At 37.6% G+C, this 72,089-nt stretch overlaps 1 protein-coding gene across 1 annotated transcript; it reads right to left on the bottom strand.

Moving 5' to 3' along the window:
• Positions 1–20,493: 20,493 nt before the first annotated feature.
• LOC307097422 (zona pellucida-like domain-containing protein 1) lies at positions 20,494–64,660 on the bottom strand (the record flags this gene model as incomplete). The annotated part of the gene is made up of 11 exons (XM_079767445.1): positions 20,494–20,669; positions 21,036–21,065; positions 26,849–26,957; positions 28,199–28,370; positions 33,513–33,593; positions 34,843–34,940; positions 40,022–40,094; positions 41,875–42,056; positions 44,747–44,967; positions 61,552–61,665; positions 64,624–64,660. The coding sequence occupies 11 exons, from the start codon at positions 64,658–64,660 to the stop codon at positions 20,494–20,496; spliced, it is 1,293 nt and encodes a 430-aa protein (XP_079623571.1).
• Positions 64,661–72,089: the final 7,429 nt, after the last annotated feature.

Genomic DNA, 72,089 nt, shown 5'->3' with positions numbered 1-72,089 from the left:
GCATCCCAAACTAGCATTTTGATGGTGTGTAAAGGAAAATTCAGAGATGGCAAAGGAGCAAAGCTACAGAGGAAGCAGCTAGAAAGAGAACAGCGGAATTTAAGGATTAGAGCAGAGTGGTCCCAGTATCGCCACCTGGGACTTATAAGGCAAAGATGAATCAGAAGAGGCAACATCTCTTTTGTTTGTTTGTTTTGTTTTTACTCCTCACCTGAGGATAGTTTTCCATTGATTTTTAGAGAGAGAGGAAGGGAGGGACATATGAAAGAGAGAGAGAGAGAGAGAGAGAGAGAGAGAGAGAGAGAGAGATCACAGGAGACTGATTGGTCACCTCCTGCATGCACTATAACCATGGCATGGAACAAGCCTGCAACCCAGCTATGTGCCCTTGACTAGGAATCGAACATGAGACCCTTGGTGCATGGGCTGTGCTCTACCACTGAGCAACACCAGCCAGAGTGGCATTATCTCTTTTGAACCGAATGTTCCAGTTTTCTGAAAAATAAACACAAATGGAAGTCTTTTAAGAATGCCCACTCATCACTCTGATAGATCCAAACAATGGCAGTAGAGTCCCATTATTATACTTAGATTTTACCTGTCCACTAATGTTCTTCTTCTTTGTGTGAAAGAGGAAAAGGGATAAGTTGAATGGAGGCAAAATTTGAGTTTTAGCTAGAAATAATAGAATTTGTTTAGAATTTTCTCATCTTCTTTGTATTTTGCTAGGTTTTTAAAATGATTTCTTATTTTAACTTTAATTCTATTGAACTCTTCACATCCCTGCTTCCATGGCATAATGGTAAAAGAACCATTTGCAGACTAAAGATGATGTCACTAAAATTAATAGCATTTTCCAGAAGAATAATATTAACCTTCAAACTGCATAATTAATTTCTCCATTTATTCATTTGGTTACATACAAATATTTACTGCCCACTATTTTGTGCCAGCAAATTCTAGGCAGCAGAAGTAAATAAATAAACCTGACAAAGACTTTCTCTCTGTTAGAATTGCTCTCCTAACAAGAAAGGCTCCAGGGCACTAAGGCTGGCTAAAAAAATGAAAGGTTGAGTTGGCTTAGAGTAAAGGGTGGGGTGACCTATAGCTTGGGAACCTAAAAAAAGAGTAATTTATATAGCATTAACAGTGTAGATTGGTTTAGGAACAAAAGAGATATTTTAACCTGAGCTTCAATGCACACGTTGAAAACTGCAGGTTAAAAGCAGGTCTCAGCGAAGAGTGCTACAATGTAGGAGAATAGATTTGTGAAGATGAATAAGATGCAATTCCTAAATGCTATTCACAAGGAAAAATGCAAGATGTTCTGTGGGAAGTTTATTATGTTTGAGCTTTCACTGATAGAACTTATGATTATATATAAAAGTTGTCAGATTAATAAAAAAAAATATGTAACACTCCAAGTCTGTCTCATTCTTAAGCCCATCATCCCAAAGTACTCTTCAGCCGCTCAGTAAGGAAAAGATATACTATACATACAATGAGTGGTAATGGGAACCCATCTTCAAATTCTCTGGACATGCCCAGATGGGCATTATTTCCTTCAACTGCTTATCTGGAATTTTAGCAGCATTACTAGCATAGTATGCTTGCAGGCAGTTCAGCACAATGAGCTATCTGAGTAGTGATCATTGAGTTCACAATACTGTTTAAAAGGATTATACCAAAAAAAGAGTTATCATTGATTGGCATAAGCATCTTTCACACATCTCTCATTCAGCTATTGACAAGTTTAGGGTGACCTGACCAATATAACACCATAGTCTACAAAGCAACACCAACAAGCTGTGAATGTACTCCTAAGTAGATCTTAAAAAGGGAAGGCAGGTATGCAAAGAAAATGTAAAAGAGCTGAGTCAATCCTTTGCAGACTAGATAAAAAACGAACAACTGAAAAACTTGTATTTTATTTTTGACACATGAAGGGAGGGAGTTAATGCCATTACTTGGTTGGTATAAAACTCAGAAAGGGGATAATCTGGTCTATAGGTTTCCATAAATCCAACTTCAATTTATACCCAAAGATTCTAAAACTTAGATACAAGTGACCTTTCATAGGGGAACTTGCAGGTGTTCATTGATGTGAAAAGTAATGATCTGCATACTTTTGTCCACTACCCATACTCATTCTCAAACTTCTTTGCCTTCATTTTTTTTTTGTTGTTGTTGTTTATTCCAAATTCCTTCTACCATTAAACCTCTCAATTTCTCAGAAGTTCAAATATATATTTCATTTCAGGACATTTTTCCTTTCACACAGGTTATCACCCATAAATTGCTCAAAGCCTTGCTGACTAGGAAGATTCCTCTGAACAGTATCTTTCATGACTATTCTCATGTGAGGCTTTAATATAGCACTAGTGCATTTGCAGCCCTCACCAATATATCAAGCCATCCCAATTAAACCAGGCCCATATTTTTATTCCAACTTTATCATTTGATTGCAGATAACATTGCATAGGGCTATAGGTGTGTATTGAGGCTCTGTCAAACAGTGGTAATGTGACTTGGGGATACATGGGGATCTTTGACAACTTACCTATGTCCTCTGGGCCAGTTCAGATCCAGTCTTGAATAAACCACTTCTACCATTCCATGGCTTACTGACATGCTTACTTAGTTCGATGATTTGATAGACTATTTCTGACTGTATATTCATTGGATTTCCCATGTCAGGTGCTGAGCATCTACTTAGGGACTAGGGCCACAGCAGAAGCTGCTTTTCAGACTGTAAATCTTTATCTGATGAATATGGTATGGCATTATTCTAGAGCCTTTAGGTGGGGTTCATGTCACAACTCCTCTAGTAGTTCCAGATAGTCACAAAAATTTTTACGCACCACAAATACCTACAACAACATGGGATTTGTTAGGTCATATGTCCCAAAAAGCAGGGCCCACTTAGTATTTCAGTCCAAAACTCTTACAATGCCCCCCTCTTATACTCTGATCCTTATTCAAAGCTGTGATCCTTGCAAAACACAAAAAAAATAATTTTTGCACTAATTATAATTCTAGTATATACCATCTCCAAAATTTGACAAGGCCTGAAAGTGATTGTCTCTTTCTTAGTGTTTCAGAGGTACAAGATATAATAATATTTTATAATTTATTTATTAATTTATTTATTTTTACTTTGAAGCAGATGTCGCAGCATGTTGAAGATTATTAAAAACTTAAAAATAATGTTGTAGGCCCTGAATTTTTGAAGTTGATGTTGTACCATCTGGTGTACAAGTGACATTGCTGAGGAACCCAAAAACTTACAATTCTTTTCCTAAGGCATAATCAACATCATGGCCTCAATATAACAGGCTAATGTGATGGCCTGTAGAATATCCAAGTAATTAAGTTTCCTTCATACTACAAAGTCAAAAGAGTGAAGGAGCAAAAGACATAAAAAGATGCTCAACATCAGTAGTCATTAGTGAAATGCAAATAAAAAACAGCAGATATTATCACACACTCATCAGGATGGTTTCTATCAAAACAAAACAAAATAAGACAAACAAACAAAAATGTTGTGAGAAGAGAAATTAGAACCCTTGTGCAATGTTCACAGCAGTATTCATAATATACAAATGGTAGAAACAATCCAAACATCTACTAATTCATGAAGGTTAAGTTAAATGTGGTACCATACAATGAAATATTATTCAGCAATAAAAAGAGGTATTAACATATGCTATAGCATGGATAAAACTTTAAAACATTCTGATGAAAGAATTCAATCACAAAGAACCACATATTGTATGATTCTTTTTATATGAAACTAGAGGCCCGGTGCACAAAATGCATGCATGGGAGGGGGGGTTTGTCCCTCAGCCCAGCCTCTGGACCCTCTCCAATCTGGGACCCCTCGAGGGATGTCTAATCTCATGGGATTAGACGTAAACAGGCAGTCGGACATTATTCTCACAATCCAGGACTGCTGGCTCCCAACTGCTTGCCTGCCTGCCTTCCTGATTGCCCCTAACTGCTTCTGCCAGCCTGATCACCCACTAACTACTCCCCTTCCAGCCTGATTGATGCCTAACTGCTCCCATGCCAGCCTGTTTGCCCCTAACTGACCTTCCCTGCAGGCATGGTACTCCCCAACTGCTCTCCCCTGCAGGCCTGGGTCCCTCCCAACTGCTCTTCGATGCAGGCCTGGTCACCCCCAACTTCCCTCCCCAGCTGGCTTGATCGCCCCCAACTGCCCTCCCTTGCAGGCCTGGTCCCTCCCAATTGCCCTCCTGTGCTGGCCATCTTGTGGTGGCCATCTTGTGTCCACATGGGGGCAGGATCTTTGACCACATGGGGGTAGCCATCTTGTGTGTTGGAGTGATGGTCAATCTGCATATTACTCTTTTATTAGATAGGATAGAGGCCTGATGCACGGGTGGGGGCCAGCTGGTTTGCTTTGAAGGATATCCTGGATCAGGGTGGGGGTTCCCTTGGGGTGTGGGGAAGCCTGGGTGAGGGGCCTGTGGTGATTTGCAGGCCGGCCATGCCCTCTGGTGACCCAAGTGGAGGCCCTGGTATCTGGGGTTTATTTATCTTCTACAATTGAAACTTTTTAGCCTGGAGCGGAGGCCTATGCTGGCCAGGGTGTGCAGAAAGCTTGGCTTTCTCCATCACCAGGGGCAACCCTAGCCTAAACTGAACAACAGCTCTTTCCAGCTCTGTGGCTGCCACCATTTCTGTTTGGATTTATGTATCTTCTATCATTGAAACTTTGTAGCCTTGAGTAGAGGCCTAGGCCAGCAAGGGCAGGTGGAAAGTACGGCTTCCTCCATTGCCAGGGAAACCCAAGCCTCCCTCCTGCTCTCTGTGGCTGTAGCCATTTTGGTTGGGTTTATTTTCATATTCGCTCCTGATTGGCTGGTGGCCAGCAATCGGGGCTGATCAGGGCCATCTAGCCCAGTCCCAATTGGGCCGATGGGGGTCGGCTGGCCAGCAGGGGAGGGACCATGGGATGGTTCCAGGGCATGCCCAGCCCTCTCGCCCAGTCCAGATTGACCAGACCCCAGCAGCAAGCTAACCTACTGGTTGGAGCATCTGCCCCCTGGTGGCCAGTGCACGTGATAGTGACTGGTGGAACAGTCGAATAAAGGTTCGCATGAATGGTCGGACACAGCATATTACACTTTTATTATGTAGGATTGCCAGAGACATAATCTATACAATCTAGACAATAGGGACTTTCTCTGGGCAAGCTCAGTCTCCTCCTAAGCAATGTAATATAGAAGAGCAGAGGAATTTTGGTATGTGTATGTCTTGACCAAAGAACAGTCTCCATCTGAAAAGTTCACTCCCTTTAACCAAGCATATAAATTACTACATCCAAAGAATAAATAAAGAGACTTGACGGGGAAAGTACACACCTGCAACAGGCAGGTTGGCTGAATCAGCTCTGGTGATCAATAAGTAAAAATGTAACCAATCAGGTAAAAAGGTGTACAGATAGATTTCAAAATGGAGGTGTATGTCCAGTTCCAGACACTAGGTAGTATGGCTCTTCCTTTTTATTTTGGGATATAGAGATGCTGACACATGTGTATGGGGACCTCTTTTCTGCTTTCTGGAATTATCTTAAATATTACTCCAGGGCAGTAGTTCTCAAGCTTTAATATGCATCAGAATCAATCATAGGGCTTGCTAAATAGAAAATATGCCTCCTCACCCACAGTTTCTGATTGAATAGGTCTGGATTGGCTTTTGAGAAATTTCCTTTCTAAAAAAATCCCACATAAGACTGATGGTGCTGGTCAGGGGACCTATACTTTTGTTATAGTAATAATTGATTAGTTAACATTAAAATAGGAAGAGTGCAAACAGGAGGCCAGACAGTATAAGCATGGTCATCTGGGCAGCTTCACCAGGAAGCTGCAACTTTACACTCCCCAGGGAACCACTGGTCCATTCCTACAGATCACTGGGGGAAGGGGTCCAACAAAGAGGAAGATGGGAACATGGGCAGTGAAGTAAGGGTGATGTGTGGAAGGTGCTTGTCTGTCAGTCTAACTTGGGGACAAAGATTATTGCCTAGGACCCCAAGGCAAGTTCATGAAAATTTGGGAATACATAATCCCTAAAGAAATCTCTCTCTCGGTTGTTCTTGCACACCCTTGCACTGTCTTCCTCTGTGACTCAGACACACCCATGTCCCAGCCTGCCATGTGGCTGCCCATGACCATGAGGATCCCACACACAATGGACTGCAGTTTGGAACTGAAGCTAAGCTAACCACATGGTGGACGGGACTGTTCTTTGATATGGAGCAGAAACTCTGGGTAGTGGCTTTAATTCTAGCTCTGCTGAAGACAAGGCAGGACTCCTTCCCTGGCAAGACAAAAAGAAGGAAATGGAACCTTGGAATGGAACCTCCTTAATGTTACATCATCAATAAAACTTTCCATGACACTTCATCCTCCCCTGGGGGCCTCAGGAAATTCTTTCCCCCATTGCATCCCAAAAAACTCCACTTTCACCAGTATCAGGAGGGGACACAGAGGGCACCTCACCGATAACACTTTGCGGACTATATTTCTAGAGTTGTTGCAAGTTTCCAATTTCTTTTCTCTTTATTCCACACCAATGTTGGCTATGGTATGATTCCAGTTCTCAAGAATAAGTAATCTGCTTTATAATAAAAGTGCTCAATTCTTTGATTTTAAGTAAGACTCTAATAAGTACTGATTTGCAGAGTTTATGCATTTCATATTGAGTTCCAGATTTCCCCTGAGTATAGAAAGCACAGACATAGATGAAAGGGAAAAGTTAAAAGCAATCATGCCTATACCTTTGTGATTTATGCATAGTTCCTCAAGCCTCAATTTTGTCCTACATGGTTTAGATTCCTTGGGGGAGCTCTGCATAATCAATATAATCTAGAAAGGTTCACCTAATCAATAATGTAGGACTTTTTCACTTTTCTTCCAATGATCAAGTAGAAATAAAAGGTTTTGCAAATTATTTTTTAAAAAATAATTCTCATAGCTTCAGTGTAAGCCTTATACTTTTATAGTTGTCAGAGCTCAGCGGGGTAAGCTATGACGGACTGCTTCATTTTGACAGTTCCTTTGGAACAATTATTTAATGTGAACATTATTTAAATGTGAGAGTGGAATGAATATATCTTGGTGTATTTTTTTTTTAAATTTAGTCTCAACATCTTATCTTCCATCTACATTTAAAACAGCACGTTATTCTTTGCTTCTTAACTTCCATTTAGAGTTAGCACAGAGTTTAGATACTGGGGGAAATATTTTAACTGAAGAGCAAAAGATACACATTGATGTGCTATCTTTGGCTTTGTTCTTCCCTATCTCCTATATGAAGAAAGAAAACCGTTGATTTTAGCTGGGCAAAATATGATTCCCTTTGAACTATATACTTGGCAATTTAGGAAAAACCACACACCTTTCAAGGCATTATTTCAATCATTCCGGGTATGTATACAGTTACTTTTACTGGTTGCCATTTTGAGGAAAGATCCATTTTTGGAGGAAAACTGCAGGAATTTGGAACTTAGAGTTTTGTTTACAATGGAGTCCTGGCACCCATTCTCAGGGATACTTACTGGGTAATGGCAAGAACACGAAGAGTCGACAAAGCAATTATCACTGTTCTGACTGGGAGATGGGGTGAGGTAACAATGCATAGAAAAGAGTTACTTGTTTACTTCAAAATATGGTAGTGTTGGACTAAAGGGGTAATCTGGAGAGTTTCTGTATCTTTTTTATATGCAATTTCTCTGAAGAACCAACAGGCAGTGTCATTATACTCATTCTGGAAATTGCCTTTACGTACAAACAGCATTCATTACATGCAGCTTTCCTGAGCTCTAAAGGGCAAGAGAAAAACAGATTATTTGTAAAATAAAATAAAAATGACACTAGCAAGGATTTTTTTCCCCAGTGAGAAGGAAAATGCCTGAATATTGTTTTCAAACATCCCAGCCATCAACTCCAGAGATCATGAGCAAACATAATTTTCATTGTTGGCATAGTGAAGATGATGATGCTATTTAATCATTTCCCAGAGCATGAATTCATTTTCAGTGTGAGCCTGGCTATGCGGCCATGACAAGTGGTAGCACTGTGAGAAAAACAAATGCACGAATGAAAAACAATGCGTCAGACAGCTCATTCATCGCCGCCCATAGAAGCCAGAGTTTCCAAAACTCTGCTTAGTATCTGCCTTTGTGTAATCTGAAGTGCATTGCAGGCCATTTGCATGTTGAGTAAAATGTTAGAATTGTTTAGGAATAAACAAAGCAGTTGCATTTTCACTGTCTCTCAGGAAAGTTTGGATTTTTATTTTCTTTGTGTATATGCTTATTAGATTAGGTACAGAGGAATATTTTCAGTAGATAAAATTACATAATGTTGAGAATTGCTGCAATTACCTCAATAATACAGATAAAATCCTTCCTCAACTTCTACATTACCAGACAACTAAAATTGCTTTCTGATTTAAATTATCTGCATATTTTCTTAAAAAGGAGAACACACTGGGCAGTAGTATAAAAAGACTAATGTCAAAACTAATTATTTTTTCCTTACTGACCAAAGCTATTATTTTTATCAATTTTCCTCCTGTCTTTTTTTCTGTGTGGCTTCATATTATAAATTCAGTTCTGTCTCCTATTTCTTTTCTTATTATAACATAAGCATTTTCTCATTTGGTAAAGTTTTTTATAACTGGTTTTCAGTGTCTACATATTATTAATATCACAGAAAAATAGCATAATACATAGAAGAATTCTGCATTTGTGAACATTTAAGCGGCATCAAATATTTGTTTACTAGAAAATAATGCAGTAATAAACATCCTTATACATGAGTGTATCTAACATTTTAAGGCTGTGAGTAAATGATGGCACTACTTATGTAATAGGAGTGTAAGTGAAATCCTCTGATGATCACGGGCCACGTGGACACCCACAGTAAAAATATTTCTTAGACACCCTTGCTGGTAGCATGACTATGTGCCTAAGTTTTTGCTAGTGGAATATGAGACAAAGTGGCAGCTTCTAGGAAAGTTCTGTAGACTATTGATGCCCTTTGCTGCTACTTTTGGAACAAGGCTACAATCCAGGGATGGTGGACTGTGAAATAAGAGAAATTCTCATTCGATATCTATTGACAAACTGGAAAGAAAGTATTAAAGTTGTAATACACCTTTTAATGAGAGATAGTGAATCACCTTTGTTCCATTTGTTTTTGAGTGAGGGCTATGCAAAAAAAAAAAAAATTATGATTTGTTTTTATAGGATTTAAGAAAGATTCCTGGGTTTTTTCCTCTCTTAGCGGGCACTCTGCATCATTCTCTGCCACCTCATTGTAGCAACAACAAAATACATGTTAGCAAAAAAGAGCTATTAATAAATAAATAAATAAGAGAGAAAAGAAATGTTATTGAAAAAAAAAGTAGCTTTTAAAAAACAAATCAGTCCAGTTCCCAAGTAGAAAACCATTTCTAAAAAGTATTGTATTTCCTCTAGGGTAATTTTTCATTTTAGTCGATTGTTCACTACTGTAGAAAAGAAAGTTACAAACTACATACAAGAGGAGAAATAGCTTCAGGATCTGTATAACTTTGAGGCAGAGTTGTGTGAAATTGTCAAAGGACAACTCTCTCAGGAGCTTCAAGTGTTAGAGGGTTATTAAGGAACCATTTTCACTCTGGGCAATGCTAATACAGCTCAGCTCCAGATGAAAACACACCTCAACATTTAAGCCACATTGCCTTTGACTAACCCTCCATACAGTGATGGCACTTCTCTTTTCAACACATAAAATGAAAGGAAAAACTGAGGAAATTATATTGGCAATTTTGGTAAAACAGAATATCCCAGGTACAGAGGCAAAAGGGAATGGGAGGTTTGAACTATGCAGATAGCAAGCTGAGCTCTCAACTTCATTTTGACAAGAATACAAAGCATTTTATAAAGGAAGTTTTCTGAACAGAGATTTCCAAAGATTATGTCTAGAACCCATGAGTAGAAAACCCCCTAATCAATTCTGTCCTTGGTATCTCAGTAAAAAGTGGCATTAATAGAGGCTGTTTTAGTTCTGTGTTATTCAAATTGCAGAGACTCCTGTGTTTACCAATAGGCTACCAGGCAAGATACTCTCACAAACATGGAAATATAATTGATGTTTATCCAGTTTGCACTTCTTTTGAGCCTCTGGAGGAGACAGGCCACCATCATGAGAAATATGGGCAACAGCTACCAAAGATTCTACTTCTGTCTCCTACGAGTGAACCCGTTTTCACTAAGAAGGTGACACTCCTCCCAGTGTCCATCACATCCCTTCTCTGCATTTGCCCCCTATTATCTCTGCTTTGCTGCTTTATGCTCTTTACTGCTTCTGGCCTGGTGTCACTGCTGATGTCATCGCTCACTCTGCTCCAATGACCAGCCTGCAGGATGCGGGGCCATTAGCACTTGGATGCCAGGCTGCCTGCCCTGTTTCTCCTGATGATGTGTGATCATCGGATGTGACTTTGGAGCTCATTGCTGCACATGGACTTGTGCCCTGTCTTTTCTCTATTTGATCCATATTGCCAGCTAATATAAAAGAGAATCCTATGCTCATAAGCCCCTACTTCTAAACATTAAACATTTCAAAATGATTTTACTTGTAGACTGCCAAACTTTGTAACATTTTAATTTGTTCATTCTTTACTATTACTGGGTTGATTATCACTTGGTTTTCAGCAGTGTGACACGTATTGATGGTGTATTTACAAGTTTACTCCCTGTGATGGCTCATTTTGTGTCAATTTGACTGGGCCATAGTTTGCCCAGACATTTGGTCCTGCACTATGCTGGGTATGTCTATCAAGTTTTTCTGGATGAGACTAACATTTGAATAAATGACTAAACCAGATTGCCCTTCCTCATGTGGGCAGACCCCATTTAATCAGTGGAAAGCCTGAATAGAACAAAAAGGTTGACTCTCCCATGAACAAGAAGGAATTCCTCCTGCCTGACTGCCTCTCTGGCTGGGACACTGGTTTATTCCTGTGTTAGACACAAATAAATAGGATGGCCCTTTTTGGGTCTTGAGCCCGCTGGCTTTCTAAGCAGAAATTCACCAACAATTCTCCTGGGTCCTGCTGACTGCAGAACAGAGACTTGTCAGCCTCTGTCATCATGTAAGCAATTTCTTAACATCAGTCTCTCCATATGCGTCCTATTTGTTCTTCTCTGGACAAGCCTGACTAATGCATCAGCTAACTCTGCTATTTGTTTTGTTTACCACCCAAGTATAATGTTTTCTAAATTACAAATTTAGATGATTTCATATTAAATGTCTTCGACTAGCACATAATTGAGGAATTTCATTCTCAAAAGCAAGCGATCTGTGAACAGCTTGCCTTTTTTTCTTATAAATATGGAATGAAAGCAAATGTGTGTTGGCCTAATAGCCCCCTCTGTCATGATAGAAGGCTCTCCATCTTGTTCAATTTCTCTCCTGTCAAGTGCTCTGGAACCCCTCAAACTATGCCTCAGATGTTTCCACAAATAAGCGTCTCCCAAGGCCTTCTTCTCCTGCTCATGACTCACTTCTAGAAGTTTACTGCTTTACATTTTCCACAGCTGACAAGGCCCCTTCATGAACTATCATGTCTATGATGTTCCCAAAGCTAATTGCCAATTCTTGAGGACCCAGAGTAGTACTCACTTTCATAAGACTGAATTCTCCTTGAGTTAGGCAAAGGATTTCTCCTTAACTCTGTGTCCCATCCCAAACAAGGGATGACAGCTCAAGCCTGATGAAACTGTCATGAGTGACTATGCAACTCTGGGCAGAAGCTGAGCCCCTTGTCTATTTTGACTTTCCCCCTCGAAGTTTGACAAATTGAAGTCTGTTTTAGTGAGAGCTCAGACTCACGGTAAAGTGTACTATTTCCTCTGCCCTCCACTGGTCTCATAGATATGTCTCCCAACACAGGGCCATGATGAGGGAGGAAGCTCAATATGGAGAGGTGAGCTTTGTGCAGCTACATTCAGAGATCACTGCCCTTCCCTGCTGCATTAGGCACTTTATTTTAAATTTAATCTTCCTCAATGTTTGTGAAAAAATAGAAAGGAGGATCCAAGATGGCTGCCGATGGGACAGCAGGCTGCAAGATAGTGCGTGAGTGAGAGAATGAAAGGAGAGTGCATGGATGTGTAGGGAGTGTCTGTGTTTGTGAGTGAGGGACAGCTATATTCCAAGGGACTGTTGGGGACTGCCGGACCAGGCTCCCCTGGCCGGGCAGCCTCTACTGCTGCTGAAATCTCTCCTGGAGCTGCCAGCTCTGCTGCAGAGACTGCACCATCTTGAAGGGGAGAGTGGCTGTGATTGGAAGCCCGGCCTTAACTTCAACCAGGGAAAGCTTGGGTACCTCCCGGGACCCTACAACCACAACACCCAGGGACCAGCTGCCTCAACTGTGAACCCACGAACACCCTGGGTCTCCAGCCACCCCGACCTCGGGCGCTTAAATAGTCTGTCCAGAAGGAGACAAAGCAGCACGAATATGCGGACGTGGATGAGCCCTGCACCTTCTCACAGAGCAGATAGAAGGAACAGCTAATTCAAACAACACCCACCTGGAATTGGCAAATTAAGCACCAATCTGCGGATGGAAAGGTCAGATATTGCCCAGAGAAAGGTGAGGTTTGGGAGCCAGGCTGGAGGGAGAAATGTGCACAGCAGGATCTAGAGTTTCAGAGGAAGACTGCGCCCCACAAAATCTGCAGCAGTTGGGGTCAGTGTAGCCCTCGAATGTGGAAGGGGGTCCACAGAGCTGCTGGCAGAAGGGAACTCTAGAAATCAACCCACAGCTGAGCTTGGCATAGACAGGCAGCCTGAAGTTCTACCAGTATACCGGCTGCGCAGTGCCAGGGGAAAAAGACCTGCGCAGAGACGTGTGCAGTGCCAGGGAAAATGTCGTGAGTCTGCGTGCTTACTCTGGCTTTTGTTTTCTTTTTAAATCCTTGCTTTTGATTACTAAGCCCAGTACATAGGATCTTACAATTGAAAACACTCAGATACTGCAGGGGAAAGTTGTTTTTGTGGAACCTGGGGATCAGAGTGGGGAAAGAAGAACAGAAAACCAGCTCTGGGGCAGTCCATTCCCCCAACCCAGTATTAAGTGCGGCGGGGAAAACAAAATCTAAACACTGGATAGAGAGTACTTTTAACCCCAGATGTCAACACAGAAACACTGCCACCAGGGATTGAATCATAAATTAACTCTTGTGTAAATACAACTAAAGGCAGGCTGAGAAACAAAGAAATTCCACCTGCCTGAAAACAGGCTTACAACACAGTGGAGTGGTGGATCTCAGGGAACTTCAATACTGTCCTGACCGCCTGACAGTAAACAGATGTGCCAAACAGAACAGTAGAGGAAGTGAATGACCTTCACTACTGCACATTTTTATTTTTTATCTTTTACTTAAGAAACTAATTTTTTTATCACTTGATTTTATCTTTTTTATTATTATATTCTTATTTTTAATTATTACTGCCACTATTATTTTACCTTCTTTTAAAGTTTCAATTTACTTTTTCTTTATTTTTTTAATTTTGGGATTAGTGTGTTACATTCTATTTTCATTTTTCCTTTAGCATTATTTTACTCTATCTCAATTTTACCTTTATGCCAACACTCTCTTCCTCATGTTTCCCCTTTTGTTGTCCTGTTTCTCTTACCTGTTCCTGCTTTAGTTTTTCCCTATCCTTTCTGTTTACCCCTGTTAAAAATTTATCCTATTTATATACCTAATTTCAGCTCCCCTGCTCCAAGTCCATACACATTTCTCTCTTCTCTTTCTTCACTATCCAATTTGTTTTCTATCTTCCCTTTTTTTCTTTGTTTTTATTTTATATTTTTTGTTTTATTTTGTTTTGTTTTGCCCCTTTCTTTCTCTCTGTCCTGTTGTTGTTTGTTTGATTGTTGATGAGTTTGGGGTTTTTTTGTTTCCTCTCTCTCTCTCTCTCTCTCTCTCTCTCTCTCTCTCTCTCTGCTTCTGTTTTTCCTCTCCTTGTGTGTTATCTTCTTCTACTAATAGCTTAACTAATTCTAATCACTAACTCAGGCCTATCTACTCTCCTCCTGTTCCAATAGTTTTTGTTTGTTTGTTTGCTTTTACTTTTCATCTTATACATTCATTCTCTTTCTACCTCCTCTATACTGAATTGTGGCTATTTCTTCTATGCATTCAATTCCTTGACCTCACCTTCTGGAAATAAGCTCTGCCCCCTCAGATTCATCTGGGTGTTTTTTGTTTAGGTGTTTGTTGTCTGCATTTTTGGATTAGTTGTTGTTTGTAGTTTGCATTCATCTCTGGGTGTTTGTTGTTTGCATTTCTTGAATTGGTTGTTGTTTTATTGGAGTCTTCTCCCCATATACATATATTTTCCCCCTTCTCTTTTATTTCCTTTCTTTTCTCTCCTACATTTTTCTTTCTCTCAATATCATTTTTGCACTCATTTTTAATTTTCTCTCCTAATTCTCTTTTCATAGTGGTTACCTATATTTGGGGTTGTTAGTATCATGAATACATCTGTGTTCGGTGCCTTGTGCAATGTGCCTTGTTGTGTTGTATTTTGTGCCTTTAAGTCAACACAGGAGAGAGAGAGATACATAACCATACACCCAGAGAGGAGCGATCATGGGGAGACAAAGGAACAGCCTGCATATGAAAGAAAAAGAGGTATCACCAAAAAAGGAAGTAAATGAAATGGAGGCAAGCAGTATGTCAGAGAAATAATTCAGAGCAATGGTCATAAGGACACTGAAAAGGTTGGAAGACAAATTCAACAATATGTGTAAGAACCAAGAGGAAATGAAGAACCAAGAAGAAATGAAAAATGACATCACTGCATTAAAGAACTCAATAGAAAGCATCAACAGCAGAATTAGAAGAAGCAGAGGACCGTATCAGAGAGCTAGAAGACAATATAGGAAAAAATACCCAAACAGAGCAGCATCTAGAAAAAAGAACCTTAAAAAACAGGAGGAGAGCCTAAGGGAACTTTGGGACAACACGAAATGAAACAACATCTGCATAATAGGGATGCCAGAAGGAGAGGAAACTGAGTAAGGAATAGGAAACCTGTTTGAAGAAATAATGACAGAAAACTTCTCTCATATAGGGAAGAAAAAACTCACACAATTCCAAGAAGCTCACAGAGTTCCAAACAAAATGAACCCCAAAAGACCGACACCAAGACATATTATAATTAAATTGGCAAACACCAACGACAAAGTAAGAACCTTAAAGATGGCCAGAGAGAGACAGAAAGTTACCTAACAAAGGATCTTCCATAAGACTAGTGACTGATTTCTCAACAGAGACACATCAGGCCAGAAGGGAATGGAATGAAATATACAAAGTCATGCAAAGGAAGGATCTGAATCCAAGAATACTGTACCAGGCAAGGCTATCAATCAAAATTTAGGGTGAAATCAGGAGCTTCACAGACAAAAATGGACTAAGGGAGTTTATTACCACCAAACCAGCAATGCAAGAAATGCTAAAGTGTCTGATGTAAAAAGAAGAAATAGGAAGTGAAGAAGGAACACAGGCATAAAGAATAAAAATGGTGACAAACAAGTACCTATCAATAATAACTTTAAATGTAAATGGATTAAATGCCCCAATCAAAAGACATACGGTAGCTGAGTGGATAAGAAAACATGACCCATATTCTGCTGCCTACAGGAAACCCACCTCAGAACAAAGGACTCATGCAGACTGATGGTGAAGGGATGGAAAAAGTTTTTTCAGGCGAATAGAAATGAAAAAAAGCTGGGGTAGCAATACTTATATCTGACAAATTAGACCTCAAAGTGAAGGCCATAACAAGAGATAAGGAAGGCCACTTCATAATACTAAAGGGAGAAATTCAACAAGAAGATATAACTCTGGTAAACATATGGGCACCCAATACAGGAGCATCCAAATACATAAAAAAAAATAATTCTGGAGAATATCAAGTGAAAGATTGAGAGCAATACAGTCATAGGAGGGGACTTTAATATCACACTAACACCACTGGACAAATCATCTAAACAAAAAATCAGCAAAGAAACACCAATCCTAAATGACTCACTAGATCAGATGGAATTAATTGACATCTTCAGAACATTTCACCCCAAAGCCACATAATATACATTCTTCTCAAGTGCACATGGGTCATATTCAAAGACAGACCACATATTGGGACACAGGCAGTCTCTTCAAATTAAAAAAGATAGAAACCATATCAAGCATCTTCTCAGATCACAATGGCATAAAACTATAAACCAACTACAATAAAAACAATAAAAAAAAAACACCTGGACACTAAATAACATGTTATTAAACAATGGGTTACCAAAGAAATCACAGAAGAAATAAAAAGCATCATGGCAACAAAGAACAATAAAAACACAACAATCCAAAATCTATGGGACACAATGAAAGCAGTCTTGAGAGGGAAGTTCATAGCTCTACAGGCCTACCTCAAAAAACAAGATATAATGGTAATAAATAATCTAACCCTACAACTCCCACAATTCAAAGAGTTAGAAAGAGAGCAACAATAAAACCCAGTGTAAGCAGAAGGAAGAAAATAATAAAAATCAGAGCAGATATAAATGACATGGAGACAAAAAAAAAATTACAAAAGATCAACAAAACCAAGAGCTGGTTCTTTGAAAGGATAAACAATATTGATGAATCTCTAGCCAGGCTCACCAGGAAGCAAAGAGAGAAGACACAAATAAACAAAATCCGAAATGAAAGAGGTGAGGTAACAACCAATCCCACAGAAATAAAAATGATTATGAAAAAATACTGTGAACAACTCTATTCCAACAAAATGGACAACCTAGATAAAATGGACATATTCTTAGAAAACTAAAAGCTCCCAAAACTCAACCAAGAAGAATAAAAAAACCTGAATAGGCTGATAACTACTGAAAAAATTGAAACAGTAATCAAAGATCTTCCAGCAAATAAAAGCCCTGGTCTGGATGGCTTTACAGGGGAGTTCTACAAAGCATTCAATGAAGAACTAAACCTACCCTTCTGCACTGCTGGTGGGGATGCAGACTGGTGCAGCCACTGTGGAAGACAGTATGGAGTTTCCTCAAAAAGTTGAGAATGGAACTCCCATTTGACCCAGTAATCCCACTTCTAGGACTATATTCCAAGAAACCAGAAATACCAATCATAAAGGATATATGCACCCCTATGTTCATAGCAGCACAATTTACCATAGCTAAGATTTGGAAACAACCTAAGGGCCATCAGCAGATGAGTGGATTAAAAAACTGTGGTACATTTACTCAATGGAATACTATGCTGCTATAAAAAAGAGGAACGTTTATCATTTACAACAGCATGGATGGAACTGGAGAGCATTATGCTAAGCAAAATAAGCCAGTCAGAGAAAGATAAATATCACATGATCTCATTCATATGTGAGATAATGATCAACATAATTTGATGAACAAGAATAGATCCAGAGACAAATGGCAGGGGATGGGGTTAGGTTAGAGAGCAACCAAAGAACTTGTATGCATGCATATTAGCATAACCAATGGACACAGACACTGGGGTGGTGGGGGCTTGTTCAGGGTGAGAATGAGTGGGGAGGGGGGGTCAAATGGGGGGAAAAGAGGCATATGTAAAACTTAAGACAATAAATAAAAAATAATTTAAAAAAATAGAAAGGATAATTATCCTTTTTTTAAATGTCACTATTTTAACAAAATTCATTTACAATTATTTTATTAAACAATCACTTTTTACATGTCATCACACCTTACCCCTGAAAGGTAAACAACAGTCTGAGGTATTAAAACTGAAGGAACATTTGCACATATTCTGTAAGGTTTCAGAATAGTTAGTATAGCTACATACTACATGCAACAGCAGGTTTGTAAGAACAAAGGTATGTAAAACAGAACCACTTTTATGCAGAAAGGGTGGCAAAAAATAATATGAGATTTAAGTTGCTTGTGAAATGATATGCCTGTTATTCAGTTTTACAATATGGTGTACATAAGTTAAAAGGTCAATAGCTGAAACAGTACCCATCCTAAAACACAAAAATCAAACTGACAAACTAGTGGCAATGATATTATATCCTATTCATAGGATTTAATCCTCAGGCCAATGGCAATTCACTTGAAGTATCTGAAATAGAGATTTTCCAGAATATTTCAATATGATCTACATACACTTAGGGTCACATAAATACCATTGTCCATATTTTTCTTTTTGCACAATTTTTCCCTTTATATTAGAAAGTAAATTTGCTAACACAGATATAGTTCAGAAGGTCACATCAAAGTTATTGTGAAGTACCACAGAGGAGATTTGTTTTTTAATTAGTAGACTTAATATTGAAGAAATTATCCAGAGACTTTCCAGATCCCACGTCAATCTGTTTATGCCTACACCTTGAAAGAGAAAGTTGAGGCCATTATATAGCTAAACATTGGAACATAAACACTTTCTTCTGAACTATTCAGGCAAATTGGAAGAAAGGCGCTTTTTTGATTTGATGATTTATTTAATTATTAATTTTAGAGTGTAGGTACTTACAGACTGTCCCATGCCTAAGAGGAGGTGGTGGCTAGATAAAGAAGGTGAAGGGATTAGCCAAAGAACATATATGCATACCCCATGGACACAGACAATAATTTGGTGAAGGTCAAGGTAGGGAACGCGGGGGTGGGTGGAGGTAGGCAAAGAGGGTGAAAAGGGAGGATACCTGCCATAGTGTCAACATTAAAAAATGTTAATAAAAAAAACAACAAAAAGAATACAGGTACTTTATTTGAGTCAAATCTAAATTGCATAGTGACTTGCATGTAGTATAATAAATTAAGTACTGAAAAATGGGTCACAAATGTTGAATAGAAATTAGTTTCTACAGAAATTTTTATAGTTAACACAGCATTTCTAGGTTTTGGTGTTTGTCACTGAATTATTTTATTTGTTCAATTGTATGGATAGCTTGAACAATGGGAAGATTGTTTTCTTGTGGGGTTTTTTTGTGTGTTTTCTTCTTGTAAGAACAGAGACTGCTTAAAACTTGGCTTTTTAAAATTTTAGCAAAACTGGTAAAGTGTCCAATGCTTCTTGCAGCTTATTATTAGAAGAAAATACTGTTAATTCTATAGCAATTATGACACTTTCAAGAAGACACCTTTAAAATAAAGCCTCCTCCACACTATTTGTTTTGTCAGCATCAGGAATTTGTAGAAAAGAAACATTTTTTGGAGACTCCAACAAAGATATGCAAAATACATTTAACCTATTTTCTCTTTGTTCTAGGGGAGAAAATAAAGGACCTAGATCGTTAAAATCCCACATAGGAACATTATGCTTATGTTTGGGGACAAGGTCCTCTTCCCACAACTGCAGCTTGCTTTCCCAAATAATGGTTCTCGAGTTAAGAATAATCTTTGCAGTTGTCTCACTGCTGGAAGCACAGCTGCTGGAGAAGAGCCAACACATGCTGACTTGGGGAAACTGATCACAGCCAAAGGAATAATGGTTATGGTCACTTAGTATCTTTCAGAGGTTAAAAACTACTTTTACTGTTTGATCAGAAATGGATACTCCACTACATTCCTTTCCAACTAGGTGAAAAAAAAAAGGTAAAAAAAAAACAAAAAAACCCCATAGACACAGACAAGAGTATGGTGATTTCCAGTGGGAAAGAGGTGAAGGAAGTAGAAGAGGATAACGGGGGGATAAACGGTGATGGAAGGAGAGTTGACTAGGGGTGGTGAACACACAATACAATACACAGATGATGTGTTATAGAACTGTACACCTGAAACCTATTTAATTTTATTAGTCAATGTCACCGCAATAAATTCAATAATTTTTTAAAAAGACCTATTTCCCAAAAGTTTTTCTAGAAAATGAATGTCAATTTGAGAAATCATCCCAAAATACAGGAGGTCATAGAATGAGTAGTTAAATCTCAGATGTCTAAATTGGCCAATTCAATGAAAGTATATTCCCAAGCTGAAATTATCTGGAATAAAACAAAAACAACTTTCATTTCAGGACTGCAAATCTAAATGCCAGTGCATTGGATTTTAATGCTTATGGGGCAAAATGTAAATAATTCCTGTTTTTATTCCTATTCCTATCTTTTATCTCTATAACCAATAATCAAAAGAAAATTGAAATAAGATAAAATATGACTTATCCTGTAAGATATAAGTCCTGAATGTCATTTGCTCGTTATCAGTATAATCATTGGTGCCATACAAATATGGCTGACCACATCCATAAGAGACAACAGCAATATTATTAAAATTCTTTCGCTAGCATCACGCTGAAGAGCTACACTGTGAAATGTGCCAAACCTACAAATATCAAGTGCTGGCTCACATTCAATTCAGATGGAACACAGACTGCGGTCACACAGTGAGCCTTCTCTCCAGAGCAAGAATCTGTTGCAGTCAGTCAAAGACTGGGTTTCTTATGCCATTCAACACCAAACTATTGGGTGCCTTCTTACGCAGAAGGGCCAGTGAGCACAGGAGTAGGGAAAAGCTCATGACGCCCAGAATGACCATTCCTGATATCAGTGCGCTGGTGACGGCATTCAGCTGGAATGGTGGTTCATTTGGAGAACCTATAAGTAATAAGACAAACACAGTGGAAAGGCCCAATGTTAGATTCATGTTACCTTATCCCTATATATATGCAAGCATCTGCCATCGGTATCTTATAGAATAACAGCATGACACTACATCAAGCAACAATCTATGTGACTGTTTTTAAATTCAATCACCAAAGGATTATATTGTTTCGAAGCTTGGTAGGCCCAGGGTATCAAAAAAATAATAGTCATCTATTCAGCTATCCTCAGTGAACTGTTATTTAAAATATAACAAACTTGTAATATATTTAGTTGATTATGAATTTGCAACTGATCATCAAAAATCTTTAAAATTTAAAAAATCATAATTTTAGTTTCAGTATATGTTAATTATCTTACCAAGCTGTGAATTGTTGGTTGGAGTCTCATCTGGAAGGGAAAAAAGAAAAAAAATAGCAATATTGTGTCTGCAAACATTTATCTATGTTTATTATAATTCCATAATTACTTTTTACCAACATGTCTTTTCACCTTCACCCATAAGCTCCATGGGGAAGGCAATTGATAATAAAAATTCTCCTAAACCATTCTGTTTTCCAATTTTCCATTCCACATGTGAAAAATTTTATCATCTATCTGTTCCCCAAGCCCATACTCTGCCACAAATATAATTGAAAATATACTGTTCTGTATTCTTTTCTGCCAGCTTTGTTTCATCATTATCTCTTTAGTCATGTTAGTGGGGGCAGTAATTGTTAACAGTTATTACATTTTTTATAGCCCTATAGCCTGACATTTGTTATTCTGTTATAGAGAAATATTCATTATGTAGTGCTGCTCTATTTTAAGTGTTGCCAATTTGCCCATCGAAATCAGCAAAAGCATCATTTTACGCTCCAAGAAGATAAATTCACACTTAATAACTAACTGAAAGGGAGACATGAAGTCTGAGCTTGAGTTGTAGGTTAATTTGCATCTGGGAAGCTGTTGATTTTTCACTTTTTCCTGGCAAACATAATAATAGATGCAATGAACACATTCACTTGGCTTTACAATTTTTGTTACCTGTTTAGTAATCATATAGCAATTAACCCTTGAGCTTGTACAATGTGTGAACTTTGTATTTGTGTTTAAATATGTGGTTGTGTATGCATTTGTGACTGTTTGTTATTTGGACCATAAAATGAGTGCAGTTGACAGATTTTGAAGATAAATATTATGACAATTAATGTGCATTTAGTGCCATACAGTTTATAAAGTGCTGTTTTGTATGTTATCACATTTAATCCTCATAATAGCCATATGGTTTATATATGATTGCTACCTCCACTTTACAGATGAAGAAACTTCCATCTGTCACAGCCTCTTTGATAAAGTAAACATGTGTTTAAGTAAAAGCTCAGTTTCAGCCTCCTTTTTCTAAAATAATATAAACTAGCCAAGTATGAAAAAATATTTTAGTCAGAGATGAATATCTCAAGCTACAAAACTCTAGGATCAGTATTTGAAACCATTGATGGGAGAACTTGGTGAGATATTTATAAAACATCTGATGCCATTTCTTTTTAGACATGTGAGTCTCGGCAGAAATGATGGTTCCTCTGTTTGATCCCTGAAGAGCAATGCCCAAAATTAATAGAGCACGCATTCTCAGGAATCTTTAGAATGGTGCGGTGCATTGCTATAGGACAAAAAGAAAAACAGCTCCATTTTCCTTATAAGGCACCCTTAGGAAAATCCTAACCTCCAAGCAACACCATTTTATAGACACTTTCTTTTCATGGAAAGAGATGGGATGAAGGAACTGTGATTAATTCATCCAAAAGGTCCATGTGACTCTTCTCTTAAGGCAAACTGCCCCCCTGGAACATGGAGAAGAATATATAACACTCTAAAGTTTTTTCTAACAGTTATTCTTTGTTTAGAAATCAAACTCATTGGCTCTAAAACATGTTTCTATTAAAAAAATAGAAAGCTCCTTTCTCCTATATGGCCCAAATTAGGCAAAAGTACCCCAACTATTTTCTGCACCCTGAGGTTAATAAGAAAAGTCAGAATATCCCCTCCTCTCCCACATTATCTCCAACACTTCTGTAAGAACAATATCCCAGGTGTCACCCACGAAGGCTTGGCTGTGAACAAAATCTCTGTGGGGACACAAGGCCACATGAGCCATACCAGCTCCAGGTTCTAGGACTCTGAAACCGGAAGCATCCTACGTTTGGCAGATGGCTGAAATCAAGCATGTAATACTAGAACATTGTATGGGATTGTATTTGATAGTGGATAAATATAGAGAAAATAATTTAATCTGGTTGCTCTTTCTGATGCCCAGCAATATTAGTATTATCACAATTTAAAAAAAAAAAAGAAATCAAAGCCCCGTTGAGCCCAGGAAGGGGAGGTAGACATTTTCCAGAAAATTTTTGTCACCACACACTCCTGTCTATTTTTTAAAAATTATTTTTCAATATTTTTGTTAATCCTCACCCAAGGATATTTTTCCATTGATTGTTAGAGAGAGTGGAAGAAAGGGGGAGAGACAGAGAGAACAAAACATGATGTGAGAGAGAGTCATCAGTTAGTTGCCTCCCCCACATGCCCGGACCACCCTTCTGTCTCCGGGCCGATGCTCTATCCACTGAGCCAAACAGGCTAGGGCCACACTCCTGTTTTTTGTTAGTTAGTTTGTTTGTTTGTCATGTCCTCTTGTTCTTAACAGACATATATGCCACAATAAACCTTTGGAATTAGATCAGATTAGAATACTAAACTTGATGGGTTCTTCAAAAACACAACGTTAGCTGAGGACCAATAGGAGAAAAGTGGTCACAGCAATGCCACAGCTGTTCCAAAGCCAGAAGTGGCAGATAAATTATCATTCTCTGCTTTTCTTTCCTATAAGTAGTTGAAATAAATGGGGGGGGGGACATTAGTACAAAGATATATGCAAAATGAAGAGTTTTCTTTCTTAGCACAAGCTATTTTTTAACATATTTTTATTGATTTCAGAGAGGAAGAGAAAAGGAGAGAGAGAGAGACAGAAACATCCATGAAAGAGGCACATCAACCAGCTGCCTGCTGCACACCCTTCACTGGGAATCTAGTCTGCAACCTAGGCATGTGCCCTGACTGGGAATTGAATCTGGGACCTCTTGGTCCATGGGATGATGCTCAGTCCACTGAGCTACACCAGCCAGGCACAAGCTATTTTTTTTTTTAAATTTTAATTACCTATATAGTAAAAGGAACCACATATTTCAAGTTCAGAGCCTTCAAACTTTTTACTTCTCTCCCTGTTATGTTTGTTCATAGTCTATCTCTACCTTTGAACTCTGAGATCACTGAGAGCAGACTGTGGCCTATTTTCTATCGTATTCCCAATTCCAACCAGAGTGCCTATCTCTTATAGGGGCTAAATAAATTCAATTGGGTGAATTTCTAACTACCGAAAATACTCAATGATACTAGTTGAACAAGAGTTTGTCTTGGACTTCTCCATTGGAATTTATGTAAACAGACTATTTATTACTATTGTTTTTCAGTGATGATACCTTTAAATTTCCAGAATTGTACCCCATGATAAGCGTTTTCCTACCAAATGGTTTTAGTATTTGGGAGCTTAAAAGAATAACACTTCAGGACTTTTGTAGATATTTGAAGTTTGAGGATGTAAATATTTTCCTAAATCAACTAACAAAATGATTTAACAATGTTGGGTAAAAATAACCAGAATGGATTTGATCTCATTAAAACGCAAAACAGAACAAAAGTTCTGAGGTTTAACATCTTATTAAACTTGACCTAAGCCAAATGTAGGGGAAAGGAGTGGTTCAATGAGTAAAAAAAAGCAAAACTTCCAAGTATCAGAGAGGTTTGACCAGAGCAAATCAAGCTTGAAATTGGACTTCTCTCTATAAAATCGGCCATAGGATCTGGAGAGATGAATTCTAGCTGACCTACGGTAAAAATAGAGTGAAACTAAGGAAAGAAGGTTGCCTTGGTTATTAAGCAGGACATTAAGTTTATATTGGATTTGTCTGTGGATGGATACAGATTGATTTCCTAAATTCTGTGTTTACATGTAATTTAAAATATTATTTAGTAACTAAATACATTTTTTAGGAAACATTGTTATGTATAGTCCTCTACACAGTGAGACCACCATGATCACCAAAAATTGAGAAACATCTATTGCTATTTATCTAAATTATTTTAAAAATAAATTCACAGAGAGTCAGAGAGGAAGGAAGGGGATCTGTAATGTTTGAACATATCCTTTGGGAGCTTTGCCAGTGGAGAGCCCAAGGTGACTAAGAGACAACTTCAGTGTGTTGGGAATAAATATCACCCAAGAGGTAAAAACAAGTTGAACTTAGAAAGGAAGAAATCCCACATGACATCAGTGGTGTTGTGATTAAAGGCATTACTTCATTGAGTTTTTAACACAGATATTTTGGATGACTAGATATGATGTAGGTGAAACCAACAAATCTGAATTGCTGGTTAGCTATTTAGAAACATCTACTTAGTAATCTATACGAATTTTGGTGTTTTTGAAAATTATCTTACACTAGCAAATTATTTGAAATGTGTAATATTTAAATTAAAAAATAGATTAATTGAATTTAGTTCTAGTAAAAAGTAAGGCAAGGAGGTTAATAAGAAGAAAAACCATCTACTCAACTTTCAAGGTTCTTTTCTTACAGCAAACTGACACTAGACACACTCTATAGAAATAAAAACATTTTTATTGTACTAACCCCAAAGCATTCCTAATCATTGGCAACAAGAGCTGAGTTTCCATGCAGTGTGGTTCTAGAAGCTATTTCAGACAGCTAAATAGAGATAAGATTTGGGACTTTTATAAGCCACTAACTAGTTCTTTTCAAACCATTCAAAACACATACCAAACCCTCAAGAGTGTGGACTAAGTTTGAAATTTTATATTTAATAAATGTCTGCATTATTTAAAAGGCCTATTAGCTCTTTTATTGCTATGTTGATACAAACACAGGGGAGTGAATAACGCAATTGTTTGAATTTTTCAGGCTCTAACCACTTTGTGCTTAATCACCTACTTCAGGTAAAACATTTTTCACTGTGGGATGGAAGAAAAGATAAAGATAATCTAATTGAAATACAACAATAGACTTATGGCTAATATAAAATAGATAAAAATATTAAAATATAACCCAAATCAGAATTCTGCTTTTTAAGACAAGTTTAGAACTATAGATGTAGAAAGAATCTTTAAGGGTACTTTTCAAAACCTTTATTTAAAAAATGGAGAAACATTTGCCCACAGAACTGAAATAACATGCAATCCCAAGTCACAAAGCTTGTTAGGACAAAAGATGGAACTATCTAGTTTTTGGTGTTTGTTTTGTTAAATTAAAAATTAATTTGTTTTGTTTACACTGCATGTCTGTTTTATACTGGATGTCTCTGGTTTCATACTGATGTAAAGCAATATCACTTGAGAGAGAGAGAGAACATATACATACACAACTATTGTACTTGCATACATGAGGATATATGTGTATGAACAGTTGTGTACATTAGTAGATTCATGAGTATGAAAGAGTACATTAGACGGGGTTATGTAATATTCAGGATCCTGGGAGAAAAGAAAGGGTATGCAAACTGGGCAATTTAAGGAGAATTTAATAGGACTGTTAATAAAAATGTAGGGAATTCACAAGGGAAAGTAAAGTTAATCGAGCAATGGGTGAAGAGGAGGGACCAGCTCTGAGACCAGCTCAGTGGAGTTGTCTGGCAGGAGCTGGGTGGACTTCACTACCATTCTCTGAGAGCGCCACCTATTGGCCAAGCCCAACCAGAAACTGGATGGCAAGGCTGCCTATAGACCAAGTTCACACAGGTCTGTCAGAGGCAGAGGGCAGGGCGGAAAAGTAGAGTGAATTGGGAAGGGCAAGTGAAACTGTCCAGGATGGTATACTTTCTGTGTGTGTGTGTGTGTGTGTGTGTGTGTGTGTGTGTGTAAAAGGAAATGTGATAAAGACAATACTGCCCTTTGTGTAAGCTGAGTAAACAGGAAACTACTGTGAAATTAAAGTTGTTTAGCAGTTTATCTTGTCTTACAGTTAATTAGCGCTCTTTAGGAACCACTTTGTGTTCTCCTTAGAAGCCAACTAACAAGCCATTTTGGAACTGACTATTGCTACACACAAAAGGAGGGGCACGCTTACCACTCCGCGTAATGATGGGCCCCGCAGAGAGGATGGCATTTCCAGAAGTGCTCTGGGGGCTCCAAGTGGTCCTCCTCCCTGCGTCTCTCCTTTCTCTGTGGCTGCAACTCTGAGGAGTTAATGAAAACAAATGAAATTCCACACCGGCACAAAATTGCTTCTTTATGGCCATTTGGAAAGCAGATTCTTTTGGAAGAGATACCACATGTTTAATTTTATTCACTTACTTCTGTGCATTTATTTACTTTACATATAACTGCTACAGTGTTTCTTATCCTGGCTTGGGCCACATTTCTTATTTCCTCCCGTTATAGTAGTGCATTGCCTCATTAATTTACACAGCTCAGTGGCTCTCCTGAAAAAAGAGCTGTGTTTATCAAACTTTTCCTCTTTTATTTCTCTCAAGCCTTTAATAAATCTTTCCTGAAATGTTGGTCAGCACAGAGCCAAGGTAATGTGAACTCTCCATTTAATCCCATCTGGTATAGCTGGTTAGAACTAAACTAGTCTATAACAATAAAGAAAATCATGAATTTGAACATGAATATAAACATACTAAAGTCATTTCATGTTATAAAATGTGTCTGTATTTTTCTCAGATTAATATTGACATGACCCTAGAAGGTCTGTCAACAATATAATATTTTATTCAGTAGTAAATGGGTCTATAGTTTATGTGATGGCTTTAAGCACTTCAGAATCTCACCTTTTATAGATTTTAATTTTTAATCCAAGGGATCCCTAGTCCATCTGGCCCCAATCTCCCTTTCTAGTGCCAGCCCTGCCCCCTCCTCAGGTTGTCCATCATCTTCCACTCTGCTCCACAGCCTGACTGTAGGCCTGGAGGTTCCCTGGCTACTCTGTTTAAGTGTCTGTGACTTTGACCACTCTTTGGCATGGAGTGTCTCTCGCATTCTTGATTTTTTTTTCCTTTTGGGTTCATCCATTTTCTGGCACAGCTCAAGGTTCATCTCTTCCACCAACCCTCCTAATATCTTCTGCTTCATCTCTCTCACAATGATGGGCACTGCCTCTTACTACAGCCCATATCTATGTCTGCCTTGTGCCATAACATTTTTTTTCTTGTTTCATTTCATGACTATTTCCTGCTCCTAGGATAAGGATAAGCTCACTGAATTCAGAATTCATGCATGCATCTCTGTATTCCCAGTACAATGCTTGGCACAAAGTCGGCGTTCAATAGATCTCCACTGGATGAATGAATAAATCCTACTGCAAACAGTTTGACCTGATGCACATCCACTCTCACTACAGAAATTAGTGAGCACTTGATAACCTTTCAGCTTAGATCAATTTGACGATTTAGACTAAAGTTGCTCAGAAACATACTGGCATCAGGAAGGGGCAGTCATCAGCTCTGCAGAGCTTGGTAACGCAGTGCAGGAAGACGGTGGACATTTTCTGATTCTTGTGCTTCACAAATCGGAACACTTCGAAGGAGAAGCGGCCCTGCTGGCTTCTACCGTTTTCAATGACCGTGGTCTGCGGATCTTTGTCACAGCTGCATTTTAGGGAATGTGAAAACAGGATATTACTGGAAATTACCAGCCCACTGGGACTTGTAAATAAATCTCTGCAGTCTTAAAAGTACCCCACTACATTAAGAGCTAACAAAATCATGCCATGCTAGAGACATTTAATAAGAGAATTAGCTAGCTCAACAGATATGATAAGAATGACTTTGATCATAGAACATAAATAGATCAGTTCCTGATTATGACATTACTGTCAATTTTTAGAGGTAATTTCACATGGTAACAATAAAAAATATAAGTATATATAGTGAAAAGTCTCCTCCCATCTTTGACCCTGTCCATACCAGTCACATCCACATACAAACCAGCCAGAGGTGATCCCACTTGTGTTGCATCCGCCCAGGGAATGTACAAAGAGAAGCACAAGCAATATATTCTTATTGTTCCTTCCTTCTTGCACAAGCTGTAGCACAATCAATATGTTTGGACCTTGCCTTGTTTTAAAATTTAGTAATGTACCCTAAGAGATCCTTCCATATCTATACTTAGTGAGGCTCCTCATTCTTTATCCACAGCTGTATAGTATTCCATTTGACAGAGTTTATTTAGTTACCTAATTGTGTATCCTTGAATATTTTGCTTTTTACAAACAGAGTAAAAAAAGTGTTCCGATTTGTGAAGCACAACTAATTTAACTAATAGGTTGCCTTATAATGCAGCATTTTGAACATGTGCAGGGTATCTATGCAATATATCTGTGAGATTAATTGATAGAGTTTGCTACATTGCCCTCTATAAATACTGTTACATTTTTGTACTTCCTCGGTAATATATGAAAAAAAAATATCCCTATTTTCCCCCAGAGCTACATGAACAAAGCCTATGGAAAAATGTTTGGATTGTTCCCTATTTGATAGTAAAAATAAACTATCACCATATAATTATTATTTACATTTTTTCATATACATTAGAGCCACTTTGTGTTTCTTAATCTGAAAACTGCTTATGTCCTTTGCCCACATTTCTATTGCTGGCCTTTCCATTCTGATTCCTACAAGTTCTTTATATGTTAGGAAAAGGGCATCCTTGCTTCATATATAAGTTGCATATTATTTTACTTTGTTGTTTGGCTTTGGACATTCCTCACAGTGTGTGTGTGTGTGTGTGTGTGTGTGTGTGTGTGTGTGCGCACATACACACTTTTATTTTTGTTATATTTTCAATATTTTCTTTTATGGTGTCTAGTATTTGAGCTGAAGACAGATTTTCCATATTCTGAAGTTTAAAAAATATTTCTTAAGTTAATATATTTTTCTACCACTTTTATACTTACGTTAATAATCTGTGTAAAGTTCATTATGGTGTATTGAGTGAAGTATACTATAGATCTAGTGCTATACTTTCTCATGGTTATCCATTATCCAGCACTATTTTAAAAAATCTCTGTTTATCCCACTGCTTTGTGATATCACAACCTACCATATAGTAAATTCCCACGTTTTGGATCTATTTCTCAGCTTACTTTTTCAAATTTTTGTTATCTATGTGTCTAGTCTTGCATAGTATCACATGTATTTAATAATTTTAGAGCTTTTCTAACTATAATATCTGGTAGGGCTATACTTTTTCTCATTTCCATGTTTTGCTGTTGTTGTTTATATGGAGTTGTACTTTATCACTTTTTTCTTGATTTGAGTACCTTGTACTTCTCTATTTTATGTGTGTGTGTTTTTTTTAAAAAAATCTTAATTGTTCTTTATATTTTCCAAAATGTTGATTCATATTTCTATTTCTGATCCAAATGTTATTTAAGAGTTTTAAACTTCCAAGTGGCAGTGACTTTCTGTTTTCTGATATATTGTTTTAAATTGCTAGCTATCAATATATAACTTATTTATTATGTCATTTAAACTCCTATATCCTTACTTAATTATCAGCCACCAGAACTAAGTTTTCTGAGAGAGGGTAAATAGTCTTTCACTTTTATTATATTTCTGACTATGTCTTTTTATAGTTCCTCTAGTTTCCATTTTGTGAACACTTCAATATTATCTAATGCCCTTTCACTATGTTGGTACAAATTTCTTTAATTTAGGAGAGTATTCTTGGGCTATATTTTTAAATATTTGTTTTATTCTATTATTTTGGTTTCTTTGGGGGATTCCAATTATGCATATTATACATGAATTTAGTTTCTTTTGCCATCTTTTATTTCTATTGTTTCTACTCTAACTTTTTATCATCTCCTTCACATTTGTTTCTTTTTAATTGCATTTCTTATTTTTATTTTCCCTGTCCCACACTGTGCTGTCTGCTGTGTTTATTCTCCTTTGCACGCCTTCTAATTATGTCTTCCACTTACAATAGATTTCTTTTTGTTTGTTTCATCTAAAATTCTCCCAATTCCCTTTTCACGTTTTCATGGCCTTAAATTTTACTGTTCTTTCTGACCTGAGTTTTTTTTTTATTGTACCTTCATAAATATAATTACTTCTTAAATTGTAAAACAAAATTATTGTTAGAATATTTGATTACAAATCTGTTTCATGGCAACATTTATTATTATTATTATTTTAATCATCACCCAGGATATCTTGAGAGAGGGCGAAAGAGAGAGAGAGAGAGAGAGAGAGAGAGAGAGAGAGAGAGAGACATCAACGTGAGAAACATTGGTTGGTTGCCTCCACTACACAACTGGACTGGGAATCGAACCCTCAACCAATTGAGCTACCCAACCAGCACATGGAAATATTTTTCATAATGAGTTTAATTCATCTTTAACATTTTTTTGCATTTATTTTGTAGTATGTAGGAACATTTTTAGAATTACCTTCATTTATTGACCATCTATATATATAAAAGCCTAAGCGACTGTCGCAACCAAAACAACCAAACGGATGACCGAACAGGCTGCATGGGGCAACCAGGCTGGCAGGGGGTTAGTGAAGGACAACCAAAGCACTGAACAAGCAGGCTGTGTGGGGTAACCAGGCCAGCAGGGTGGTTAGTGAGGGCTGGCCAAATGACTGAGCAGCAGGCTGCATGGGGCGACCAGGCCAGCAGGGAGGGGCAATGAGGGGTGACTGGCCAGCAGAGGGGGAAAGTGAGGGGCAACCAGGCTGGTGTAGGGGCAGTTGGGGGTGACCAGGCCAACAGGGGTTCAGTTAGGGGCAATCAGACAGGCAGGCAGGTGAGCAGTTAGGAGCCAATGGTCCCTGGGATAGGGCCTAAACTGGCAGTCGGTCATCTCCCGAGGGGTCTCAGATTGGAGAGAGTGCAAGCTGGGGAGAGGGGACCCCCCCTCATGCACAAATTTCGTGCACTGGGCCTCTAGTTCATATATGAAAGAGTTGGATTTCCCCAGACCTGTTTGTTTGTTTGTTTGTTTGTTTTGTTTTGTTTTATTTTTACCCTGGGACTCCTAGGGAAATGTAGAATATTAATCACCTTCCTCAAGGGTTTTCCCAATTCATGAGCCACCCTCCTGTTTTACAATGACAGGCAATTTTTTTTTAATAATGTAATTGTGCAGCTGAGTTTTCTCTGCCCTGTGTTTCTCAAGTTAATTCATGAGCATATTCCACAATTTTCTCTTAATCTTAACTGCTTTTATTAGCACTAACATATTTTGGACTTCCTATGGGCTTTCTTTCCTCCTAGTTTTACTGAAAATGGCATTTTGGAGACTTCTTTTAGTTACACATTTCACTCTTCTATAGTTTCCAACAAGAAAACTGAAAAGACTGAAAACTAAGCTGAAGCCAGGGTCATACCAGATAGAAGTTTGATAATTGTATTCCACATTGGCAATTTGTGATTATTATAGACATTTTGGAAAAAGAAAAATGTCAAAACAAAATCATCCCCAATTTCATCATGCATTAGTAATCTCTGTGAACCATTTTATGTATTTTCTTATAGTCCTTTCTATCATATAGAATATAAATGAGGTTAACTGTACATATAATTAGATATGGTTATTTCACTTTTGTACTTAATACATTTATATGTTAAGAACTATATATTTCAAGTATAGAAATACTGAGAAGACGGAAAGGGAGAAAGTAAAATACAACCAACTTTTTTTTTTCTATTTTATAAATAATTACATGATTGCAGTGCCTGGGTGAGCTCTCAATTTACTGGTTCTCCGTAATTCACCTAGCCATTTCCTCATTGCTGAACAGCCAGTTTGTTCCCATGTTTACTATTTTAAATAGCACTAATAGACCAGAAAATTATCAATATTTTAGAATGCTTCCCAATTTGTAAACATAGAGTCAAAGAACATGAAATCTTTTAAGACTTTTGATAAATTTTCTCAATAATATTGCCCAAATTAACACTTCCAGCAATACGATATGAGTGTCAGTTTGACCATAACCTCTGAACATCATCTTCACCTTGATTAGCCAATGAAACAGATTCTTTTGGTTTCTCATCATATTACTCCCATCGTGTGTCAATAAGCAGCAGTTATCTGAGCCAACTGCATTTTATAAGGATGATTAGAAGCCATTGCTTGACTCTCAAGTCTGTTCTGCTATCAGATAAAAATGCTGAAAGGGAACTGAAATGATTGAATGTTTTTATGATCAATGTCCCCTTTCCCCAAATTTAGATTACATTCACTCTATCACTGTCGATTGGGGAATGAAGTTGAAGTTACTGGCTCTAATAAAAAAGGAGTAGGAGGCTATTTTATACTTTCATATTAAATACTGATAAATGGAGAAAAGCATTTTGGGGGTCTAAATTATCCAGACCTTTACTTTAACTTTAGTCTCCTTTTGACTTGCGAAGAGTCAAGTGTAGCTGTGAATAAATAGTTCCCTCCCACTGCCTTTCTCTTATTGACAATAGTAGCCTAGCCATGCTTTTGCCAAGACAGTGAAATATTCCTATATATCCTAAACATGAATAAAACATCTTTGATGAACCTAACTTACTTGCAACTCTCATTCAACAATAGCCTTATCAGCATTTCCTGTTGAAAACTGGTCTCAACTTTTATACTTAGAGCTTTATAAGGAATAAAAGTTCAAAATGTAAAACTTTACATTTGAAAACTATAAAAGTGCCCTATAATGTGTACCAATGGCTTGTATTTTCCAATTCAATTACCTACAATTTAGTTTTTGCTATCAGTGCAGGACTTAGACACCTACCTAAGGAAGAGATCGTACCGAATATCATCATTTGGATTCCCTGATGGGGTTGTGTAGCAATAATCCATTAAGACATTCCATCTGCAGGAAGAGGCAAACAAAATCCAGAGTCACAACTCCCTTTGGGTAAGGCAAGTAAATATTGACAACTGTCTTATCCCATGAAATATAGTTTTTTTTTATTAGTTATTTGCAGAAGATTCTTATTGATTAGAACATTCTCCTAAACTCAAAGGTGTTTTAAAATCTGTAAGAATTTGCTATCCTACATCAAATGGATGTGTATACAAGGCAACTGGACAGTCAAAGCCTGAGGAAACAAAACCCAAAAGTGAGCTGCATAGATGTGTGTAAGTTCACTGTGAACAGTGGTAGTTTGTTTCCAAAAGTTACTGTCTCTAACAGATGACAAGAATATTACAATACCACATACAGCAAAGGAGTTTGGTGTGTAAATTACACACTCTACATTATGCCAGAATCAGTGATGGTGGGTAAAAGAAAGCCATGAGGCAAAGACACAAGCTTCCTCCAAAAGGACAGACTATGCGTACGTTTATACATTACTTCATTTCTACTCTGGTGTTATAATAATTACTAGTCCATGGGAATTGAATGCCAATAAAAGAAGACACACAGAGAGAGAAAGAAGCTAAAGTAGAACCAAATTTCTAGAGTACAATAATCTCTTCAGGATACAAAGTTTAAGTAATAATATGTGAGAAACCCAAAATAAGCCATTTAGGTATTAAATTTTTATAGGACAGGATTGGATCTTTAGCGTTTGAATTCTCTTTCCATTTTGATCATTCTAAATTTTCTAAGTATCATATGGAAATAGAATGGGTTGTGTTTTTTTTGGTGGTTTTTCTTTACAGAGATGTTTCTGAGTATTGTTTTATACAAATTTGGTCCAGATTCTTGTGGAGAGAGTTCTTTGATTTTTTAATACACCTTTATATATTGAATAGTAACATACAAATAGAAAAGCACACAAATCATAAGTTTTCACAAAATGATAGCATCTGATTAATCATCTTTCAGGAGAAAAAAAAAGAACATTCTGGCATCTCAGAAGATTTCCCATGCCCTCTTCCAGTCACTACCTCTCCTTCTTTATAGGAAGACTTGCTATTTTTCCAATTAATGACATAAAAATGAGTGTTACCCCTTAATCTTTGTAATTTGTTATTTCTGTTTATTAGCATGATTAAACATTGTGGCAATGACAGTGTTTTTGAAATTGAAAGGAATGAGCTAACTTTGTGATTCATGAGGTTTTAGGCAGCAAAAATGTTTTAACCAACAAAAGATAAGAGTGTGAAAGTACCTGCCATCCAGATTAGTGGCTTGCACAGCTGCAAATACTTTGGTTTTTAAAGGCAATCCTATACTTGGGATAATTAACTGTTGACTGTAGGTTGAATCCTAATGATGAAAAAAATAAACAATACATTATTGCCTTTCCAACAACAGCATATTTACCATTTAAAACAGTAATGTCATCCAAAAGGGGACAAATCAATGTAAATCTACCAAACCAACTCCAAAAAGGACCTAGTTAACCATCTAGTTCTCATCAAAACTGTCCTAAACCATATCCAAGAAACAAATTCTTTTCCATGCATAAATGTTTTTTTCCTAGTTTACAATATATGATGGTAAGTGAATTTAAATTATACTCAACTGTTAATAGTCAATGGTTAATATTTTGTTTGTTTCATATTCAATTGTCAATATTCAGTTTACTTAAACTAATCTTTCATTTATTTTAAAAGTTTATTTAAATTATATCTGCTTTATTTTAAACCCTTTGCCATGGGAATTGATTGTCTTTATACACTGGAAAGTATTTACCTAAAATCACTATTCTGGCAATTTCAAATTACTAAATTTAATAGAAAACCAAAAAAGGAGACCAACATGTTTTCCAAGTTGCCAAAATGCATGACATAGAGTTGTAAACTGTCAAATCATTTAGTTTCTAGGTAAATTGTTTCTCCCAAATTCAGTAACTCTGAAGTTATTGTTATTTTGTAGCAAAAATAATTTATATATATTCATTATGAAATTTCAAAGTTATCAAGGAAGCAAGACAAAATACAGAGCATATGTTTTAAAAGGCTGGAAAAAAGCAACAGACTTTGAATTTTTAAAATTAAAACAGTAATAGTTTGTATGTTTAACTTTTTAAAAAGTTACAATCATGTGGAATATTTCATTCCCAAATAAGCTGGATAAATGAGAGATTATGTGCTGTACTTATTTTCTTTGTTTCTGTGATAAATTATAATAGCTCCTCTAGCCATTTCAGATAGGTAGTATTTTTATTTAATTATCTTTCTGGCTCCCTGTATGGACAGAAAAAGACCTTATCTTTTCTTTGATGTGGCCCTCCACAAGTTATGAAAAACACCTGGTAATTAAACCCCAAGATTATTAGCTCCTTTGTTCATACTGTGCAACAAGATAAGCTACTCTCAAGGCTACATTCTTGCATCCCCCTCCTCCCTGATGTTTCCACAACTCAAGGATAATTCACACCAAGGAGTCTCTATCTCTAGTTAGTCGAAAGTTCCCCTACTCTCCTCCCCTTTAAACAAACCTCTTTTAAATTATTTATAACTTTTTCTCTAAGCTTGTTTTACAGGTTTGGGAGAAATACTTTACAGGTTTGGGAGAAATACCCTCCCTAGGAAGTCTGTGGAACTATCTCCTAGAACGCAAACAAATGGTAACTTTTCAAGTCAACCCCTGGTATCTGCTCAACTTCAACAGAATCCCCCTTCCTTCCTTGTCGCTTAGTAACAGCCACTGCCTGAAAGAGTAGGCCACCCTCTCTTCCCTGCGCTGTATTGACTAGCAATACTTGGCCCTTTCCTCTCCTGGAAAGTAAAATAAACTTTCTCTCTACATCTGTTCTTTAAGTAGTGAATTCTTTCATAGTCCTTGTCACTGGCCAAACCCTAAACCCTCCCTTTTCCAATTTTCAAGTAATTTTTCTCTAACTATCCAGCATTTTTCTCTTATATTTGCATCAATATTGTCCAGAAGAAACTTACTTCTTTACAAATATTATACTGCAAAGTCATTTGCAAATAATGTAGTTTAACCATGAATCATCACATTTTTTTCTCCTAAAATTGCTTCTAAAAGATAGTTCTCTATTTTGGATAGTTGCCTTTACTCTTGTCAGTACAATATTGTCTCTAAAATAAATTACATTTATTTTATATTTTTTTCTTCAATTTTTAAAAACATCCACTATTTCAGATTTACTGTTTTTGTATCTGCTCAAAAGACACCTAATATTTAGGTACAATTTAAATTCACAAGTTCACTCTTACTTTCTATTTTTGCAGAGGAGAAAACGATATACTTATGTTGCACAGAAATAAGGCCACAGTTCAACTCAAAGTCACGTATATGAAAATATGATAGTCCATATAGTCATTTCTTTTTATAAATAAATTTTTCTAAGTAATATTTACTGAATCCCAGAACACATAGAAATTAACAATTGCACTGAATCCCAATTGGGTAAGCATAAATTTCCTCTCCAAATGACTAACCAGAGAATAAGAGTAGTAAGTATATAATGCAACTTTTCATCATTCCTAAAGATTAGAAATAAGAGCCCGCATGTGAAATAGGAAGATAGGGCTCCTCATGGTTTTAAAATAATATTTAATTTAAAGTGCTATAATAAATCACATTTGGGTAGCTAAATGTTAGTGTTTCCAACAAGTAATAAATATGATTTGGGATTAATTAGTGAAAGTATACTAAAACATTTTTCTATTACAAATTACTAGCTTTTTGATGTCTTATAACTTGGCAAAATATTATTATGGTCCCATGTGTGTTTTTTAAAGTAATTTATGGCAGTGAAACTCTTGTGTAAAGGTGGACACAGGTCAAAGATATTTGTTAAAACCCACAGAATATAGAACATTAAGAGTGAACATAAATGTAAACTATGGGCTGCAGTTAATACTATATCAATATTGCTTTATCAACTGTAACAAGCATATCCCAAAATAATAGAAGTTGGCTGCAGACAGAGGAGATCTGTGGGGATTCTTTGTACTTTCAGGTCAATTTATCTATAAACCTAAAACTGCTCTTAAAATAAAGTCTGTTAATAAAAAAAATAATAAAATACAAGTTTTTTTGTGAAATGGTTGAACTTTATTAAATAACTGGTTATTAAATGAATTTTAAAATTCAATTTAATTTTTAATTCAACCATTAGTAATATTTTTATTGCAAACTGATTAAAAATGAGAAGTATTCTGGCACTACCTATTTCACTGATAGTCTGACATCCAACAATTCATTACCTTTTACCATGGAATTAAAATCTTAAGGTTATCATTAAATTAAAGGCTTTTGTTTAGCATTAAGATTATAGAAACTCTCTGAAGAATTATGTCTAGTTAGCAACGGTACTATTACATTATTTCTAATAGTAAAGGGAAGGCTTTAACAGTAGTTTTCCTCAAATTATCATGTCTAAATTTTGATTTTCTGCTTTTCCAATGAGAAAATAGTTTAATTTCACAGAATATGCTATGTAATAAAAGGGTAATGTGCAAATACACTGAACGATGGAACAACTGAACAACTGGTCGCTATGATGTGCGCTGACCACCAGGGGGCACGTGTGGAACATGGCTGGTGTCAGCCGCAGCAGGATGGTGGAGCAGGGGGCTCCAGACCTAGGCGGGATGCTGGTCACTGTTATGGGGGCGAGCCTCTGGTAGTTACTGAAAATTCTTTGCTCCTGCATGCCGCGTTCCCACCCGGCACTTGCACCTGCTGCCAGCGACAGCCCTCCTTGCACCTGCTGCCAACACTGGAGCTGCTGCTTGCACTCCCTGCCAGTGCCCAGCACCAGCCCTGATCTCTCGGCACCATCAGCAGGTGCAAGCAGTGGCTGCCAGCCCCAATCACTCCTAAGGGCTTTTCCACCTCCCCCTGCCCCTGAGGGGCTATCGGGGCTGGCAGCTGCCGCTCACACCCGCTCATGGCACCAGCCCTACTCACACCCATGGCTGGCGCCGGACCCAATTGTTCCGCACCATCAGCGGGTTCAAGGGGGCTGGTGTCATCAGCACATGGGAGCAGCGGCAGTAGGAGTGGGGCTGCCCACAGAGAGGGGACCAGAGGCCATGGCTGGAGGGGCCAGGAAGGAGCACAGAGGATGGGCCGAGACCCGCCCCTGTGCCCACTGCAGCCTTGCAGCCCACAGTTTCTTTCAAGAATTCATGCACTGGGCCCCTAGTATGATTATAAAATGCCATGTGGATATGTTTTTCACTTTTTTCAAGATCAGAAATTATCAATCTTGTTTCACTCAATTATAACAAATAATAGTGAATCTACACCAGTCATTTTGACTAAGGGAGCTTACACAAACAAATCAACAAATAGAAACTTTTCAAATTAAAATATTGTTCACAATAATAATAAACATTTGGCCATATTGGGAATAGATATTGGCACATATTTGCTGAAATTATAGAACCAAGTAACTTAGCAGCCCCTTACACAAGAAAGTTTAGAAATGACAGAAAATCATACCAGCAAAAGCAATCTTCATTCCAATAGATTTTAATTTGTTGTTTAGAACTCTTTGGTGTCAGACTACAAACTTATAAACATGATTTTTTAAAATGTCTTTGGAAAATGTCCTATTACAATATTTATAGCTCATTATATTCAAAGTATAAAGCACAGACTTTTAAATCAGTTGCATGAATTATAACTCAGTGCCATGATGACATGAATAATAAAGTAAAAATCAGATTCATAATTTACAGAAATGTTGGTTGATAGATTGAAAAATTGATATTTAAATCAGGCATTAAAAATGTATGAATGAATTTTTTTAATCAACATGAAAATATCATTTAAAGGATTAATGTCAGAGTTATAAATAGAAATCCATGTACTTTTCATATTTTGCTGCCACTGTTGATATTTACACGATGAACATTTAGGTAATATTATGTAGTCAACCCAAATTATTTCAAATGTGACAGAATTGACATCAATCAAAAGCCATGTTAAAGATATTAACACATTCATAACCAAGCATGCCTTCAAGAGAAGTGTCATTTGGACTTTTCTTAACGTTTTACTACAAATTTATTATTCTTCAAATCTTGACCCTGACTATGGCTACACACACACACACACACACACACACACACACACACACGTAAATAAACATATACACTTAAAAGTATAGAGACACTTAGAATAACTGTGCAGAATCACATTTATGAAATAAATTTAAGTCATTTTTCAACTTTTAGGAAATAATAAATTTTTATTACACCTTTATCACCAAGATATATGAAAATGGTAGGAAAGATGGATAAATGTACCAAAGGATAATGAAGTTAATGTGGCTTTAAGTAGATTTTTATATAAAATGCATTTGCATAAATGGTTCCTCAGAACAGTGGGAGAGAAAATAGCATCCTTCACCCTCAACTTACGTTATAAAGGAGCAGGTTCAAAGTGCTGACAAATGTACCATTGTTCTCTCTCACAGAAATAGCAGCTGAGGACCTAAAATAGAGTTAGGGGGAAAAAAACACACACATTGATGGAATTTCAAACTAAAAGTTCCAGCTATACCTTAATGTTAGATTTAAGGCACTAAAATCCTTAAGTAGGCCTGACATATTTTTAAGTAAAGCCTGGTTGGAGTGGACATATGGTTTAGATCCCTAGAAATAGATAATAAAAAAGCAAGAACAGCCAAAAGTAAAGACAAACTGTTTATAATTTTTTATTTATAAAAGCTTATTTCCCTCCATTTTGCATTACCTATATGAGACTTTTTGCAGAATTTGAATCTGATGCACATATATTTTCATCAATTCTATTAGAAGTTTCAAGAGATCAGGGATTTTGTTTTACTTTGTTCACTACTTGAACATGGCATGGTACATATTGGTGTATAATAAATATTTTTTAATAATTGAATGAATGTCCATACACAGTGGAACTCAGGTATGTTTAGTGTGGAGATAGAGTATGAGCAGAGTAAGACCTGCTTTTCTCTACACCTGTTTCTGTTAGACTCAAGGCCTTTCTTGTCCTGTTTTCCATATTAAAAACTTGTTTTTGACCAAAATATTTAACATCATTATGCCATTAAAATCAGCTATGAATGTTTTTTATCTGAAGCAAAATGTGTTCTTCACATTCCCTTGTAACTAAGATTAAACAACAACTATACCTTTGTGATAGCAAACCCTGGAATTGGAGAGGGAAGGTTTCCTATAGAACACCCCATTTTGTCAAAGATACTTGACAAATTTACATGCTTATTTTGTAACTAGAGCCCCGGTCCACGAATTCGCAATCCGGGACCCCTCAGGGAATGTCGGAGAGCTGGTTTTGGCCCGATCCCACAGGCCAGGCCAAAGAACCTCACTGGTGCATGATTGGGGCTGGGGAGGGATGCGGGAGGTTGGCCAGCTGGGGAGAGACCACGGGAGGGCTCCAGGGTGTGTACTGCTCGTCTTGCTCAGTCCTGATCGGCCAGACCCCAGCAGCAAGCTAACCTACTGGTCAGAGCATCTGCCCCCTGGTAGTCAGTGCTCATGATAGCAAGCAGTTGAGTGGTCTTAGCATATCATTAGCATATTACACTTTGATTTGTTGAACAGATGACCAGACAGCCAGACACTTAGCATATTAGGCTTTTATTATACAGGATGTGGATATAACACTGTTTTGAAATATGTGTTTTTTGGAAAATGAATGGATACATAACTATAAACAAAGGCTATGAACTCAGTCTATGGCTGGAGCTCTTTGGCTCTGGGCCATGCCACCTTTCTTTGCCAATCATCAGCATCTGGGCAGGTGACACCTCAGATTCTGAGACAGCAGAATACAACAATGAGCATATGGCAGAGACTGAAGCCATACAAACCCAACAAAGTAGTCACTGAATGTTCTACACACAGGAAATATGACAGATCCTTCTGGACTGCACAAGTACCCAGAGTTCTTAGGTTCTTGGGCTATTTTGAAGGATGCAAAGAGAACCTGAGGCAGACACCTGATTAGTTTGAGGTTTAATTTGGAGGGAAATATGTATAATAAGTATATAAAAATATAATATATATTTTATCTCTTGAGCTTTTGATATGGACCATACAATTTAGATAGATGATAGATAGATAAGACCTAATAGGTTTTCCATTACATAGTTTGGCTACTTTCAACAAATTCTTCTAAATAAATTCTTATAAATCTTTATAATTCCTTTAGGGATAAGAAATGACTCAAACATAAAGGCAATATGAGACACCAAGAATAAAATGGAACTTACGAAGCAAGCTGTGTATTATTAACCAGGTATTCCAATGGATAACTACAACTAAATTTGTAAAGAAGCCCGGGTAGATAGCTGATGATTGTTGGTGGATCTGGAGTATCGATGTATCCTGAAATGTTTCCTATTTGCACTGAAGTTGTGTTTCCATAAGCACTGACTCCAGGGACTGTGGATACCTGTTGGGATGGTAAATAGCTATGTATAAATCACAGCATTTCATGTGCAAAATAAAACATTAGACCAGATCATTATTAGGGTCTCTTTCAACTATAAACGTACCATGATTGGAAATTAAACAAACATAATACTATCTTGAAGTGATTATATGTGTCTGAACTTAATGAAACTTTATATTTACCAAAGGCAGTTCATAAATAAAAAATAGATTATATGTTCATAGTGCTATAACAAGTAATTGAAAATCTTGAAAATGTTCATGACAATTCCAAGTTCTGTGGCATGGTTTAAAAGATTCCTATTAATCTGATCTTGTTTTCCACTTTACCTTCATATTCCCAGGCTCCCACTCTTGGTTAATAATAATGCCCCAGCCCCATAGGCCCTTATTGCTCAGGGCTTTGTGTGGACTCCGCTGCCTGCTCTTTCCCTACTTCTCCATGACATATGCTACTCCTGCCTTGCATCTCATCTTCCTTAGGAATCTTCTGACACCCTCCCGCCCCTGCACATGCAATGTCTATCTCCATCATAGGAGTGGCCACAGAGCATGAGCAGCCTCCTGACTTGGCAGTCTGCTCAGCCATAGTGACACCCTCTTGTTCACCTTCACATCTTCAGTATAGCATAGTGAGGCCGGCATCTGGGGGCCCCCAAGATAAATTCTAAAGAAATGATTTAAGGTCACAAATGTTCTGAGAGTCGATCTTCTCAACCAGTCTTCCTCTGTGGAACATACAGATTCTATCTGCTTCCAGGGCAGTAGTTCATACATGGGTTTCAGAGGGATCACGAACTCCCAAAAGTATAGTCCGTGTGTGTATTTTCCTGGGACTGATGAGCTTTCTCTGTATTTTCCAATCCCACTAAAATTTAAGAACTACCATACCTTATTAAGAATAATCTTAATAAAGTAATGCTCTTGACCTTCATAATACCATAGAGAAATGCAGCCTCTTTCACTATGTCAAATACCTATATGACACTCAATAAATATTTTTAGCAGATATTATGGAAACCTGTCATAGTTAATTTTGGACAAAAGAATAAACTTTAGGTATACATGACCCTAGGAGCACATGGGCAAAGCTAATGTGCTAATAATTCATGAACAGAGCCAGAATCATTATGAACACTTTGATTCAAATTCAACTAATTACTAGTCTACTTAATTTTTTCCATGAAAGATTATCCTTGGAATAGACTCCAACACTGGTGACATTAAAGACAAATCAGAAAACAAGCAGATTTTCCTCTCCTCTCACCACTCCTCTGACCCCTCACTAAACATACCAGTTCTGTCTGTGAAATACACACACATGCTTTGCCTGGAATTTCACCTGAATTGTTCTGTAGGCAGCAGGGCAAGACTAATCCAGAGAAGAAAGCTTAGTGAAAGAAGGCCTTGGGGTGTGGTGGGGGGAGAGCAATGGCTGGGGCTCTCCACATGGGCTTGCTCTCTCTACCAGGAAACAGACATGTAATAATCAACCTGCACCATTGCCCCTTAGGCCACTTCATAACCTCTCTGCACACAACTCAGAGAGATGAATAAATGTTTTTAATAAAGTGTCAACAATACTGAAGCTGTGGGATTGGGATGGTCATGGGCACAATATTCTAACTGCCCCTTGGGAGGAGATAAAGGACTCTCTTTTTCCTATTGTTCTCTCTCACCAAATCTTAGAAACTCTGCCCTCAGAATAAGCAAGCCTCCCCCATAATCCCAAACAATAATTTATGAAGAGGAAAAGCCAATTTCTCTTTCTTCACTAGGCTAAGTGACCTTGCTCATCATAGTTCATTTTTGTCTTTGCTAGGATTTATCAATGATATTGTATTTAAATAAGTAAAATGAAAAAACAGTACAAAATGAATCTCAGTGTAACTCTCCCCAGATCATAACATTTTTACTTCAATTAATTTTAATTCCCAGGAGAGTCAATGGTTTATTCAATTCTATTTTTGGTGTTCAATGCATGAATAAGTAAAGAGACAGCATAGACTCATACTAGTAGTTCTTATTCTGGGTGGAGATATTTGAAGTGATGTTTTGATATTCTCAATGACTAGAAAGAGTGCTACTGGGATTTCATGGGTAAGATTGGTAATGATAAGCATTATGAAATTCAAAGGACAGCCTCACGCAATGAAGAATTTCACACTGGATATGCTGACAGCCCTCTTTTACAAAACATTGGTGTGAATTATTCAATGTTAAACAAAAAACCTAGACAGTTCTAAAAATTCCCTTCTATACTTCATCTTTCTTTCTGAATGAGGTCACTAAGAAGCAATAAGCCAAGGGATTCATTGCCAAATTCACTGGAACAAATAATTTCTGTATGATAAGATGCTTCCAGAAAAAAAGTATGAGGAATGTAGCTAATGACAAACGGGAGAGAAATGTTCATCAATGTCATTCACACAAAATAATGTTGCTTAGAGTAGCACAGCCCATCTCAGGTCCCTCAACTGCCTGGCTACAATAAAGAAAACCATTTTTTTGAAAAATAAAATTGTATGTTTGGGATCAGAAGCCTCAAGCAGGCAAAGAAAAGTGATTTGTTCAGTTTTATTGGAATTTTCTCTTGAAAGATAGATTGAACTTCTGTTTATTTCATGGAATGTGATTTTTTTTTTTCAGTTATGACCTCAAACCCAGCACACTATTTTACACGAATCTTACCACTAAGTTATTGCCACAGCCCTCCAAGGTGCTGAGATTGATGATGAAAATAACTACAGCAGGAAAGGTGTTGTTATTGATGAACCCCCTGCAGTGGGAATCCCCATGCCTTCCGTTCAGGGCAAGATCGGTTTCAGAATAACCGGAGAAAAGTACTGTGCAAAAATTAATCTTCATTGTAATGGCCTGCACCCCACAGTAGACACTGATGTCTCTTTCAGCTGAAATTAAAATACATAAAAAACAAATATAAGTCATAAAAACACAGGAGAGGATATAAGAATGACTTTAACATCCCCTGACATATTTATCTGCCCTCTCAATCTGTTTAACTCATTCCTGTATTTGAATACACCATAATCCAAAGTGAAAGGTATAGAAGAAAAGGAGCCAGGAAAAACAATCCTTGATTTAGTTATTCAGGGAGTGATCTTTAGGTATAGGATTAGTTTATCTCTGTTTCCCTCATAGTAGATGTGTGTTAAATGTTGGTTGGGTATTATCAAATGATTAGAGAATTTAGTAGGAAAAAAATCAGGTTACTGAGGAAATTCATAACTAAAGTAACTGAATTATTCAGATCTCCTGTCTAGAGTAGTGAGGCTCACCACCTGATGTATGTTCCCATCATAAGGAAGAAACAGTTAAAATCCATCCTAAGCCAAAATTGTTGAGCACTTTGATATTTTGTAACCTATCTTATCCAGGATGTAGAAACAAAAGCCATTCATTAGCCAATTTTTTTTACCTATATTAAATTCCAATAGAGTAAGAAAATGAAAAATAGTATTCTGATATGGCAAAAATATGCATAGACTAGTCAAAGAAAAGTTTGCCAATCACTATGCCTCAATAAAAGGAAGTAGGCATGGAAATGTTAAACACAATTTGCACAGTTTTCCATGACTGTGGGTTAGCAGTGATGGGATCTATTCTAGGTTTGTAGAGGTACACACACACACACACACACACACACACACACACACACACAAGCTTTTCATATCTCTATTTTGTTATTTTTCTACATGTAATGAAGAAAATATATGTAGAAAATGAAGAGGTTTCCTGCGAGGTAATTTGCCAGAGGCAAAGGCATTTACTTTTATTGGTTTTGGTAACTGTTAAAAGTTAAATTGTGCCCTCCACCCAGGAAAAAAAAAAAAAGGTACAATTATGCCCTAAGCCCCAGTACCTCAGATTGTGACCTTATTTGGAAAGAGGGTTATTCAGATATAAGTAGTTTAGCTGAGGTCATACTGGAGTAGGGGGGTCTCTAATCCAATATGACTGGTGTGAAGACACAGAAACACAGAGGGATCATCATGCGAAGACAGAGAATTGGCTTCTATAAGCCAAGGAGTGCCAAAGATTGCCAGGAAACCACCGCCAGAAGCTAGGAAGAGGAAAGGAAGGATTATATTCATAGCCTCAGAGGAAACATAACTCTGCTGACACCTTGATTTTGGACTTCTGACTTCCAGAATTGTGAGAAAATACATTTCCAATGTTTTAATGACCCCGCTTGTGGCATTTCATTAGGGCAGCTCTAGGAAACTAATGCAGTAACCTTGCCACTTTTTAACACTCTGTTTTACCACTTTGATAAAGAATCCAAAGCATACATCAGGTTTCTAGACTGTGAACACAAAAAAATCAGAGTAGGCTATGTGGAGAAATGCAATTGATTGTTCAAAACGTGTGGGGAGAGGTGTGGGATGGGAATGGGGGGATGAGGACAAATATGTGATACCTTAATCAATAAAGAAATAAAAAAGTATATATATATATATATATATATATATATATATATATATATATATATATATATAAAAGAATACAAGCAAATTAAAAATATTTTAGTTAAATGATAGGATGTTCACCTAAGAAAAAGTAAATGTTATTCAGGGATTTTTGGCATAGAATTAATTTCCTTAAATACTTCAATTCTAATACAAGGGTAGAGGTGTTCAATGGCATATTTCTTTGGAGTATTTATTCTCTACACTTTTTTTTTTGCTGGCAAAGTGAATCCTATTTTGAGTATCTGAATAAGTCAATATGGAAACTCCTATGTTTGATAATAATTTTAAACTGTTTACAAAACAAAGAAAACCTTTTTTTCATGGCCAAAAGGCAATATTCGGCTAGTTATTATGGAAAATTTCAAGCAATATTCCCCTTGCAGATAGAAAAAGAAAATGAATTCATTATGAAGTACACTTTATTAACATAGAAAATAATAATTACAACTTTCAGTTGAGACAGCATCTCTATTAGCCCTCAGCAACATTAACTGTTTAAATGCCAACATGGCTATTAAGTGATGCTCTTTACTAAAAGAATAGAGTTAATTTTAACAAAGGTTTAGTGAGTGCCTGCTAACTTCAAAATGTATCTTCAATTTATTGATATTTCTCCATCCTCAGGATACTCCTTGGCTCTTGCTACTATTACCTTACCCCCTGGAATACTATATTAACTCTCTAGCTGGTCCCTTTATTTCCACTCTTAACCCCTCTCATTAATACAGCCATTAATACATTAATCCAATCATCTCACCTCCTTGCTCAGATCTTCCATAGCTTACTGACTTGGGTCAAAAGTCCACATCTTGAACCTGGTCCTCAAGCCTCTCTGTGATCTTATGCTCTGCCGCCCACCTGCCTCTGCATTTCCCGCTCTTTACTATCCCCCTTGGTCCCTACATTTGTTTCACTGAACTTCTCTCAATTGTTTAAAAGCATTACTAAGACTGATAGAAGCCAGAGTAGTGGTTACCTCCTGGAGCGGAGCTGCCTAGAATAGAAGAAATAAGAACAAATTTAAGGGGTGATGAAAATGTTCTTTATCTTAATCTGGGTAGTGATTGCATCAGCATATGTTCATGTTAAAATTTCAAGATACACCCTGAGAACTGTATGGTATTGTATGTGAAGTATTCCTTGATAACCTACATCAAGCCTTTTTAAAGCCCTATGACAGGTTTTATACACAAGGCCTTCAGTATGTGCTCTATCCTCTGCTTGAGATTCTCCTCCTACCCCCAGCCTTTGTCTGAGAAACTCCTATTCTTCCTTCAGGTCTCAGATTTCATTGTCCTTTTCCCAAAGACATCCATGATTCCCAATCTAATTTATTCCACTCTGTTGTAAGCTGTTATGTTGCCTTAGAGTCATATATGTATTGTATATTTATATTTTCATTAAACTGAAAGTCCTGGAAAGCAGGAAGCTATGATATTCATCAATGTGCTCCAGTGAGTGTTCAATGAATTAATTAATCAATTACATACAGTGCTGGAGCCAGAGACCGCACTGAGGATTTACAAAGCAGTGGTCCTTGTTGTCAAGTGGATCACAGTCCATAAAGGGAGATAGACATGGCCCACAGTATCAGAAGGACTGGGCAGAGAGGTGGGGTGGCATAGAAAGTGAGCCTCACCCAGACCCACTGGTTATAAGCGGCCTCCTAGAGAAGATGGCATTGAGCTGAATTTTGATGTATCAATAGGAGTTAGCTGCACAGAGTGAAAAACGTGTAACATGGAGGGGACAGTGTCAATAATGACACAAGTGTGCAATAGGCTCTGGTTGGAGCTGGAGAGTTCAGTTTTCATTAGGATTTAAAATGCAAAGGAAGAAATGGCAGGGAATGAGAGCAAGTGGCAAACGTGCAGGCAAGATCACCGGAAACCTTTATGTAGAAAACGGTCTCTGTAAAATAACGCAATGTCTACCTGAATGTCACATCAAATCCTCAGCTATTAGAGGGTTCACTAGGAACTCTTTATGCCCAGGGAAACAGAGAGCAAGCATCATTGCATTATTTGGCATGTCATAAATGTATCGAAGTGAATACATATCATTAAATGTTACAAAAGAGAAATATCATTCTTCTTCGCTTAAACCAACTGAAGACTTGAGTTTTATCACCTTTGCTTCAGAGGAATTCATTGATGTTTACAATAGCTTTACAAATGGCGGTGATTACTTTGTCCAGATGTAGAGCTCCCTTCTCTTCTCTGCTTTATCACTGAAGAGGCGTAGCCCCTGCAATGGAACTGAATTTGCTACAGGCTGATCCCACATGGAGATACGACAACAAACTAAAGGCTTTTTGCAGTGTAAGAAAAGAGATCTGTTCAAATCCATCCTAACCCAGTTTTCTAAAGACTTTTCACTGCCTCTTCCAAGGAACACATTTTTTTTCTGATTGTAGATACTAAAGACATCCATTCAGCACAATTTGTCCATTTGTGAGGCTCTGGGGGTGGGAGGGAGTTACTTCGAGCTGCCAATGGGCAATTTCTGACAAAGGCAGGTAAATTTTTTTTTGAGATACTGAATAACAGTTGCTCTCAATAATTAAATTTTTTGAGCCTTCTTATTGTTCATTCCCTGGCCTGAATTGTGACACCCCTTGAGACAATACTTGAATATTAAACAACAACAAAAATCAATGAATAAATGCCTTTAGATGTTGGATTTTTAGTATTTTGTGTTTAAAGATACCAACTATGTCTAAGATGGCAAGCTTACAGAATTTATGTGCCATTATGTTGCCAAAATGGCATTTTTCCCTTGATACTTTATCCAAGCCAACCTTTTCATAGAAATTTTAAAAATACAGTATTTAGTTGAATTCAGGTTAGAGAAATGTTCTGCACTCCTTTCACCTATGAATCTGGCAATGAATTTGTTTCAGATTTTTTAAAATGATTACATTTTAAATATACTATCACACTGTCAACCATCTATCTACATATAAAAAGGTGTTCTGATTAGGAGTTCATAGAATATGGTTGCCATGTAAATGGGAGTCAAGAGGGGATGGATCCAATTCTTGGAGGAAAAAGAGGGGACATCTATAATACTCTCAATAATAAACACTTTTTAAAATATCACTTTACTTCTTTATCCATAATAAAATTCCATTCCTAGAACATCTAATTATACTTTTCCTTTTAGACATAATTACTGACAATATATTTGCAGCATATCATTCACATATCCAATAAGTATATCTAACTTTGTTTTTGTTCTTAACAATTGCATATTCAACTGGTTTAAAACTAACAGCGTCTGAATGAGGCTAAGTATTCCTAGCTAGTGATAGACAGAATGACTTTCAACTCATGTCAATACTTTTAAGTTTGAGAACATTTCCTTTCACTAATGTCAGAATATTATTTTAATATTTTTTATTATTACCTGGAGTAATAAGAGTGCAGATCAATGCAATTATTCAAATAATTTACACACACATATTCTGCAATACAAATAAACATGGTAACACCCCCAAATTGGGCTGTCGTCTTGTAGTTAGCACAGTGGCTCAAAATGTTCCTTCACCAATTATATAAAACTATAAAATTCTGTATAAAAAGCAATCTTGGGGGTCAGTGCATAATATAAAAAAAGGATGGGTTGCACAGGAACAGGAGTTGAAAACACAAAATCAGTGCCACCCCTTTAAATAAGTTCTCCTAATTTCTAGGTCTAAACTACATACTACTTCATGTCAACAACAAATTCAAGCGAAGTATGTACTGTTTACATATTATGTATCAGTCTCTGTGTTGGACTCTGAAGATAAAGACATTAACAAGATTCCTTTAGTACAAGGAGATTTTGGTTGAGTAAAGGAGATAGAAGAAAGCCAGACAATTATAATGCAGCCTGATAATGATACAATAGAGGTCTGTATACCATGTTATATACAACCATGTTTGGTAGAATAGAGGCATTTGGAAAGAATTGTTGGGACAAAATAAAATAGTTCTAACTGGCTAAATTTTATAAAAAGTTGAGTAAAATATGGCATTAAGAGAAAGGAATGTCGAACTGATACTCAGGTTTCTAGCTTTCATGACTGAGTGCATTATTTCCTGAAGTAAGGAGTACAGGAAGGAAAAAGATAAGCTCAGTTTTTGAGAGGTTGGGGTACATATGGGACATTCAAGCAGAAATATACAGCAGGTAGTAGGAAATATGAGTCTAATATTTGGAGAATAGAACAGAGTAAAAAATATAAAATTAAGAATCACCAAATACTCAAGATGTCAATAATAAGCAATAACAATAGGTAAACTGCCCAAGAGAGTGTTCAGATAAGAGAAATAGGCTGAGAACAAAATAATTATTTCTACATTGTCCTTTAATGAGACTTTTCCTCATTTCCCTGATGGAACATAATGATTCTCCACATCACTTTAGCTGAGTCTACTATATTGCTTACATTATATCTAGGAATGAATATTTACTTTCTTGCTAAATTATGAACTCATTGAAAGCTCCGAGTTTTCCCAGAATACCTAAGAAATACTCAGCAAATGTTTATTAAAATATACTTGATTAAATTTTTTTCACAAACAGCATGCATGGTTTCTAACTTTTTAATATTAAGTCCTAAGATTCACAGACAAAAAAATGTGCAAAATTAATAAGGATTTGTCTAGACTGTCCATCTGTAGCTCGTATTTCCTATCTGTATTCTGACAACTGCCTGAGATGATTCCTGTTTTCAGAGTTTTAAATGAAAATTCAAATCCTTAATGTCAGGTACATTCTGACTTTTAATTAAGAAAATTCAACCCGTTAAATAATATGAATATAATGGACTTTCAGTTTTTGTTTAATTACTTAACCTTTTTTAAATGCATTAGTCTTAGAGACTAATTATCTTCCCTCATTATTAATGAGTTGTTTTTTTAAAAAAATCAATTCCCATTAATAGTGATAGATTTGTTAATCCATATTGTCATTAGTAGCAAGCAAGTGCATGACAGCCTCTGAGGCTGACATAAGCACCATGGCTATATCGCAACACAGAGCTAACAAATCATTATGAGTACCATGTCTAACTGGCACTTTTTATATGTTACTGTGCATATGTATTACTAGAGTCTTATTAAAATGCAGATTCTGATTCAGTTGATCTGTGTGGGGCCTGATTTTGCATTCCTCACAGGCTTCCTGGTGAGGCCAAAGTCTCAAGTCTTTTATTTAACCAGTTGAATTCCTTAATCACAACTATATATTTTGACTGGGCAGAAGCTAACCCTTAGGTAGATTCTATCTGGTGAGATCAAATACTCCCACCAAATATGTATTATCTATTTGTATGATTCACATGCTCATAAGGGAGAAATTTATAGGATAAAGGACAAGAGAGAGACAGAGAGAATAACATGAAGCAAATGGATGTGTTTCATCTGGCTTTCTTACTGAGGAACTAGCTGATTTCAATCTCAGTGAATAAAGATTCATGAAAAACTTTGTGAGACTTAGCCCAAATAAGTCCATTCTAGTGCTCAGGTGGCAATGTATCAAACAAACTTGGGAATAGGATTTGTCTTCTCCTACCCCCACCTCTACTCCATTCAACAAACCATAGCAGTTTAATAACTGAAGGAAGGAGATAGTCCACCTCAAAGGGCAGCTATGCCCTGGGCACTCTCTGAAACTGTGGTCAGAGACATGGGGGGAGGATAGGTGAGTCTATTGTGAGCAGATGGAGGCTCTGTGCGGTTCAGATGCAGGTATTCACATAAATATTATTGCACCTGTATCCAGGGTTCATAGTAGCATTGGTTTAAATTTGACAGTATGAACCAAAATCTCTCCAATCTAATTGGAGGAGCCTTTTCTGTATGCTGGAGGGAATCACGTTGTATTGCCATAGAAACCTCACCTGGAAACAATTTACTTCCTGGTAGACATCCCAAAACTAATGTATACCATTTAAGCAGATTAAAGAGTAATTGATATACCATTTCTGTTTCTATCCCTGTAAGAGGAGAGCAGCAATATTTGGCATTACATAAACAGAACTGCTTAGAGAACAGATGCTATGTATGCTGCTTTAACTCATTTTTTAAAGTTACTATTCCTCTTAAGTTTTTATACAATATTGAGGTTTAGTTGCTAAAAGAGCAAGAAGTCCTGAAGGGGTATTGATATTTCATCTACATGAAATGCCAGCAGCTGATGAAGAATTTAAAGTGGATTAGAAATTTCAGGTTTCCTCTCTATATTGAACAGGTTTCTTGCCATCTCAGTTTTTTACATCTGTTTCTTGTTAGCAAATGCAAGCTGTTGTTTCAGTGTTGTAGGAACACTGAGGCAAACTTTGCACATGTATACCCACACTACCTTCCCCAAACCAGAGGAGCTTGGTCATCTTTTTCAGGAAGAAAAAAAAAAAAGCATATGGGTTTTGCTTCTACAATCAGAGAAAGTAAAAAATTCATTCAATAAAGAACTTTGTTATTAAAGTAAAGAAGGGTAGGGACTGAATTATTCAGCCACTGAACTTGCTGACTAATTGCTCTTCTCTCCACTGCACTTTATCACTGTAGATTAATCAGGATGTGATCAGCAATCGCTGCCTGGATCAGTTCTTCTGCCTCATCGGGTGCAGTAATTGCAGTCACAGGTGCACAGTGGAAGCAGGCAAACTCTCCACAACTTGAGAGACCAAAACACCACTACAGAGGAAGAAGGCAGGAGAACTGGTCTTTCTTATCTACACAGAGATCCAGAACATACTCTCTAGGGTAATTATTACATTACTAGAGGCTCGGTGCATGAAATTCGTGCATGGGGGTGGGGGTCCCTCAGCCTGGCCTGCATCCTCTCCAATCTGGGACTCCTTGGGGGATGTCCGACCGCCGGTTAGGCCCACAGGGACCAGGCCTAAACTGGCGGCTGGACATCCCTCTCACAATCTGGGACTGCTGGCTCCTAACCGCTCGCCTGACTGCCTGCCTGATTTTCCCTAACTGCTTCTGCCTGCCAGCCTGATCACCCCCTAACCACTCCCCTGACAGCCTGATCGCCTCCAACTGCCCTCACTGCAGGTCTGATGGGCCCCCAACTGCCCTCCCCTGCTGGCTCAATGGCCCCCAACTGCGCTCCTCTGCCATGACCTGCCTCCACCACCAGGACCAGCCTCCTCCATGCCATGCAGAGCTGTGGGACCCCCAGGTACACGCAGCCATCTTGTGGCAGCCATCTTGTAGTGGCCATCTTGTGGTGACTATCTTATGATGAAGTCGCGCATGAGGACAACCTAGGCTTTTATTAGTATAGATTTGCTTCTACTTTGTTTTGGGGTACAGAACATTGCAAAGGTTAAGCAAAGCCTAACACAAAACCAGACAGTTCATTTTGCTTGACCTACCCATGAATTATATTGATTAAATAGGTGATTCTCTCTTTTATTTCCTGTGGAACACTAGTATTCATTTAAATGTTTGTTTCATTGTGATGAGAACTTTTAGATTTTACTTAGCTATCATTACTATATTGTACATTACATCCCAGAACTTATTTATTGTGTAACTGGGAGTTTGTACTTTTTAATCACTCTTCATCCAATTCTCTCACCCTCCACTCCCACCTCTCATTACCACAAATCTAGTCTCTTTTTATGTGTTTTTTTAAGATTCCACACATAAGTGAGATCATACAGTATTTGTCTGTTTGTCTTTCTCTTTCTGACTTATTTCACTTAGCACAATGCCCTTAGTGTTCATCTATGTTGTCACAAATGTCAGGATTTTCTTCTTTGTTTATAAATGAACTAGAGGCCCAGTGCACGAAATTCATGCACGGGGGTGTATCCCTCATGTCAGCCTGCACCCTCTCTAATCTGGGATCCCTCTCACAATCCAGGACTGCTGGCTCCCATCTGCTAACCTGCAGCCTTCCTGATTGCCCCTAATCGCTTCTGCCTGCCAGCCTGATCACCCCCTAACCACTCCCCTGCCAGCCTGATTAATGCCTAACTGCTCCCCTGCCAGCCTGATTGCCCCTAACTGCCCTCCCCTCCCGGCCTAGTCACCCCTAACTGCCCTCCCCTGCCAGCCTGGTTGCCCCCAACTGCCCTCCCCTGAAGGCCTGTTCTCCCCCCCAACTGCCCTCCCCTGCTGACCTGATCACCCCTAACTGCCCTCCCCGCCAGCCTCATTTTCCCTAACTGCTTTTCCCTGCTGGTCTGGTCCCCCCCAACTGCCCTCCCCTGCAGGCCTGGTCACCCTTAACTGCCCTGTCCTGCAGGCCTGGTCCTCCCCAACTGCCCTCCCCTGCAGACCTGGTCCCCCCCAACTGATTTCCCATGTAGGCCTCAGTTCCCCACAACTGCCCTTCCCTGCAGCTTGATCGCCCCCAACTGCCCTCCCCTGCTGGCCTGATTGCCCACTATTGCCCTCCCTTGCAGGCCTGGTTCCTCCCAACTGCTCTCCCCTGCAGGCCAACTTGTGGCAGCCATCTTGTGTCCACATGGGGGCAGCCATCTTTGACCACATGGGGGCAGACATCTTGTATTTTGGAGTGACAATTTGCATATTACCTTTTTATTAGATAGGATAGAGGCCTGGTGCATGGGTGGTGGCTGGCTGGTTTGCCCTGAAGCGTATCCCAGATCAGGGTGGGGGTTCCCTTGGGGCATGGGACAGCCTGGGCAAGGGGCCTGTGGTGGTTTGCAGGCTGGCCACACCCCCCAGCGACCCAAGCATAGGCTGGAAGCAGGTATCTCGGATTTATTTATCTTCTATAATTGAAACATTGTAGCCATGAGCGGAGGCCAGGGTAGGCCAGGGCAGGGGAAGCTTGGCTTTCTCCATTGCTGGGGGCAACCCAAGCCTCCTGCTTGCTCCAGCTCCATGGCTGCAGCCATCTTTGTTGGGATTTATTTATCTTCTATAATTGAAACTTTGTAGCCTTGAGCGGAGGCCAGGGCAGGCCAGGGCGGGGGAAGCTTGGCAACCCAAGCCTCCTGCTTGCTCCAACTCCATGGCTGCCACCATCTTGGTTGGGTTAATTTGCATACTCGCTCTTGATTGGTTGGTGGGCGTGGCTTGTGGGTGTCGTGGAGGTATGGTCAATTTGCACGTTTCTCTTTTATTAGATAGGATAGTATTCCATTTTATGTATGTATAGATATAGATAGATAGAGATGGAGATAGAGATAGAGATAGAGATAGAGATAGAGATAGAGATAGAGATAGATAGAGATAGATAGATAGAGATAGAGATAGAGATAGATGATATAGAAATAGATAGATATCAAAACTTCTTTATCCACTCATCTGTTGATGCACACTTAGGTTTTTCCATGTCTTGATTATTTTGAATAATGCTACAATAAACATGAGGGTGCAGATATCTCTTTTGCATAGTGATTTTATTTCTTTCAAATATACACCCAGAAGTAGAATTACTACATAATATGGTGGTTCTATTTTAAATTAAAAAAAAACAACCTCCATACTGTTTTCCATAGTAGCTACACCAATTTTCTTTACATCCTTATCATCATTTACTATCTCTTGTCTTTTTTATGATAGCCATACTACCAACTGTAAAATGATATCTCATTGTAGTTTTGATTTGCATTTCCCTGATGATAGTGATGTTCAACAATTTTCACCTACCTTTTCAGGTTTGGAGCCCATCTTTAATTGGATTATTTTTGTTTGTATACATGATTATTTAAACTATTTAAAATTCACTTTTAGGCATCATTGTTTGATTGAAAAAGTCTAGTTTTTAGTTTTTAATTTTTTTATTTGTCAATTGCTAACTTGGCAGCATTCTATTCTTCAATTTTCAGATCATAAAATAAGGATTATAAAAAAGTTGTTTGCGCCTAGCCGGCATGGCTCAGTGGTAAAGCATCCACCTATGAACCAGGAGATCACAGTTCAATTCCAGGTCAGGGCACATTCCCAGGTGGTGAACTTGATCCCCAGTAGGTGGCATCCAAGAGGTAGCAAATCAATGATTATTTCTCATCATTGATGTTTTTATCTCTCTCTCCCTCTCCCTTCCTCTCTTGAAATAAAAATATATATATTTGGGAAAAAAATGGTTTTACTTTCCTGACATTCCCTCAATTTAAAATGCATAAAAGAAACTGCAAACTATTATTTTCTAAAGCATTTGAGATCTTGCTCCCTGGCATATGTTATTAGTTTGCCTCAAAAAAACTCATAAAAATTTTCAAAAAATGGTGTTGTATGCTTGTTTTAAGAAATAAAAGAGAGAATTATGTAACGTTCCTAGCATTCAATATGAGGAACCTATTGTTTTCTTCCTTATCAATGATAAGTTATGTAACACTGGTATACATTCAGTCTCCCCTAACTGGTTAGTCACCATAAAACAGTGTCCGGACTCAAAGGTTATGGTGCCATAAACCTAATCTCTCCTTGGTTATGCCTTTATCATTAAAGACTTCTTTAGAAATCTGAAAGATTAGGTTAACCTTTATAAACTATCATCTTGCCCACAAAAGGGGCTAGTTCCAGAAGGTACCCATCAGTAACAGAGGTCAAATGCAATTATCTATGTATGTCACTCTGGTAAAATAATTCCTTGATACCCTCAAAGTCAACTGTGGTTTGAGTTTTATACTGGGAAGAGCACACTATAATGTTAGTTGGGCATATCTCTATTCCCTGCTATTAGTTTGGAAAGCCAATAGTTAAAAATCTTAAAATTAAATATTATCCCTTTAAATTGGAAATGAATTAGACCATGGTATTTCCCTTGGCTCAAGGATAAATGCCATGGAAATTAAAGAAAATAGTTCTAATGCCATGAAACACAAAGGTCAGATAGGGTGAGATGATTACTCTCATTATTAACATTACTTTGCATTTAGATAGCCCCTCTCCTGTACCAGACTCATTCTCATTCTAGCCCACTGCTCAGTAGCTGAGCTGCTTGTGAAGCTCCTAATGACATCAAGAGTGATCTTGATATGGAAAAGTGAGTCAAGAGGGGAGTGAGCAATTAACCTCTGGGCTTTATTAGCTCACTCTGATCTTTTTCAAATGACCTGCAAAAGTAGACTTACTTGAAAGTAATCCTATATAATAAAAGCCTAATATGCATATTGACCAAACGGCAGAACAACCAGTGGAAAGACCGGTTACTATAATGTGCACTGATTACCAGGCGTCAGACGCTCAATGCAAGAGCTGCCCCCAGCCCACAGGCCCCAGGTCAGGTGACTGGCGAGGTGACTGGCGAGGGCTGGGGTTGGAGCAGGCAAGTGGGCAGCTCCAGGCCGACCAAGGCGGGTGCCAGCAGAGGCCCCCTGATCACCCCGCAGGTCACCCCACAGATTGGTCATGATTGCCGGCCAGGCCTAGGGCCCTTACCCGTGCATGAATTTTGTGTACCGGGCCTCTAGTACCCATATAAACTTAAAGCCTCTCCTGGAATTCCTGATTTATCTGGATTTCAAAAGTTTTTAAATATAAATTTTAAATTGCAACAATGTGTGTGTGTGTGTGTGTGTGTGTGTGTGTGTGTGTGTGTAGGTTTAGAAAATTTGGATATTTGTTGTCTAAGCCAGACAATACTAAAAATGTTAAGATTTATAAAGACAAACAGAAATTAAAAATAAGAGGCTTAGTTATCCTTGTTGAAAATAAAGGAAAGGACTTCTCCCTCTTTTAGACCATTTACATCCAAAAATATAATTGTAAGTACTTTCTCCTCTCCTTGAAATGTATGTAAATCCTGTGGAAAATTAGACAGGTCTTTTGTTAGTTCTATGACCTAGAAATGTCTTTTTCAGACCTGGGAAGTATCTCTTGAAAATGTAAATATCAAAAAAGAAAGCACCCTGTGGGAGGGTGAGAGCCTAACTTCAGTGGGTTCCTTGCTTCCAGATGGCAAAAGTACCTCCTTTCATAAAGATATGAGGATTTTATTTTCCTCTGGATAAAGCCATTATGCTAACAGAATTATCAAGTAATTTTAGGATAAACTATGTGACAAATGGTGGTGTCAAGTCCTCCTACTTCAGGTCTTGTTATTGTTTATCTTGAAAACATATTCGTGATAGGTTGCATCTGCTTGGCTATATACTAGTAAAAGAGTGAGATTTCTTTCTGTCTGCAACCTCTTAGTGGATTGCCTGTGATGAGCACCACATTCTAGCTTAATGTTTATTCAATGATAAAAGTGTTTTTATCTCTACCATTTTTGTGGAGAGGATTTCTGGATTGAGAGATTTTTGTTTTTAATTGTTTCCCCAACACATGACTGAGTTTTTAATTGGAAAAATAGACTTGAGAGAATAATAGATATACTCTATCAGTTGTTCTTAATCATAAATGTGTATTTATCATAATTTTTAAAATTTACCATATGAAAAATTCTTCCTTTTACTGTCCTAATCACTCCCTGGCTCATTTCCGTATTTTATTTACCTTTACAAATATATAACTACAACAGCAGCTAGATCCTCTCTGCTAAGCAATCTTTTTACATTTGGGCTTTCTTTTTCATCAATCACAGCGTAAGAAAGCATTGACCATCCCTCTCAGGGCCTGGCCCAGGCCCTGGCCCCTCATTCTCAGAGCCCCTGCCTCCCACCTCACTGCAGAGATAGAGACCATTAGCATCTCTCAACTCCTCTGCCTGTGTCTTATTTCTCCTTTGCTCCTAAATCAAAGAATCAGCTACCACTTTTCAAGGTTAACTCTTCGACCTGTACCTTAAGTCTCATCCACATTTTATTTCCTTGTTATCTCAATTATTTCAAATTTCTGGAGTACTTTCCCATTACTCATGTATACTCAGTTGTCTCTAGTCCTCTAATCCTAAAATTCTTTCTTCTCATTTAAATAGCTGAGTTAGGTTTCTTCTTCCTTTCCTTCACCACCAAAGTTATCTAGCTAGTAGTCTATTTTCATAACTTTAATTTCCCTGTTCCCCCACTTCTTGCTCACTTGCTGCACAGGGATTCAGGTCTCACATAGCTGTTTCCAGTGTCAACCTCTTAGACCCAGGGCCATATTTCCTACTACTGGACAGACGCTGCCACTCTAAGTTCTTAAAGCACCTCAAGTTCATGTTTTCCAAACCCAAAATTTCTTTCTAAAATATGCAAGTGCCCTATACTTTCACTGTCAGATAACAGTATCAACATTCAGTTATCCACGTTCAAAACATCCTCTAGTCCTCTCTCATGTCCCAAATGGAATCAGCCCTTAAGTGCTGGTGGGAGTCCACCACACAGTATCTATGCTCCCACTGTCACTGCCTTCATGATATTTCTCTTGGTCTCTAGTCTCTCCTGACGTGTGTTTATACTTTTCCCAATGTCTGCTTTTTACAACAAAATGTGACCTTTGCAAACTCTTCAGAAGGTATGTTTAAAAAGACTAAATGACTCTTCACTGCCTATAAAATAAAGACAAATAGTTTTATTACACAAATAACACATCAAGTATTCTTGTCAAAAAAATGAACCTGACTTTACTCAAATCTCTAGCTCTAATTAGTTTATAGGATATACAGGAGAGGAGGCACATATTAAATGACACGTCAGAATGGCAGTCAACCAGATCTAGAGTGTCAGAGTCCTACAAAACAAATGACCAAATTACTTAAAGAGATAGATAGAATTTTAGAAAAGCGAAGACAGAGAGGAATGGTCATAAATTAAATTAGATTTAAGACACATATTAATAAATGTGGATATTTTTAAAGCAAAATGCCCAAGTATTAGATAATATTAAAGAATCATTAAGTTTATTAGGTGTGCACATGAAGTATAATGATTTTTAAATTCTTCTTTGTTATGAATTTATTTTAAAATATTCCAGAGATGGGATTGATAAGGAAGAGAAAACAAAATTTATACATTTTGATAATTGATGGAGCTGATAATCAATATAAGTGCTCTTTTTATTAATCTCTACTTTTGTATACATTTGAAATTTTCCATAATAAAAAAAAAACTAAAACACAAACAAACCAATGCAAAACATCATTTCTGATATTCAAAACCATTAACAAACCTGCTTTTGCATACTTACCTTTAGACATTCTCTTTCCTGACCTCCATGTTTTAGTTAACATGCCAAACATCTGCATCCTAGGTTTGAGCTCATGAAGACATTCCCACACACTTTGGTCTTTACTCTGGAGCAAGCCAGATTGCCTCTCTGCAGATAAACTAGAAATCTCACATCAACTATATAACAACCCACTGATTGCTCTGTGCAAGTGTGTTGTTGCCCTATCCTGCTCTGGACACAGGAGTAATGACATGTATGGAGAATTGAAAACGTGGTAGAAGTTTTTCAATTTGGATGGCAGACTTGAAAAAGTAGTTTCAGATTGTCTAACTTTTATTTTGAAAATGTTGAACTGTGGTTCTATAACTTTATCTCATATGAAATGACAAATACTTAATTGAATTGTTGGATTTACATCTCATTGAGTGCAGATTTGAGGAACCTGAGAGACATGTTTATCAATATGGTCAAAGTCTCCTATCTGTCACCAAATTGGTGGGTTGCTGTGAAATGCACTCTGAAGATGGCCATGTATTTTAGTGGTGACCAACATTTTATTGAAATAGTATTTTTTGAGTATTGCATAATATTTCACAATTATTTCTTAAGTGTTATTTCTAATAAGTCTATTAGCATATATGAGCAGTTTTGAGAGTCCGAATTAACTTATGAAGGAAAAATGCATAAATTAGGCAAATTTGGAGTAAAATTAGCCTTTCCCAATTTTATCACCCACTAGCCAATATTTTTTACATCTGTGAGCAGCCATTATAATGATATTAACTACGTTGAACACTTTGTATGTCAATGTGGATGTAATTTACAACTCCAGAAAAATGTCTTTTGTCAGTTGCCATTTGTTAATATCCACTTAATATAGAGGGATCCCCACACCATTTTTCATATGTATTTAAATGATTTACTTTCCAAACATAATCACTCTTTCCAGATATAGAGAAAAGATTAGGCTCAGACTTACCAGGAAATCTACTGTGGAGGTTGGCATCACAGTTGTAGCCATTGAACTGAGCAGACCCCGGAAGTACTCTTATTGTTAAAAGCAACAGCAACCATATCTGTTCCATTGCAAAACCTAGAAAAGAGTTACCTATTATGTTATCACCAGCCTTCACTCTTACTTGCTGAAAATACTGAGGCTGACCTAACTCACTGTTGGATAGGCAAGCAGTCTATATTCCTGCAAGCAAAGGTCATGAAAGGCCCAAAGACTCTCAGAAATAATTACTAGCAACAAGGCAGAGATTTTGGTTACAATAAGTCAAAATTATTTTCATTCTTTGGCTTCATTTTGCTAAAGGCGACAAAGCCAGGCTTTTGTCATAGAAGAGCTACTAGTCAGGTGTAAGTTATCAAGTTTGTAAAAGGAAAAATCTTTAACATAAATTGGAAGAACTCAAACCAAGTATTTGGCAGATTAGAACACCATCAGGCAAACTGACCAATTTGGAGAAAACTCTGCACTTGAAAATACCCATATACATAAAGGCAGAGAAATTTAACACTTAACTACTCGATCCTCAGAGAATTCTAATGTCTCAATGACAAAATAATGTCAGGAAAAATTTCCCCTCAACAAAAAAATTCCAGACGACTTCTCCAAATCATTGGTTTGTGTGTCATTTTGTCAGGAAACACAGGCATAAGGCAAAAGGGAGAACAGAAAGCACTACGTGTGGAACTGCACCACGGTTCCTCCAAGGGCTGTGCACTGGTGGGTAATAAGGATGGCTAGACATACAAAACCTTGAATTCTTGCAAAAAAAGTAGTGGAAGATGATATTTTTAAGCTGTCAATGTGGATTGAATAAACAAACATAAATTGACTTTAATACTTAAACACCAGTTAGTCTGGTATTTAATTATTGTTTTCTCCTCAATGTCTTTTTATTAGCCTGATAAAGTTAAAACATGTTCCAGGAGTGCCCAACTTATTCACAGAGTATAGTATTTTCACTAAAATAATAATAATAATAATCTTTTAGGTTGGTGGTTTTGGTTTATGCATAAAAAGCAAAAATAAAATAAAATTGTAAATGGTTGGGTCAAATAACTTAGTGCACTTTAAAAGCTTGAGGTTTTGGGGAGAAAATTATGTTTTAGATGTCCTTAAAGATCTGCCCTTGGATGATTACTCAAGTCTTTAGCAAAAGGAAGGAAATACATCTTGTTTTTGAATAATCATTTTAATATAACAAGTTCATGGTGAGCAATCTCACTTTGGTGAGGATGTGGGAAAGGAAGGCATGAGTTTATGCTCAAAAATAGTCAGAACAAATATTAACTCAACAGGAGCTTCCTTTCTTCAGCATTATAACATAATAGTCAGGCACAAACCTAATGACTTTTGGGAGAATAGCCACATGTCTGATTAGTTCTGCTCCCCCAGGACAGTCCCTAAACAAAAGGCTCACACAATTGCTGACCCAGATGTGCGCTCTCTTAGCCACACCTACACCTGCATTGTCTAGTTCCTGGAGACCCTTCAGATAGATGAAGTCATCCCTGCTCTTTTGGAGACTTTGGAAGACTACTAGCAAAAAGAGCAGCTTGTTGCTGAATGGTATCTTCCACCTCACACACACCTATCTCAGCCCTGCCCCACCTCATGATAGGTGCCCTTGAGACTCTATGCCCACACTGTTGTCTTCACTCTGGAGACGTCTCCCATTCCTAGAGATTCACAGAGTCAGGCGTTTTCAACAATGAGTTATTTTATTATTCTGAAATGCTTCCTAGCTTTTATATTCTCTCATAAGAGAAAAATAACATTTACTGAGTACACACTGTACACATAGAGGGCACTGTGTACCAGACCATTTACCTACAGTGTCTCGTTCATATTCCTTATCATAATTGGATGATGCAGGTACAGAGAAAGAAAAATACATCTTAGGAAGTTTAAATAACATGGAAAACAAATAGAGAAACTGGAATTCAACTTCAGGTCTTTCTGATAACAGAGTTTACTGCACAAATTATCTGAATATCTGTTACTAAATAAATTCAGTGGGGTTTTTGTTTCTTTTGTTGTTGTTGTTGCCATTTATCATCAATTTCTTTCTTTAGATTTTTGAATTATGTACTCTTTAATATTATCTTTTTAACTGAAAATGAATAAACAAATTCTTATGTAGTGAATGCAATATGTTTAACAGATGTATTTATGTTTTTAATAAGGGAAAGGAAGCCCTTATTATGAAAAGAGTGAGAATTATTACTATAAGCTAAACTGGACACATCTGTGTTTATCAAAAATGGATGAGAAATTCAAGCTATTTGAAAGAGTCTACTGACAGTAATAGTAAATCTTTGCTTTACCACTTTAGATCTGATCTGAGGTTGTCCAAAAGACGTATGCCTCTCTCCTTCACACCATGAATAGGACCTCCTGCACTGTCATGGAGATTAAAACCCTTAATAAATATTTTTAAAGAAAGGAAGGTAGCAGTAGAAGGCAGCTTGCTTCAACAGAAAATACATTGATTTTGAAATAAGCAGATTCAAATAAATGGATTCAAATCCCCCTTCAGTCAATCTCTAGAGTTGTCATTTAAAAATCAAGGTGAGGATCAGAACACAGCATGGTCAGTCTGGATATATAGAAGGTATTAAAATACTAGTTTCAGGGCCACCACACATTGACGTGCAAGTTGTACCCTGCACAAGGGCATCCGATGGAAAGAGATGGTGACAGAGCCTGTTCTCCTTCAGCTAAGCCATGTGCGCTGGAGCTAGACTGCTCGACGCAAAGGAGTCCATAGACGAGGGGCAGTTCTGATAAGTTGAATCACATTATTCTACTTATAACGTTATCTGCACTGGTCTGTGTTTTAGTATTAAGAAATATTGAGCAGGGCATTTTTGAAAGGACACCCACATGTCTTGTAGGCAGCATCTACATTTTGGTCCCTTATAACATTAGCAGTACTTATGGCATTTTTAAGACTTTGGGAGGCTCTTTATATTCCATCTACAGGTTAAAACAAAATGATGAACTATTAACTTGCAAACTTCCTGTTCCCAATCCTATCTCCATCATTTCCCCTGAACATAGAAAATCTGAGCATCAATTCACAGTAGCAAACTTGGAGATGCTACCTTGCCACAGTTCCTAAAGTTCTTTTCTGAAATAGGGTCTTTGGGATTTAAAGAAAGGAAAGTAGCCTGTTGAAACTCTTTACAGTCCTCAAAGCAGACTCCTTAGCTCCTGGGCGGGAGCAGCTCTAGACAAATGAACTCCAGTCCTGATCTGGCTCAGAAAACTTAGCTAAGCTTCCTGTCACAGGTAGAATCTTATTTCTGTGGTCTGCTGTGGGGTGGCCTGAGGTGCCTGCTGTTCCACTGTGGCTCCAGCAAACTCTGGTTAGAGAACCAGAGTAGAAGCATCTCCCCTCTTCTCCACCGTAATTAAGTGCAGGAACCAGCGCCCCTACTGTGGTGCTAACAAGGTGTACAAGGCTGCCTAACACAGCCAAATTATAAAATATCAACAATAGAGAATTAGATAATAGATAATTGGATAATAATGACCTTGAAAATATGTGTGCCTGAAGTTTTGTACATTTCTTAACTTAGAACTCCCATAAATTTAAATTGATGTGGGTAGGGGAGGAGAGGGGTTGTATACACAACATTGAATTTTAAGGAATTCAGAGGTGTTGATTTTAAAAAGAGTCATGTTCATCTTTAAACTGGTACTAGTGGGCTCTGTGTTTTAGCAAAACAAAGGAAATGCTAAATAATTTGTTGTCAAATATCTCAACATTCCTCATATTAAATTTTCTTTTTAAAATAGCTTCTTCCAAAATATGAATTTCTAATGTATTTTCTTAAGATTAAACTTGGATTCAGAGAAATGTAATTTCACTTTCAATTCTCACTTAATTTTATATCAAATTATACAGTTCTGTCAGAAACCTGGTTCTCTAGATTGTATATATTTAATTGTTTTAACCTTCCTATTACTGAGATCTGCTATGTGCCAGGCACAGCACTCTGCTTGATATTCAGCTGTCAACATAAATGTAAGTGTTACCCATGTTGAAAATGTGGAAACAGGGCCTAACGTTTTTTCATTGATTCACCAAGGGCCACACACCTAGGAGATGGCAGAGCAGACTTCAAAGCCAAGCCTGACTCTCAGAATTGTAACTCTACTGTTTGACTTAGTTGGAACTTGTCAGATAAATAAAATTAATGCCTGCTAACTTTCAGAAAGTAAATTATATGAATAATGTGTGCTTAAAATATGCTTTGAACTAAAAAATTTAGATGATTGAGGCAAAATATTTTTAACTTCTACATAATTGTCATAGCTCTATTTCACTTAGGCAATGAGTGCATCAAGAATATTGTTCTTTGCACAAATTGATTTAATGACAGTATCAGTGAATGTTAAAGGGTGACAGTTTATGAGAACGTACTTTTGTCTTTTTGTTAAGCACTTCATACATGAGATAAGTAAATTATTACCCTTATCCTGGGAATGAGATAACTAAAGCACAGAGATGTTAACTTATTTGTCTAGGGTTAAACAGACAACCAGTGTTAAAATCAAGATTCAATGCACAATGACTCCAGAAAGCAGCCTCAACTATGAGGTGGTACTGCCTTTCAAAAATATGATTCTTATAAGAGGAATTAGATCTAATTTGTCAATCCCTTACTAAATCTGATCAATAGCAATTTATTTCTACATTTATTTATTATTATTGAATGCTTACATGTACCTGGGACTGTCCAGGGAAATTGAAGAACAGCCATTAAAAAACATTTATTTGCATAGAACTTACATTCTAGAAGGCAGTCAAAAGAAAACAAGCTATATAAGTAAATTACAGACTATATTGTGATAAGTGCTATGGAGGTAAATAAAGTAAAAAGAATGATAGGAATTTCTGGGGTAAAGGAGAAGGAGTATTGAAATTTTAAATGGGATGACCAGGGTTATAAATCAATCCATATACATGAAGCTCAAGGAGAAAAAAAATTCAGTTATGAACTATAGTATCAACTTGTCCTTAATTTGTACTTTACTTTTTCTATTTAGACATTTCCCAATTAAAATACACTTTTAATGCATAAATTATTCTCTGGGAATAATTTATGCATTAAAAGGACATTTTGAACATTTTGAACATTGGACATTTTGAACAGCTATGTTAACCTTTTCAAATGAATAAAGGTAGCTTTTAGTGCCCAAGAAAAGTAATTTATTAAATAGCACTCCTGTGATCTGAGGAAAAAAGAGAACATGTTCAAAAGTGCCTTTATCTACTCTTGAGAAATAACTTTTGCAAAAAACAAGTGGGCTCAAGAATTTATCAAAGTTTCATACTTCTTTAATTTTATGCCTTCATATAGGCCAGTCTGTATCATGCTGCTCTAATTGGGAAGAAAAATAGAATACTCAAACCAAACAGCAATTCTTCAAATGTCTAAACATCAATCTAAGATTTGTGCATTTTCCCACTAAACTAAATCTGTGTATCTTGTCATAAAGAGTCACAAAATTATGGAATGGGCTGTATGGCATTGGTGATACAGTCCTCTCATTCCCAGCCTTCCCCTGCATTTATTGACCAACTAGCCTCTCAGCACAGCCTTGCTTGCCCTACAAGGGGCATAACTTTATGTCTGGTGCTTCTGTATCACCTACCCAAGCCTGATCCTCAGAAAAGATCAGAAAAAGGTCACTAGACTTTAAATGACTAAAATTTTTTAATGTTCTCAGGAAAGGGGAGGAGAAGAAATGTATGTGTTTTAACAGAGATCAAAGTTTACATTAAAAGGAATAAAGCCCTACTCTAGCCTTCAAAGCAACCAACAGGGCCCAGATAAGATCTGGAGCAAAAAGGCATTGCAATTAACGACAGGTTGGCAACTGTCTTGCTTAGTGAAATCTCATGGTATTACACAGTGTTGCCTCCAGAAAAAAAATACTATTAGCTCACCCTCCAAAATCACCAGTTTTAAAGTGCTATAAACCATTACTATTTAATAAAGAAACATGTTTTCTAATGGAGTAAAAGATGCTATATGTTCTTTATTCCCATGTTACCCTTGAACATTAGAGGCAACATATATATTCAAAAGAAAATGAAAACATAAAACTTTCATCGGAAATACCCATTTTTATGTACGTCATCTAACAGAGCATGTCCTTGTCTTGCTAGACACTTGTACTTTTCAGAATAATGCCTCAAACAGAAGGAAATAAGTTTAGCCATCAAGAAGACATTCAGAAATTTTATAACTCTCAAGTTGCTGATGTATACCAAAAGAAAGTATAAATGCTAAAGGCTGTTCCTAAGAAAAAAACCTACTCCAATTTTCTCTGACACAAAGTGAGTGTTCATTTATTTCCCTTTGCCCGCCTTTCTCACTTGTCTGTTCAGGGTTTTCTTGAGTAGCTTTTAAATGACCTGTGTTTAGTTTAGAACATTTATTCTAGCACCTTGTTTTGGGGGTACTGAGAGATTGAACTAAGTCACTCTAAAAGCTTTTTTATGATAATTCACCAGGCTCATTTTCAAGATACACGATATTTCATCCTTCTGAAGCAGCTCTGAAGATGTTAATATGTTGATTTTCATTTCATGAAATGTAATAACAAATTAAAAATATAACTATCTTAAATGTCCTTTTCTTTTTAATTAATTTCACAATTAACTATTACTATGATTATTTCAGAATGAAGATATTTCTTTCTCAATTGAGATGTTATACAAATATTTATGAGCCACCACAGCTTAAGAATAGGCAATAAGAAGGGATACCATGCTGATATATTCTGGCTGAAGATTAATGCACTTCAAAAACATCAAAAGCACTTGTTATGACTACAGAAAGATAAGTTCATATTTGTTAACTTTTGCTTAAGAATAAAAGAGCACCTATCTATTAATACTTCACTATTTTATATTCTTCTGTTAATGTATTCAATTATTTATTCATTCCGAAATTTGTACTGGGCACTTTCTAAGTGTCAGACTCAGGGCACTGGGAACCCAGTGGCTAACAAAACAAGCATGATCCTTACTCTTACAGAGTTTACAAAGTAGAGAGAAATAGTCATTAAACTAGTAATTACATACATAAAAATATTCTCACAAAATATATTTGGTAAATGCTATGAAAGAAATTTAAACAGTGCTTCAAGAAAGTAAACCTCACAACCTAATTTATCTGGGAGGTGTCAAGAAAGTCTTTCTTAGAAGTGTCACACTTGACAAGAATTAAAGGATTAATTTGAGTTAGAAGCAGTATGGAAATGAGCACTCCAGGTAGAGCTCACTGCACAACCATGGGTCCCAATATGTAAAAACAATTAATTTGGGGGATGTGTGTGGGGGGGGGTGGGAGGGGGGGTAAAATTGGAAAGAAGGTCCATGATGCAAAGCAAAGAGGAAAGGGCCAGGAGAAAAAATCTGAAGGTACAGACCAGGAGACCATGGTGCACCATTTTTTCCTAAATGGAATGGGAAACATTTGAAGGCCTTTACGTTGAGGACTAGGATTGTAATATCCTGAGTGAGGTAAACAAATTTAGAATGTTCTTTTTAACCGAAAATAACAGGACATGGTGTTTAATTCTAAGTGCAAAGGTAAGTAAGAGAAATGAGTCAAGGGTATCTCTCAAGTTTGTCTTGGTCAAGCAGGTAAACAGCAGTACATATATTGAGTTGGAGAAAATTTGAGGGAAGCAGGCTGGAGAAGAGACAAGACATCAGTGGATTAGGGCCAAATGCAAGGGGGTCTAATTTTTCTGTACAGAAACTGAAATATTATAAAAGATGAAACACATAGTAAGAGGCAGTATAGGAACCTCATTTTAAGTTTCCAGGGCGAAGTTGCCCTCTTAGCGCAGTAGGCAGCGCATCAGTCTCATAAGTTGCCAGGGCAAGCCTCTGTTGCTTATCATAGAGGGTCTTATATAAATATAATATATACTGACAGGAGAAGGTTTCTAACATAGTCAGAGGGATAGCATCGACTTGAGTAGTTAGAGTCTATAGCTACCTCATAGAGTAAAAATTACCCCCAAAGTTTCTTAATTTTCCCATCTTTATGTGAGATTCATGAGTAATAGAATAATGTTTTGGGTAAGTTTCCTCCTGATCATTTATGATGGCCCACTCTTTGAGGAAGATGAGAACAGAACCTATATGAAAAGGAAAATATTGCCTAATTCTGACTTCTAAGTATCCTTATTTTAAACTCAAATTAGAGAAAATAGCCATAAAAATTCATGGCTTTTGCATGCTAAAGACAAAGGAAATTTTTGAGTCTCCAACATCTGGGCTTTAATGTGAAGAGCTTGGAGACCTGAGCCCTTCGTTTACACTAAAACCCACAGAGGAGATGTGAGATAGCATTTGTCATAAATGAAATGCTCGGTTCCATGAGAAGGAGCTTGAAGAGAAGTGGGAAAGCAAGAGTGTTTAGATTCTGATGTGGGGTTTTCTTTCTGCTCCCCATTTTAGATAAAAATATCCAGGCAGGTACATGGAATCTATAAGCAAGAAGAACACATGCCAGCATACGTGCACCAACATTAGGAAGTCAGAATTGAGAGTGACAGTGATAGGACAGATCTAGAAAAAGAGAAGGCTTACAGTAGCTTCACATACAATCTTCATACAATCTTCCAACTGGTTTGGAGATACCTTAAAAAGCTTTCAGAACCCTTCAAGAGAGATAGAGAAGATAATTAAAAATCAAGATGTGTTATATCTTGCTGGAAAGCTGTTAGGTGGTGGAGACCTGCAAGATGGACGGTCCAAAGCCAGGGATAGCTGTGGAATGTGTCAGAAGTCTGAGTCCCACAGCAGCAGTGGGAAATTATGTGAATAAGGTATAGTCACTGGTAGGAGATAGGATAAACCATTGTGCCTTCATCATTTTGAGAAAAGAAATCATAAGTTATGCCTGCCATGGTGGACACAGCAAGGGCAATGGTGATATCTAAAGATCAAATAGATAAGAGTTATCCATTAAGCCCAAATAGGATCACAAGATGGTAAATGAACCAAATACCCTCACCAAAGCCAGGAAAATCAATTTTTTTAAATAGCTAATATAAATAATAATTTGTACTATTTATTTTATTTACATACATGTTATAGTTTATTATTTATATAATTACTAGAGGCCCGGTGCATGAAATTTGTGCACGGAGGGGGTTGTCCCTCAGCCCAGCCTGTACCCTCTCCAATCTGGGACCCCTCGAGGGATGTCCGACTGCCCTCTCACAATCCAGGACTGCTGGCTCCCAACGGCTTGCCTGCCTGCCTTCCTGATTGCCCCTAACCGCTTCTGCCTGCCAGCCTGATCACCCCCTAACCACTCCACTGCCAGCCTGGTTGATGCTTAACTGCTCCCCTGCCAGCCTGTTTGCCCTTAACTGTCCTCCCCTGCCGGCCTGGTCACCCCTAACTGCCCTTCCCTGCAGGGCTGATCGCCTCCAACTGCCCTCCCTTGCAGGCCTGGTCCTTCTCAACTGCTCTCTCCTGCTGGCCATCTTGTGGTGGCCATCTTGTGTCCACATGGGGGCAGGATCTTTGACCACATGGGGGCAGCTATATTGTGTGTTGCAGTGATGATCAATCTGCATATTACTCTTATTAGATAGGATAGAGGCCTGGTACAGAGGTGGGGCCAGCTGGTTTGCCTTGAAGGGTGTCCCTGATCAGGGTGGGGTTCCCTTGGGGCGTGGGGTGGCCTGAGCGAGGGGCATGTGGGGGTTTGCAGGCCGGCCCCACCCCCTGGCAACCCAAGCTGAGGCCCTGGTATCTGGAATTTATTTTCCTTCTACAATTGAAACTTTGTAGCCTGGAGTGGAGCCAAGCCTGGGGCTCCCTCCACAGCCGGCAGCCATTTGTGTTGGGGTTATAATTGAAACTTTGTTGCCTTAAGCAGGTGGGCCAGGCCAGGGTGTGTGGAAAGCTTTGCTTCCCCTGTTGCTGGGGGGCAATCCTGGCCTGCTCTCTCAAGCTCCATTCTGCTGCCATTTCTGTTTGAATTTGTTTACCTTCTATAATTGAAACTTTGTAGCTTGAGTGGAGGCTTAGGCCTGGCAAGGGCAGGCGAAAAGCTTGGCTTCCTCTGTTCCCTAGGAAACCTTGCTCTCTGTGGCTGTAGCCATCTTGGTTGGGTTAATTTGCATACTTGCTCTGATTGGATAGTGGGCGTGACTTGTGGGTGTGGCTTGTGGGTGTGTCGGAGGTATGGTCAATTTGCATATTTGTCTATTATTAGGTAGGATTATTGATAACTATTAAATAATAGTTATCAATGTGACCTTTTAATTATTACTGCAACCTTATCTGATAGGTACTATAAATGTCCCTATTTTACAGGTGAGAAGAATGAAGCACAGAGAGGTTAAGTAGCTTACTCTATGTCACTCCCTACAAAGAGGTAGAGGTACTTCTGAACACAGGTAATCTGAACACAGCTACAAAATCCATGCTCTTAAACCTATACTACCCTATC

Source organism: Cnephaeus nilssonii (assembly GCF_951640355.1).
Source record: "Cnephaeus nilssonii genome assembly, chromosome: 3".
NCBI lineage: Eukaryota > Metazoa > Chordata > Mammalia > Chiroptera > Vespertilionidae > Cnephaeus > Cnephaeus nilssonii.
Note: the sequence above shows the minus strand (reverse complement) of the source record. Positions and strands in the feature narration are given on the sequence as shown.